The 66,772-nt window shown below is 44.7% G+C and overlaps 12 protein-coding genes across 12 annotated transcripts; 6 read left to right on the top strand and 6 right to left on the bottom strand.

Annotated features, from left to right (window-relative positions):
* Positions 1-3,293: 3,293 nt before the first annotated feature.
* K441DRAFT_674432 (DUF1752-domain-containing protein) lies at positions 3,294-5,079 on the top strand (the record flags this gene model as incomplete). The annotated part of the gene is made up of 2 exons (XM_067650754.1): positions 3,294-3,393; positions 3,455-5,079. The coding sequence occupies 2 exons, from the start codon at positions 3,294-3,296 to the stop codon at positions 5,077-5,079; spliced, it is 1,725 nt and encodes a 574-aa protein (XP_067507820.1).
* Positions 5,080-6,795: 1,716 nt separating this feature from the next.
* Positions 6,796-8,813, top strand: K441DRAFT_703387 (uncharacterized protein; the record flags this gene model as incomplete). The annotated part of the gene is made up of 6 exons (XM_067653470.1): positions 6,796-6,857; positions 7,255-7,508; positions 7,563-7,692; positions 7,727-8,413; positions 8,464-8,616; positions 8,648-8,813. The coding sequence occupies 6 exons, from the start codon at positions 6,796-6,798 to the stop codon at positions 8,811-8,813; spliced, it is 1,452 nt and encodes a 483-aa protein (XP_067507821.1).
* Positions 8,814-13,106: 4,293 nt separating this feature from the next.
* On the bottom strand, positions 13,107-15,074 carry K441DRAFT_674435 (T-complex protein 1 subunit epsilon; the record flags this gene model as incomplete). The annotated part of the gene is made up of 6 exons (XM_067650755.1): positions 13,107-13,418; positions 13,493-13,630; positions 13,747-14,685; positions 14,737-14,820; positions 14,872-14,965; positions 15,034-15,074. The coding sequence occupies 6 exons, from the start codon at positions 15,072-15,074 to the stop codon at positions 13,107-13,109; spliced, it is 1,608 nt and encodes a 535-aa protein (XP_067507822.1).
* A 592-nt stretch (positions 15,075-15,666) lies between these two features.
* K441DRAFT_684860 (uncharacterized protein) lies at positions 15,667-16,722 on the top strand (the record flags this gene model as incomplete). Its single annotated transcript, XM_067651825.1, has 7 exons — positions 15,667-15,673; positions 15,735-15,864; positions 15,917-15,959; positions 16,011-16,087; positions 16,152-16,536; positions 16,595-16,620; positions 16,674-16,722. The coding sequence occupies 7 exons, from the start codon at positions 15,667-15,669 to the stop codon at positions 16,720-16,722; spliced, it is 717 nt and encodes a 238-aa protein (XP_067507823.1).
* Positions 16,723-19,979: 3,257 nt separating this feature from the next.
* K441DRAFT_629306 (uncharacterized protein) lies at positions 19,980-21,840 on the bottom strand (the record flags this gene model as incomplete). Its single annotated transcript, XM_067646223.1, has 2 exons — positions 21,620-21,840; positions 19,980-21,566 (listed from the first exon to the last, which is right to left on the bottom strand). Coding segments are annotated over exons 1-2 (1,614 nt in total), but the record flags the coding sequence as incomplete, so codon positions are not given.
* Positions 21,841-33,694: 11,854 nt separating this feature from the next.
* On the bottom strand, positions 33,695-39,513 carry K441DRAFT_544881 (uncharacterized protein; the record flags this gene model as incomplete). The annotated part of the gene is made up of 6 exons (XM_067642784.1): positions 33,695-33,891; positions 33,954-34,103; positions 34,159-38,314; positions 38,364-39,016; positions 39,069-39,172; positions 39,218-39,513. 6 exons carry the CDS (start codon positions 39,511-39,513, stop codon positions 33,695-33,697), a joined length of 5,556 nt encoding a protein of 1,851 aa, XP_067507825.1.
* A 1,541-nt stretch (positions 39,514-41,054) lies between these two features.
* On the top strand, positions 41,055-42,032 carry K441DRAFT_543771 (nicotinamide mononucleotide adenylyltransferase 1; the record flags this gene model as incomplete). The annotated part of the gene is made up of 3 exons (XM_067642747.1): positions 41,055-41,682; positions 41,737-41,812; positions 41,864-42,032. The coding sequence occupies 3 exons, from the start codon at positions 41,055-41,057 to the stop codon at positions 42,030-42,032; spliced, it is 873 nt and encodes a 290-aa protein (XP_067507826.1).
* Positions 42,033-42,943: 911 nt separating this feature from the next.
* Positions 42,944-43,687, top strand: K441DRAFT_319359 (uncharacterized protein). The gene is made up of 3 exons (XM_067641157.1): positions 42,944-43,415; positions 43,469-43,513; positions 43,607-43,687. The coding sequence occupies exons 1-2, from the start codon at positions 43,128-43,130 to the stop codon at positions 43,499-43,501; spliced, it is 321 nt and encodes a 106-aa protein (XP_067507827.1). The 5' UTR covers positions 42,944-43,127; the 3' UTR covers positions 43,502-43,513; positions 43,607-43,687.
* A 798-nt stretch (positions 43,688-44,485) lies between these two features.
* K441DRAFT_629316 (glycoside hydrolase family 5 protein) lies at positions 44,486-47,285 on the bottom strand. The gene is made up of 2 exons (XM_067646224.1): positions 46,360-47,285; positions 44,486-46,307 (listed from the first exon to the last, which is right to left on the bottom strand). The coding sequence occupies exons 1-2, from the start codon at positions 47,123-47,125 to the stop codon at positions 44,701-44,703; spliced, it is 2,373 nt and encodes a 790-aa protein (XP_067507828.1). The 5' UTR covers positions 47,126-47,285; the 3' UTR covers positions 44,486-44,700.
* A 340-nt stretch (positions 47,286-47,625) lies between these two features.
* K441DRAFT_654419 (Dihydroorotase) lies at positions 47,626-49,772 on the top strand. The gene is made up of 8 exons (XM_067647681.1): positions 47,626-47,821; positions 47,938-48,195; positions 48,303-48,323; positions 48,384-48,674; positions 48,747-48,765; positions 48,827-48,900; positions 49,067-49,130; positions 49,185-49,772. Exons 1-8 carry the CDS (start codon positions 47,780-47,782, stop codon positions 49,538-49,540), a joined length of 1,125 nt encoding a protein of 374 aa, XP_067507829.1. The 5' UTR covers positions 47,626-47,779; the 3' UTR covers positions 49,541-49,772.
* Positions 49,773-51,684: 1,912 nt separating this feature from the next.
* K441DRAFT_543660 (uncharacterized protein) lies at positions 51,685-53,136 on the bottom strand (the record flags this gene model as incomplete). Its single annotated transcript, XM_067642742.1, has 3 exons — positions 51,685-52,104; positions 52,154-52,818; positions 52,875-53,136. Coding segments are annotated over 3 exons (1,347 nt in total), but the record flags the coding sequence as incomplete, so codon positions are not given.
* K441DRAFT_319416 (uncharacterized protein) lies at positions 53,073-54,484 on the bottom strand. The gene is made up of 4 exons (XM_067641158.1): positions 54,130-54,484; positions 53,983-54,079; positions 53,435-53,935; positions 53,073-53,383 (listed from the first exon to the last, which is right to left on the bottom strand). The coding sequence occupies exons 1-4, from the start codon at positions 54,408-54,410 to the stop codon at positions 53,294-53,296; spliced, it is 969 nt and encodes a 322-aa protein (XP_067507831.1). The 5' UTR covers positions 54,411-54,484; the 3' UTR covers positions 53,073-53,293.
* Between the last annotated feature and the right edge of the window lie 12,288 nt (positions 54,485-66,772).

The following is a 66,772-nucleotide window of genomic DNA, read 5'->3' on the forward strand; positions in this document are numbered from 1 at the left end:
TGGAACTAAAGACGTCTGAGGCATAACATCGTCCAAGGATTGACTTCCCTACTCAGAATGCACGATAGGTAGGAAATGGGACGCATCGCATAATCTAACCTTCTGTGTAACACATGCTACTTCGACAACAATTGCCTACCTCACCGCCGTCGTGCATCGTAAAGGTGGTTCGTTCCACAAAGCTGAGATGATCGTAGCAGTTGCACATCAGGCTCCAAAATCTCCTCCTATGATCATTCATTTGGCAGCCATGTGCAACCATTTCACGCCGAGACAGTAAGCGAAGGGTTCAAAAGAAACGATACTCTATTGGGTCCGGAGGGAAGAAAGCGAGCTAAGTCCTACTAATTTCTTGGTGAGCTTGGGTCCGGGGAGGCCAAATGAGCATTCGGATCCTACCGTTTAGGCTCATATCGCGCGACTCACGAGAGACTCCTGGAGTGGAAGGTAAGACATGTATTCATCAGTGCTGTAACCAGAAATGGAGGAAGAAATTGAGAGTACATTTCTGCTCCAGAAATGCGCACAAGGAAACAGTGACGAAAAGTCTCAGGCCTCGCCCTGGGGTTGTCTCTCACATATCGCTCTGGACCTGATCAGCACATGTCAGAAATGCAGCTTGGGAGGCTGGGCGGTCGAACATTCTGGGGCCGCGAAAAGTAGGGGCTTAGGAGTGACTCCAGGGATGGTGGCGATCTTCTGGGTGGGCCGGGTATTTGTGGGGTAGAAACCAACACGAAACTCCCTTCCGGACCCGCGGACCGTGTAACAACTGGTAAAGTCTTGCCCTGGTCACAAGGTTGGGAGGTAGACCTGCCAGGCAACCTCGCCGGGGGTTTTGGGAATCGCCACCCTTTCAGCAACGCGGTGAATCTGATGCCGAGCCTAATCTGGGCAGAAGTCTGCAGAGGACATAGGTCATCTGCTTCTCCTGGAGATCAGGAACTCGGAGTGCGGTAGCGACAGCGCGCTGCTTATTGCTCGAAGAGAACAGGCTCTGTAGCAGGAGGCCACGCAGTGTTCCTGATAAACGTCCGGCGATGGCTATCACTTTTGCGAGCTGTACAACGCATGAAACCGGCTGTGCCTTGCGATATCATGCCGCGTCGAGAAGAGGGTTGGGGTTGCACATGATTCCTGTGCTGCGAAGCGATTCGGTGCAATTTAGCAGATGACCTCGAGGGAGAAGGCCTTTTTGTAAAGGCTTGACGTAGCATTATTGGTAGAGACTTGTACCTCTGCGCCCGTAACAGCAGTGCGCTCGTTGTCCGCTCGGTGACTCGAGAAGTCCCAGCCCCCAGGCTGAAAGCTGGGGCAGCATGTCTCAAGGTGAAAGTACCCCACTGACACGAGAAACGGGAATCTCAAAATACCCCGTGCTACGCTCCGCCGCACAAACCTAACCAACAGTCTCGCGCGGGCCGTCGCACGCGTGAGATTTGGCCGTTTTGCACTCGCCAATCATAAAGGTTAGCCATGGCCGTTGTTTCGTTGTCGCCGCTGGCAGCAGAATCCTCTCGCTCTCAAAACCAGCAGCACCTGGGTAGAATTGATCCGCCAGACGAGGAGGCGGCCTTCCTAAAGGAGAAAGTCACCAGAACACAGGTTTTCTTGGCCGCTGACGAGAAAAGCCGGCCAAGCATGTGACGCCTCTTTCGCGGCGTCGCGTTTCGAATGGATGACAACAACGCAGCTCATTTGGAATCTCTATAACGCGGATCCTGAGGCTATTAAGCTTCAATAAAACGGGGCTCGTCGCTGCCCAAGGGTCCGAACTGCACGGACACGTGAGAGTCAAGTATTGCCGAAGTACCGTCGTGTTCGCGTTGGGTCAGCAGCCCACCGGGGAGAGCTCGGAAGAGGGAAAAAGAAAAAGGCGCGGAGGGCAATGAGAGGTACCTATAGTTAGTAGGCAGGTTAAATTCGCAGACACTGAAGATGCAGATCCCTGCCCCCTCGTAGTGACCGCTTTGGGACGTCTGTAACAGTACGGCTGACTTAGCGGTATCATGATTCACGCAAGGTATCATTGGTTTCCGGTGCAACCAATGCCTGCGGCGGAGCGACAGGCGGCGCTCAGGTGACGGGCGGAGCACGACGCGCCGTGAGAGGCTAATATGGGTGATTGATGGACCCTGACGCGCTGCTCAGCTCGGCCGTATTCGTGGTGGCCACGATGCCTGTGCTGCTGAAAATGTAGAGGCACGCAGGCACACAGGCAGCGTCGATAGCAGAGCACATGAATCAGATATGAATGACAAGAGGCTCCAGCAGTGGCGGTGCGACGAGTCAGCGTTGCTCTCCGGGGCTTCTGGAAGAGAAACCTTCTTGACGGCCTGCCTCGTGACGTGATCCCCACGCCCAGACCGCCGTCCGCAAAGGCTGAGCCCCCCGTTCGCTTTGGCCCAATCTGGCTTCCCGGCAGCCCCTCTGCGCTCAGGCTGAGGCAATGCCTCCTGCCCTCCGCAGCGCCCCAAAGGAGATAAAGCACACCAGCAGACGCGCCGACTCAGTGATGCTCAAAGAGTCGCGAGTCTGCGCGAGTCTGAGATGCCGTAGTGTAGCGCGCAAAACGGGGCTTGCTGCGGTGCCGAGTGGCCAGCAACGTCTAAGACGAGGAGCGGTGTCGATGCTTGGCCGGAGCGGCCTTTCTGGTTCAGTAGTCCAGTAGTCGCACGCTTCTGGGGGAAGCCCGAGGTAGGTCCCGCGTGTACTGGCCGACACATCACTTGTACAAGGTGGTAGGTACCCTGGCCAACACTCGCCCTTGCCCCCAGCGCCATCACCCCCATGCTCTGCCCATGTCCATGCGCCCATGCACTGTCCCATGCCCATGCGCAAACGCCTCGTCCCACAGTTCCGGTAGCAGGCTTGTGGTGTGGGAGAGACAGTGGGAGACAGTCGCACCGCCAGCCCACACCTGCCGGATTTATTATGTAGCACCTTTTCCGCCCACCCCCAGGCTTGCCCTTTCCGACAAAGACCGTCACCAACGCCCAAACCCAAACCTCCTCTCCATACCACCAAGCACACACTTGCTACGCTCCAGGCCGACGCTCCCAGCGTTCTTTCGACCAGCCTTCCGCCCGCTGTCCGACTTATGATTACGGAGCCTCGCACTTGCCGCGTGAATCTTCCGTTGCTCGCCGCGGCTCAAGTTCCTCCACAGGCCTGCCGATCTTGACGCAATCATCACCACCAGGAATACTACCCACGACGAAAACAGCCACCTCTGCCATTCGACCGTCTTCATAACAACTACGGCGCCCAGCGACGCCCCCAGCGCTGTTAGAATGCCCTTTCGCTCAGAAAACCCCATTGTGCGGGTAGAGCCCAGCTCCATGCACACAATCGACACCCGCAACGCTGAGAATCTATTCGGGCTATGGTCTGGTGAGTTCCTGTGCTGTGCAGCCCGCCGGACTTGTGAATTGCCTACTGACGGTGAATCCAGTTTTCTCGAAATGCGCAGAGTCGATGGAGGATGGCAAGCGATACGAAAACCTTAGCTGGAGGCTATGGAACCGCGAAACCTTCTGCTGCGCACCTGATCACAACACTGTCTTTTCACCGCGGTGGTCATTGATGCGCAAGCTATCAAATGACCTTCATGTGCCGGGCCTTTCATCAAGTGTAGACTCCGAATCATCAAACTCAGACGGTGCTCGCACAGCAAATACCTCACGCTCAGACTCAACCTCATCCAGGCCACAAATTCGAAGACAGGATTCTACTGAAAGCCGGAGTAGAGGCAGGGAGAAGCACATCACACCGATTGATTTGGAGAAGATTGTGAATTCGATCAAAGAGAAGAAGAATCTGGAGCCGCTTTCACCCTTGCCACCACAATTATCTCAAATATTTCCTCGTCATGGGACGGGGCCTTGCGAAGACACCACTCCTCGCCCATCATCACCGCCACCTACTGTTCATATCGCACCGGATTCTTCCACATCCACCGTAGCCACCGCTATTGGCAGCGACGGATCAAGTATGAGCCCACCTGTGGGTTCGGACGTCAGCACGTCCACCGATCTCAGCTCGCATAGCATCGTGCATGGCTTCTCGATAGGTCGTATTTCTTCCTCTATCCGCTCTAAGACGCAACTATCGACCCCTACACCTATCCTAAAGGCAGCAGCCCTCCCGAAGGAGCCAGCGAAGAAGAAGGCTCCTGTATTCACACTCGGCGGTTCTTCAGACGAAGGTGACAATAGCTCCTTCGAGACTCAGATGTACCTGGCAAAGCACAGTTCCCTTTCCGATGGCCTAAAGAAGCAAGCGTTCAACCGAAAGACGACCTCTTTCAAGGACGAGGTCACTACGAGAACAATCCAGGATAATAGGTCGTCTGAAAGCGACGAAGCAATTGAGACTGACAGCGAGTCTGAAGAGGATGATTCGGATGACAACGCCATTGAAGACGATGATTATGAGGATGATGAGGACCAGTGGGAGGACGACGACGCCAGTGGTCCATCCAGTGTCAACGACCGGGAACTGTTCCAGCGGGTTGACTCGAGGCCGAATCTCACTTCGCATCGATCTCTCCTAACTACTCTAATGCACGAAGGAGACCGGGCTCAGGCCCTTCAGAACGCAGCTTCACGATCAACTCCTGCTATGCGTAGATCCCGCACTTCATCACCAAACGGACCCTCACTTGCTACGTCTCCACAGGAAGACAGTGGTCTAATGATGCGGTCAACTCAGATTCCTCATTCGAAACCCATTATCATGACAACTTCTAACACGCATCCGCCAGCATTATCTCCTCGCACCACACGTAGGAACATGCTTCAAACTGAGTTGACCGAATCGCTCCGCAAACACCTGTTGTGGGAACGCCAGCAGAAGAACGCGACTAATAATGCTGTGCTTAAGCGACATCAGAGCGCGATCGCTGCTAACCCAGCCCTTCGACGCGCAATGACTACCAGCGATATTAAAAGCATGAATGTTTTTCAGCGGGAAGGAACCGGCAAACCATCTGCCTACCGAGATATGGCAAAGAACAATTCCTCATACAACGAATACTTTGACCAAGGCCTCCAGGAATACCACCAAAAAGGATGGTAGTGACCTTTAGCATAGCCACGGGCACTTTGCGAAGCCCGTGATGTTTTCCTGTACTTTTCATTGAATCATTGCAATCATTATGTTTTGGGCGGCATTTACGGACTGCGTAATGACACATTTTGGCGTTTCTGGGTTATTCTTTCACTTTCGGTGTCAACGGCTGCACGGGAGGCTCAATTGTGGGTAATGTTTTTGCTCAAAATCTCTTGATACCACTTCCGGCACTGCTATTGCCAATGAGGCTATGACTTTTCTGCTTCATCTTTTCATTTCGGACGGCAGCGGCTCATTTTACTTTGGAGATACGTCACTGGCTCGCGCTGGGTTGTATTGGGTCTCACATGTGCGCTGAGCGTATTTCCGTCGTTTGGTGTGTACTATTACTCACATTGTACTTTTATGGGGCTTTCGGGTGGAGCCGATATACCCTGTTGCGCAAGGCGAGGGCAGCTGACGACTCCACCGTCGTCGAAAGCTCTAGCTATTACCTCACAACCAGTAGAAGGTAATCAGTTTAGGTACTTAATCAAAAGCAGAACTTGAACATTAATGCTTTCAGCTGAGACCATGGAATGTGCGGATGAGTCGAGCATGGCACACGTTAGGCTCTCTTTTCCTTGCTAGTCGCCAGAAGCATTCTCCCCCATCGGCTTTGGTAATTCCCAACAAGATGCAACCACAACCTTGATACGAGCGACGAGCACATGAAAACAAGCTCTGCTTTACCGCTCTTCTGAATCATCACAGAAGTCGGGATGCCCAGTGGCGCTTATGCAGCTTGTGCTGTACGTTTTTATGCATGGCCGGCGCCAATGGCCGGGTGCTGTTTGCAACCGCCGCCGGAGCGGTCGCCAGAGCCGTAACGGGCAACGCGAGGGCAAGTCGCGACGGTGCGCCTGGGCATTTGCCGCAAATGCTTGAATCATCGTGTCACAACTCCTGACATGGTTGATTTCTCACATCGCCCAGCGGGCATTCGCATTACTCACGTAGCTCGAACATTCTTTTGATAGCTCGCGGAAAGCAATACCAGAAAAGCAGGGAGGCAATGGCAAAAGGAAAAAGTCAAAGTGTGGTGTGCTCGACTACTTTTGACTACTCTGAGAGTCTAAAGGTGCCGTCATCTCTGGGCTTGCTGGCTGCTAGTTGCGGCGCATGCTACGACGACGACGGCGACGACGACGCTGCCAGACTGCCTCGTGAGAGCGCTCTCTTCCCAGGGTCCAGCGGGGCCGGAGCAGTGGCGGCCGCGTGAAGCGCATCGTGAAGATCTTCCATTGCCAGCGCCTGGGCGGCTCGCAAATGCAGCCTTACGAGTCAAATCGCCCGGCTGCTGCTTTGCCCGGGCGGACGCTCCCAAGGGCTCGAAGGGTTCTAAAGAGCTGGACTCGCTGTGACTCTCTTACGCTCTCACGCCGTTTCAGCATTCGCAGGTTGCAGAGCGTGACGAGAGCGTCACGGCCAGCGTGCCACTTCTCTTCCCGTTCGCCATTGCGTCTCAGATACTGCTCCAGGCACACTGTGTGCTACAGCGCTGCAATCGATTGATTGCCGGCGCCACCAGGCAGAGCAGCCGTTGTTCAATTACGACCTGCTGACCAAAGGGAGTCGGCCCGGGGCAGAGCTCCTGTCACTGCCCTACCCCGGATCGCCCCAGGTTGCAGTCCCGCGCCAATCTTTATCATTCATCACTCCGTCTAAAAACAACGTCCTATCATGCCCGGGCGACCGCAGCTCTCCGTCAGGCAACCGCAGCGCCCCCGTCCATGGCTTGCCCGGTATGTTGATGTGATGCGCTGGCGCTGGCTAGCCGCTGCAAATGGGTCATCTGCTCATGGTGTTCAGGGCTCGCGACCGCTGAGTTGGCAGCTCCTCAGCCTCATCAACAGGGCCCTGCGCCACCGCGCGCGAAGCCGAAGCTGCTCTATCGATATTTTGAATCAAAGTCCGGTAATGCTGACGCCTCCCGTCAAGTGACCCCATCGCCATTCCTCAGTCATTCTCCGTCACCCTTCTGCCAGCCTTCCCGTGATTTCATTTGTCGCTTCATCTTCCTCTTGCGGTCGCCCCGTGGGGGTCGCATCACCTGCCCAGCCTCAATGTGACAATGTCACTGCCGTCCACAAACTCGGCGAGCTGACTTGTTTGTTTTTCTTCCAATAACCCGGCCTGCAGAGCCGGCGACTCCTGCCCCTTTGTCCACGACAGCTCACGATCCTCTCACCAGACCGCTGGCGCCATGCAGCATGCCCAACGTCGATCACAGCCGTCTCGGGTCCATCACGGATCCGTCGTGACAGATACCGTTCCTAATCGCCAGGTTCCGCAAGATACACCCACTGCAGGTAGTCAATTTGTCGCCCCGTCTATCGATACCTCTCGCAATGCTCGCCGGCCAATGCCAAAGGCCCAAATTGAAGATCCAAGAGGTTTCAATTATCGCAGATCCGTCGGAGATTTTCTCTAAGGGGGCAAAACGACAGTGATGGCACTATGCCAACTCCCGGATGCGCTCACCGACCCTGACTCCCCCTTTGACATCGAGGCGCTTGACTGCGTCCTCCGCGTCCCGTTTGATTACTCTGAAAGTGGTAAGCCAAGTAAAAAATCCCGGTATGGAACGAGGCTATCAAATCAATGTCGAGAGGGGATTCGATGCGATAGTTGCAAACGCTCGTGCCTCCACCCTGTTGAATCATATTGATGCCCTGGATAAGCAACTTGAAGCTCCCTTGGTGGCGCAAAAAACAGCCACCATTAAGATCATATCCAATCTTAGAAAACCAGAGAAGCCCCCGTCTGGGATTCTCCTGAAATATGAACTTCCACACCTCCTCCCAACAATAGCGGAGTCGCAGCCGTCTGCTTCTAACCAACCTGTAACTTATAGCGCTGAACAAAAAGCACAAGCACAGTCCAGACGCGAGGCTGAAACCCGCCAGCTAGAATCCAGGCTTGGGAGGCTACCTAAGTTCACCAAATCTCTTAATGGGCTAGAATATACGGTGCCTATTGAACCTCGTAACGCATTAGAGCTTCCCGGGGATCTCAAAGCTATCAATACCACCAGTCTCATCGTCCCTGCTCTTTACAATCTAGAGACATGTAGGATCGAGCTTAGGGGTGTTGACGGCGAAGCAAAAACGAATGTTGAGAGAGCTTTTCAAAAAAGAGTCCTGCATTACCCTCAAATGACTCCCACGAACCACGTCAATTACCTTTCACAGAACATGCATACTATGGTTACTCAGAAGCAGATCACAAAGTTCGAAATCCCTCGCAATGCACCGCAGTCTTATTCGCAGCCAACGACAGCTCAAATAGCCCAAGGATTGTCGAACCCTCGTTCAAGTGATGATAACTCCACACTGCCTCCGCACGAAGTACCAGATCGCGCCCCGTAAGTACAATCCCTAGACCCCCTGAATGGAACATTGCCGATTATGATGCCAAGGATACAAACGACTCGTTTGGATCTGACACCGATGACAGCGGTGAAGAGCAAGAGGAAGCCGAACCAGGGGCATCTGACAGAAAGTCACAAATTACTTCAGCTTGTGAGTCTCAGTATTATTATCAAATGTGACCGCTGTAAAGACACTATAGACGTCTCCAACGTTAAGGACACTAGGAAGCGGGATGGCGCAGGCACTCGCTCGGAAACATGCAAGAAGTGTGCCAATTCTCTGGGAATAAGTAATGGCTTACGTCCCGTGTGGGTGATTCGTTGCTGACAATGGGGAGGCTTTAGGACATATCTTATACATAGCAATTCCATACGTGCTGGTACTTGGACCTCGATGGATGTACCGTGGTGGATCTGTTGCTAAGGTGGTAGATGCAGATTTCCGTGTCATCTCCACAAACTCACTAACCTGCACGGCACAGCTTGTTCATCCCAACATGCGCTGAATGCTCAACGCCATACCCGGCCACAGGAGTTACCTCCGTCAGAGGAGAAATGTCGGTGGCGTTTTGTCGGGAATCCCACCGTAAGATGAGTATGCTACCCGATGAGGTCGGCACGCCGACTGGCTTCAAGACATTTCCATCTACTAATGTGTTTTGATGATAGGCTTTCCGCATTCCAGAAGTGAAGTTCCTCCTAGTCAGCGCTAGCAGGTGTGGTTTCATGCAAGTGCTAATAGAGATTCCACCCTTGGGAAGCGGAGGCACCGCCGCCGCTAAGACCTGCAGGCATAACCTAATCTAACACGGCAGTTCGCGCGAGTCGAGCGCCAGCGAAAAGGAAGGTGCGTGGATTGATAAAACCCCATAATGTCTCGCCCATGGTAAATACGAACTTTACTATGGTTTTCCGGCTGGAATTTCCTGGAATGTCGCGTCGATCCGTGCTGATTCGGATCTGACTGATGATTGGGACAACAGCCAGCGGAAAACTCGGCACAGTTGCCGGCAACGAGCTGCCAGACCGCGGACGGTGCATACATTACAAGAAATCGTATTGATGGTTTCGGTATGTCACAAAATCCCTCTGAAAGCCATGCAGATATTCCCCGTCTCATGCGAGCCAGGTTTTCCTGTTGCCACAAGGCCTTCCCGCGCGATAGGTGCGTATGCCTTCCCGCCTTCCCCTTCGCATCCCACCACTGAGATTGCGCCTTACTGAATGCCGTATTATGGGCGGGAATGTTTGGCGTTAGTGGCTCCTAGGTGCCATGACCAAAGGACGGATCACCCCATCGAGCAAGCAAACAGAATGATATGGTAAGTGTAGTGCTGTCCGGGTCAGCAGATGGCGATGTCGAAACTTGCAACGTCATCTGCGCTTTGCATAAGAATGATTAAGCTTTCCCCGCAGCGTCTCGCTTCCAAGCCTCAAACACTTGCCCCCACTCCCCTGTAGACGTGCGCCTCATCAGCGACAGTTCCTCCGCTGGCCATCATTGCCTCGGTATGCCATCTGCTGACTCCTAATCCGCTATCTGGTGGCCTTTGTATGTTCTCTCACCCGCCCGTCGGCTCCCACCCCGAGCCCGTCCGCTTCGTCTCCAATCTGACACGTGAATAACACGATACATTAGATTCGCGTGAACAAAACTACCGTCTAAAGGACTGCGGCGTGTGCCATGCTTGGCTCACAGTCCGACCTGGAAAAGGCTGCTGGGAAGGTGGCCAGGGTCAGTTGTGATTTCTCATATATCTTCCCTGCAACGCATCCTCTGCAATTACCGTGTCCTCGGGGGGATTCCTTTCCAGACAGCAACACCGCGTCGGGGCTGGTGACGCGTGCCCAAGGCTCCGTTGGGTTTCTCGAATTCCTCCACCTCTCGACGGAACTTTTCGGTGCGTCATTTTCCCCAACCTAAATTCTCCGCCCGGAATGTTGTCCGCGCACTCTTGCGCCGCTAACATGGTTCCGCCAGCCACTCTTGAACAACATAGCCCGGCGCCGCGCAAACTCAAAACTGTTGGCCGTGCCAGGAACAGCCATGTCTGGAAAGTCGAAGAAAAGATTCTTTACCCCGGATCTACAGTGCTGCACGCGGCGTTCAAAGAACTCATAGGGCTGACCATGCCCAACTTGGACGACCGTTTCGCCACCATGTCACTCTTTCCATCTGGGCTCCCGCAAAGAAAACAATGACTTCCTCCGCTTCTTCTGGCCGATAGCGACTGGGATGGTTTCGATCTTGTGGCACGACCATGGGGTGATATTTCCTTGTGACGCGTGCTGTGGCTAACACTTTTTCATCCATATGCAGGAACGAGGGATAAGATAAGGATGTCTCGAAGGGGCGTGCAGCTAACTACTTTTTCTTTACCGTTATTATCGTAATGTTTACTTTGAGAGTAATGTTTGTGGGTCTTTCCGACCATAGATCTCAGATCCACGAAAATACAAGCGCCGGGCCGGCACGAACCGAAGGACTTGATTAATCTCCGGTACAAAGCGGAGAACGAACACCCAGAACAGCATTGCAGCCGCGACTTGCAACTTTCTAGAAAAATCGGAATATATGTGGAACCGTTCAATCTCAACGTTTTTCGTACGAAAAGTTTATTATATGGAGCATGTCGGGCGAGAGGTGGGTAAAAGTCGGGTTTTCATGTGAAAGAAAAACGAAACGTTCGAGACATTTTCACGGGTTAGCCAATTTACATAATTGAGAACACGTCTTTCTCCCCCGCTGTGCTAATATAAGAAATACTCACAAATCAAATGGTTGCTGACAGAATCTTCGCTCTTTACCGCTCCCGACTGCTGAAGTTTTTCAGCTGAAAACGGCAGACGCGAACAAGGCGATGCTTTGCTGACATCTCAGCCCCCCTGGTGCTGCACAGCAGTGACTGAGGGAAAATGTAACAGTGACTTCCAGATTGTGTCGTCTAGTTGGTAGCCAGCGGGGTTTTCAGATAATGATTATTGATGAGGGTTGCACGATGTCCCGATAATTTTTTTTCTTCATTCTACTCCTTAATGTAGAAGTTACAGCTCCAACCCAATGGAAAGTACCATCCTCAATATAGCACGGCTTTCGCAGTGTCCATTCTTTATTTTCGACTTTGACGTCGTGAGGGTGATTATAAAACATGATGGCATCGATCTTCAAAATGCAGATACATAACGCTATTCCAACCACATCCGATCAATCGCCTTTCCTCTTCCGATGCCATCACTACTTAAGAGCCTCGATAAATCTAAATCAGAGCGCAGTCTTGCCGTGTAGCCAAAATGCATGCCAACTACGCAAACATCCCCTTTTTGATATTATGACGTAATGACAGGCAGTCCGCTGCCTCATCTGTCGCAAATCCTTGACAACACCTAGCCAAACTCGAGCACCTTACTCCCGGATACGTCATCAAACTAACGAATACAACAGTGTAAACATCAATGATTTCATTCTTAAACTCGAGAAGAGACTCAATGGCATAGCCATCAGTGTCGCTCGCGTTCTAACAGCTTTGACAGCTATCAGTCAAACCCACGCGACAATCACGACATTGAGCGTCACCATGCCACATTAAGTGCAGTCTGCACATTTTCTACAACTACCTAGAGGGATCTAACATCTGAGTCACCCCGCCCAGCCCCGTAGTCATCCAATCCCAAGCATCCCAACCTCAGCGGAGCTAGCTCCCTCAAAGCTTGGCCTTCTTCCGCTCCACCCCACCCACTCCGCCGCTCAGAACTCATTCTCGTCGCTTCCGGCGATAATTACATTATTGACCTGGTACGCACGGTTACACAACATGCCGCCAAAGGGTGTTAGTGCGCAAACTATGGCGCAAGCCACGGGGTGCGATACGAGCAGCAAGGCGGGAGGGAGCGGGGAAGGGGCGCGTGCGCACCGCCATTCGCTAATAGGCGAGTATGTGCGAATGCATGAGGTAAGGAAATAGACGGGAAATATGAGAAGGCTTGAGGTGGAGGATTGTGGAGGTGCGGGATCACATGGGCGCGGGTACCACGTACGTGGCGTTTGCGTTGTGTTTCCGGTGCTGAAAGGGGAACGGGAGGAAAGGGATGTAAGGGACGGCCGATTGTTTCGGTCTTTTACTTTTTTGGGGACATGCGAAGGGGATTTATTTGGGATATTGGGAACCCCAACAAAAGTTGTTGGTGTTGTTCAAGGCAAGGAAAATGTTGCAGCAAACGCCGACGTACCTTCAGGACCATTCTGCATAGCTGCGTTGCTAGTAGCAATTGTTGTCGCTTGGAGATGAGGGGATCGATGACAAAATGTTCGCGCATATCTACCAATGAACGCCAGAGCTGTCAGCCAGTAGTCCAATAATCTGTTTCAGGCATTCGGTGATGCGAGGACGCGTGTTTTCGGTGTTGTCTTGTGTGATAAAAAGAAATAGCAAACGGGATTGAAGAGCCGATGCGTAGATAAAACGTGGGGGTTTGGCTGGGCGGCTGAGGATGGCGTTCCGTGAAAACGCCCCGCTTCCGGGGATGCATACATCGCATCTGCATCTCGAGCCCGCAGGGGCTTTTGGCGAGCTAGCCGGACCAACTATCTGCAGTGACAGCGGCCAGCCACAAATGGGGATTGCTACCAATTGCCGAACGATGTTGCATGCATGCGAGATGTGATGGTGCACGCCTTTGGGTTTCTCGAACGGATCGGCAAGGTCAAATGGAGATCGTGGGTTAAGGACAGGAGAATATTGGAAATAGAATTACCATTACTGCCTGTCTGCATGCAGTCAACCCCAAGGCGTGTGTTCTTTTCTTTGACTTGTCGAGACTTGATAGCGGCCAGTGTCTCGATTGGGCTCAGCCCGGAGTTCTCGGCCAGTGCCATTGGCACAGCGTCCAACGCATCGGCGAAAGCACGCATAGCATATTGCTCGAGGCCAGGGCTCTGCGGATGTGTCAGAAACATGCAGGTTTCAGGTCAATGTTGACTCTGCCTAAATTTGGTGGCGCCATGTTTACCTTGACGGCTGCATCCTCTACTGCTAGTGAGCAGGCAATTTCAGCTGCACCACCCCCGTACACTATGCGGTTGTCTTTGACCAGGTTTCGGACGACACAGAGCGCGTCGTGCAGGGAACGTTTGGCCTCGTCGATAATCTTCCAGTCATGTTTAGTCAGTAAGGTTCCCAATTAGTTCTAGGCGCAATATCAAAACACAAACCAATATCAACCGTATTATAACACCGATAGGAACCTAAGGATAGGACACGTACCATCTTGTTACTTCCTCGGACAAATACGGTGACTGCTCGTGTATTAGCACATTCCTCGATGACAAGCATCTTGTCTCTGGTCGTGCCAAAGGTCATCTCTCGAACAACACCGGCAGTCCCAAGCTTCTCAGAGCTCAGGTCCTCAAAACGGGGTACTATTCTACCATTCGTGGCAATGGCAATAAGCTCGATCTCTGGTCCGCCAACCCACCGTACGGCCGGAAGTTTGTTGGTAAGGAGAAGATGGTTGGCCTCATCATCAAATCCCCACTGGCATATCACTACGTTCGCTCCGGTGTCCTTAATCTGCTGGATCATCTCGGTGAACTTGTTAGCTTCGTACTTTTGTAAGCGCTTGAATTCCTCGACGGAAGTGATATCCAGTTTGTGTTTCGTTTTCGGCTTTGGAGGCTCAAACGCGCATGTGAGGATCGCCAGCTTTGCATCTCGCACTTCGGAAGGCATCTGAGGATGGGAGAAGTCTTTATCCACGATGACGCCTTTAACAAGCAGAGAGTCTTCCAGCGAGCCTCCGACTTTGCCATCCACCTTGATCAATTCGAAGTCGACATCTTTTCGCTCTAAATCAGCGACTGATAATACAGCATCCACAGCTATCTGTGCAAACTGATCGTGTGCCTTCGAGACGATCTTGCTCCCTAAACTAGTCTTAGCAACCTTGAAGAGGTTCGATGTCTGTTCTTTCGAGAACGGTATGGTGTCGCTAATTTTGTCTAACTCTGCCACGGCCACCTCGCATGCTTGGTCGTATCCGTCAGCTATCCTGATGGGATGTATGCCCTTGTCGATGAGGTCTGCCGCTTGTTCAAGAAGTGCCCCGGCAAGGACAACTACGCCGGTTGTGCCATCTCCTATCTCGTCGTCCTGGGATTTGGAGAGTTCGACTAATAACTTGGCGACATGATTTGAAATTTCCATCTGTAGATTCTGTCAGAGATTGAAAGAACTCTTGGGTCTGCCTATGCGTACTTGTGACAGAATTGTAGCGCCGTCATTCGTTACAGTAATATCTCCATCGGGCGATATCAGAATCTTATCCAGTCCTCTTGGGCCCTATTACCACTCATAAGCATGACCCCAAGTCATAACCTGCGAAAGTCATACGAGAGAAGTTTTAACAATGTTCGCGACTGTTCTGGCAGCTAAAATATGTGACTTGACTGCCTCATTGCCATGCTGTCTCTTTTTCTTTCCCTGACTATAAGTTCAGTTAGCACCAGTTTAGACGCTCACGAAAGCTAATCTAGGATATCTTAAGGTGCATACTCTCTAACTATAATGAACGGCCGTCCCTGCTCATCCTTCATCACCTGCGCTGTTATTGACCATGTTAGTTGCCTGTCACTGGTGGTGTGTTGTTTTTCCGGATGCGCTGGATAGGATAAAAGGTACCGTTAGACATATCAAGTTCTGTTGATGCCAAATATTAGCTTGTGGGCCTTGGGAAGAGTCTGCTAAAATAGAAAAGCCTTTTCAAGCTTTCTTGGAGCCCGTAGTACATACGCATTGCCATCTTCCTGCCCGGCTGCTTCTTGGGGATTTCCTAAAACTCCGTAGCTGTTTCTCAGACACTCAGAATACAAGAAAATAGTTGTGAACTAATAAAGTCAAGTAGGTGGGTTACAAAACGCGTGGTGGGGTTCGTCCGTGGTGTTGCGGCTCTGCTCAAAATTCTGGAGACGTGAACTTTGCCAAGCTTCGCGATCTTCATCTACGCGACATCGACCATCTCCACATTCATCAACATACAAACACCACAGCTATACCAACCTCTGTAGCTGGCTACTATCATTTGGGCGCACTGTCAATTGAGCTGCTGCGACTTTATCACATTATTCGTGATTGTCATAGCTTCTCATTCGCCTCATCCAGCGCGTCAAGTCAAACTCTAGGCAAAACATGCCTCGTAGGTGCCTCCCGCGTCGAGCTATCGGCCCAAAATATTTTGCTTATGTATCGCATCATAGCCGCAATTAGCGATGATGAGGTCTCAGCCTCTGAGGACGAGATTCCCTTCCGCAATAAGCCTGAACAAAACAAGGACGAAAGCGCGGACAAGAATGATGAAGAGGAGGACGAAGGCGATGGCGGAGAGGAGTACGCGCACTTGAAACATTGCAAAAGAAAAACAGCTGATGTAGACTTGAAGATATGTCGTTGAGAAGATTCTGAGTCACGCATTCGATGCCGAAGTGAGCTGTCCTCAGCTTTTTAATTCTGTACACACTACTAATACACTTTAGGGAATTTGCAAATATGAAGTCAAGTGGTTAGGTTACGAAAAGAAAGAAGACCGAACGTGGGAGCCGGAAAGTAATCTGTAAGCCATCCAGACGCGCTCAGCGCATTCGTTACAATCGCTAGAAACTGAGAGAAAATGGCAGATCTGGCGCCTCTGACTTATTAGAAGAATACTTCAAAAAGATCGGCGGACGTCCAAAACCTCCACAAAAGAAGGAGCGGAAAAGGAAGCAATCAACCGGCACACCAAGTGAGCCTAAGGGCACAGGCAGGGGGCGGAAGAAGATAAGGGGCGAGGATGAAGATTCGGGAACCCCAGCTTCAGCAGCTGGCAAGAAGGCTAAGAAAACGAAAGAATGGGAACCCCCAGCAGGCTCATGGGAGGACCACGTTATGTCCATCGATACCGTGGAGGAAATACCTGATTATAAAACTGGCGAGAAGGTTCTCTACGGTTACGTGGTGTGGAATAATGGGAGGAAGTCCCAGCATCCTCTGAGGGTGATAAACAACAAATGCCCACAAAAGGCATGTTGCTTTGCTGAAATCTCAAATCCTTTGGAATGGAGCTAACAATATTACATAGATGCTTCGGTATTACGAACAACATCTGTAAGCACCATATAAAACTGCGTTAACAGAAAATTTATTCTAACCTCTTCTAGCGTATTCAAAACAGGCGAAGAGCCCAATGGCGATGCTGAGGACGAATGAAGTCCTTTGTTCCGACACCCTTATCCCGCTTCATCTTAGAGTAATGACACATCAACACCTACTCAGAGGCAGGAGCATTCCCCAACTACTCTCAGATATAGTATTTTTTCGGTTGGCTTATGCCTGAGATTTCAGACTCCAAGCACTAGGTATCTCTGTTCTGGTTTTTGAAAGTCATGGCGTGGGTGGAATTTTGAGCCACGAACTCGATTGGCATATTTATTCTGGTGTGCTAGGCGTCAAACCTCCAGGGTTGCTTAGAGCCTTGGAATCCATGCTTCTGCTTCTCAAATTGTATTTAACTCAACTGAACATTGAGCATTTAGCGCTTTACCACATAAGCTCGGCCCCCTAGAGCCTGGCCACCCCCTGAATTCGGCCACCTAACCCGATCGATCACACCACACACTCCCAAAGCGATACACGACATTGTTCCGTATTAAGGCAGAAATAATCCGGAACAAGTCATATACCGGTATTGGGCAGAACGGGAGATAGTATTACAGTTCTACCTCTTCTTTCTACTTACAACCTATTTACCCTATTTATATACTTAGTTATTACCCCCACAACCTCAATCATGCGCCTGCACCTACTAGTTCTATATATACAACGTCTCTCATACGTAGATCAACCTCAATACAAGCCTCCTACGTCCCTAACACCGACTTTAGGAGGTGGCCGAGCTCTAGGGGTCCGAGCTTATAACAAAATCTATCACCTATAGGTGGTAAAATGAGCATTAGCCTGGTGCAGAATGTATTTGAGTACTGTTCTGAATTTATGTTTACTATTTAAAATTTGAGGCTGCAGCTACGTGCGGAAATGGTCAACGGGGTTTTACCCTACTGAGGTGGCTCATAGGGCTTTTCTCCCCCCAATATACCAGGGGTTTTTCCTGTCAATATTACTCCCTACGTGTACGGAGTAGTCTGCGTGGGCCCGCGCTAGGGATCCGGATCAGACGTTAAGCAATGAATGAACAATAATATTTAACATTTGAAATTTACGAACCCTCTCCTTTCTGCTCTTCTCGCCGAGCAAGTACAGTGAAGCATATGATTTGGATTGTTATGGTTAAGAATTCCATGTATTGTCTACATATATATAGCCGTCCGCATCTAGTAGCAGGGTATTTAATTCACATCTAGCATCGCTAAACGTCGCTCAAGAAGAAAATAATAGCCCAGCAAAACCCAATCCCAAACGTCAATTATGCTATGCCATTTCAACCTATTATCCATAAACCCGTATGTAGTAGATTTCGGCAGTCATATCATCATTACGCAATCAAGCGTACTTCAATTCATCAACGCACCGCCATAGCTCCTTCTCTTTCTTTCCTTTTTTTTTTAACCAGGGTGACTGGGCGTATTTACCCCTCTGTGACATCGCTCATGGCGCTGCTCGGCGCCCCACCGCCGACGGCCATGCGTGTTTGTAGGTAGTAGATTATGTAGGCGATTAGGGCAATCAAGATGAAGAGGATCAGAATGATCAGGAAGATGACAATGTTGCGCTTCATGGTGGAGTGGTTGTGGTTGTGGTTGTCACTGCCGCGAATAGGAGCTCTATTCAGCCGGAATTATATGTGGAGCAGTCTGAGGATATTCTGATTTGAGGATACTCTGAGAGGATTTGCGTAGTTAGGTTGATGAAGGTTCGTGAGGGTTTGGAGAACTGGGAAGCTTGGTATGAAGAAGCCCGAGGTAAGGAAGCTTGATTTAAGCTATACTAAGATGTCAGTAAGTATGTATAAAGCTTCCAGTAAACTGCACCCACAATAAAACTACCCGAATCTTTAATCGCGATGCTGTCCTCTGCGTATCGTAGCGAATATACCGTTCACAGTAATGGAGTTTGGTTGATGCTTGAACAGCTCAGCAGGGTAGCTTCAGCCTGGTTCAGTGTCGTGTATCCCACAAGTGCAAATGCAATGTCGCACAAATAATAATTGTAGCAAAGTACAATTGTAGCTTGGGGGTATGTTGATAAGAAATGCCGTTCCAATTGAAGAGACAGCGTTATATTCGCGTTTTTGCGGCCTTCAATTTGGTTCTCCTGGCCAACTGCGAATCTCCAGGGCAACCAAGGCGATTCTCCAGGGCAACCAAAAAGGTCCTCGCGCGTAGCCTCAACCGTTCGCTTCAATTACAAGCGAGACTGGATGCAGGTTTCGCATTCGGTACGTAGCGAACGCCCATGCTTGGCTGCAAAAACTTCCTCTCAGTCTCCATAGTGTTGCGATTTTTGTCAAATATCGTGAGGTTTCCATCCCTACGACATTGCCAAACTTCATCGGCCACTGTAGAGACAGACAGTTGTATTCGCGTTTTGGCGCAGGCGTAGGCAAAAGAGAAAGAAAGAAGAAGCGTACGTCAAGTTCTAAATTGTTTCGATTTGATTCCCCTGGTCAACCAGAATAAATCTCCAGGGGAACCAAAATAGCTCGTGCGTGCCATGGGCGTTCGCTACAATTACTATATACAGTTAGTTGGTGGCGATTGAGCGAGCCCACCTGTACAGCGTAGAAATAAGCGGCCGATATTGGCACATGCGCAACCACCAAAAATCGATTTTTGAAGATATATTACTACCCTAATACTTTGTCATTTGCCCATTACGTCTTTTATAATCGTGTAGACGCTTTATATAGTACTTGTATATATTCTAAATTATCTTCTAGTCCATCTCCTCCTCAAACAATCGTCGATTTTTGGTGGTTACGCACGTGCCAATATCGGCCGCTTATTTCTACGCTGTACAGCCCACGTACCGTAGCGAAATAAAAATTTGCCAGAGGGGGTCATGCGACTCCTGAAATAATTCTTCGCTTGACCCATGAGGACTTCTCCTGACACAACAACGCCAGTGCTGTTTGAAGTATTGCGGGCCTTCTATGCAGGGGTGGAACTTCATAAGACGCCGAAAAGGCAGACAGAGTTTTGCGTTGCTGTCGTGAAAACTCTAGCAAACAATATTCCCGCTGTTTATTACAGATACCGGTGTATTTAATGTCTGGAATTTCCGGACTGTGGGAGGCTGTCCAAACATGGTACTAAACATGTCATCGCAATCTTCTAACACCTATGCTTGAGATGTGAATCTAGTATCCTATCAAGCTCGTCCAAATATCCAACGTATGCGCCGCCAAATGCTGCCACAATGCGTCATTTAGCTGATCCCCAAGATACCACAAATTCCAAACCATCATTAAACCCCAATTACCATTCCATTGGCCTCAGCATTAACTACGTTCTCTTCGCTACACCACTTACGACTAGTATTCCACTCCCCACCTCTACCTTCCACCCCTCTCTTACAAGCATCCTCGCAACCGCAGGACCCAGCCTGCTAATTCCATGCTCACTATGCCGTCCCAAGCCAGTCACGATCCTGTAGCCCTCCCCCATTTCACTATACCCCCTAAGATCAATACTCCCTTCACCAAGCCCATGCCACCACGCAGTGACGCGCTCTCTTGCGATCCGAGTCGCATCCTTGACGCTAACCCCGTGCAAGTCCAGTTGTGTAGGCGTTGATTGAGACGACACGAGAGCGTCGGCATCAGCGGAACTGGCGGCCTTCAATGCCGCATCGTAGTCGCGGCCTAATTGAGAATAGTGGCCAGCGACTGCTTTCATGAGAGGTTCCGATTTGCCCTTGCGGTACGCGGCCGAGGCTTGGGTGAAAGCCGTAGATCTCGCGGCGCTGAGAGCTAAGATCGTATGTGGAACTGCTAGCAGCGGTGTAGCTGAACTAGGTCTTGAGGATAATGGCGAAGGCTCTGAAAGATTGATAGGCGCGTAACGAGGAATTACTTCAATTTTCCCTGCGGATTTTATGTTTGGTTGGGCCACCAGTGCTTTAGCAAGCTTGTGTGCTGAGGCAGTGGATGGATGAGTGAGGCGAATAAGAGCAAGCGCGTGCGGGAGCTCGAGCGAGGGGAAGTCGGAGATCAGGTCGATGGCATTCCGGAGAACGACAGAATTATCTCCTTTGATATGCCCATTAGCCTTAATATCGGCTTCTAACATAGCCATAATGGTCGCGGAGGTCGAGGCACCATTTCCGTGGTATAAAGAAGCGATATTTCTTTGGGATTGGTTTGTTAGGGAGGAAATCAAGTCCACATCCCTACTCGCATCATGCCATCGATTTGTTTGCTGTGCTGACGATGTCGCTGGCAGAGATATTGATCTTGCGTTTTGGATGTCTAAATTTCGTTTCTTCTTAGATTTCCCTTTGCGCCCACTCCAAGCAACTGTACGTTCTTCGAAAAAGGCATCTATACCTTTTGCGACAGCCTGCTCAGTCCCGGGATTATCTACAGAGTCTGCAAAGTACACATGGTTCAGCAGTTCGTCCGTCGCCTTGCCGAAATTTCCGCCGCATTTTTTGAGTGTGAATGAAACCAGTGCTGGCCTAAGTGTGGGGAATGTTTCCACAAGCCTGAACTCTTTAGTCGCAAAATCAAGCTGCTCAATGTCATTCAGGTATCCGCCTCTTTCTGATGAATCCTCCGATATGGAGGCAGATTTATTGTTCAAGCTAAGTATAGAAATATCATTAGATAAATTAGTAAGATCCGTAGCTGCTGATTGCGAGGCGGTCTCAGTCCTAGACTCTTCTTCATATGAGCCGTTGCTCTTCCCTGGGCTGAAACGCGCTGCCTGTCCACTGCTCGCCGAAGGATCAAATTCTGTATATTGTTCTTCAACCGCGCTCTGTTTTATGGGGTCGAGGAGCTCTCGAGCACGCTGCAACCGGTCTTGCTCATCAGGGTCAAAATCGAGAAATATCGCATATACTAGGGCAGGGTCAACAGGAGGGCAATATTCCCTCTATACCAGTCAGCAGCCGCGCTGTGCGTGTATAGGAGTGAGAATTTAGATACCTCTAAAATATTCAGTTCTTCATCCATATTGGGTTTTCGAATATCCACGTCCTGTTGGTAAAGATCCTATCGTTTTCATAGTCGGACGTCTCTACCAATATCAGAACAGAGGCTGGAGAATATGTTTTCTCCTGAGTATATGGAATTGATTTTAATCCGTGGGAGAATATGATGATTAAGTAGAGATATTGTGAAGGGGAGTTAGCGGGGTTTAAGTATTGATATCGGGCGGTGTCTATGACGAGTTCAAACCTTAAGCTTATCTCATAAATCAGACGCTCCATATCAAAGTAAGTGGTCCGTGCGGAACGCCTTTTTCAAAACAACGCGTATATCTACGGAGGTCCCTAACAAAAGTTCTTGCGCCTTTCTAATTAGGAAGTTTTGAAATTGACGTACGCGCAAGCATAGGTGCGTATTTTACAGCCTATATAGCTTATACTAGAGTGTATCCGGCGTATATTAAGACGCGCAAACTTTAAAGATTAATTCACTTGCCTAATACTATATATAATAATTTTTTTCTTATTGGGTTTTTAATTTATTATTATTCATTGCTTAACGTCCGATTCGGATCCCTATTGGGCCCACGCGGACTACTCCTTATATACATGTGGGGAGAAAACTCTATTTGAGAAAACCCCGTGATCCATCTCCCCGCCTTTTAGGACTCGCCTACAAGGCGCCTACGAGGCGCCTGCGAGTCACCTATGGTGCTCTACTACCTTACTTTTTAACCTCCTTAGGAACTACTACTGCCGTAACAAGCCTACGGACGCGCTAGTATCGCAAACTTTACTCTACCACTATAGAGTCATTAGGGGGCGCCCGTTACTCACCCCCCCCGCCCTTTATTACTATTTCCTTTATAACCCAGAACTAGTTTAGTATATTTTAGCTAATAAGCCACTAGGTAACCGCCTTAAGGCCTTTTTATATTAAGAGCAGTGTATTATAGTTCTCTATGCTAGCTACTAAAAGCATTACTTTTTAGTTAATATATAAGAGGTATAACAGTATTATATATTTTAGTGTCTATCTTAGCTAGCTATATTTATATCTTAGGCTACCTACTAGAACACCCACCTAGTAGAGCCAGTCTTTTAGTCCTATTATTCCTATTCTTAAGAGTATTACTATTATATTTTCTGCCTTTATTAGGCCTTCTTAGAGCCCTAGAGTATTTACCCCCTATAGCGTTAACCATACTACGATTTAGGTTCCTTTTGCCTTAGTTAGCCTTTATACCTTTAACTCCTATATACCTCTTTAGTATTAGTTTAGCCAGTATTATATTATAGTAGATAGTTTTCTAGCGTTCTTTTATGCTTTACTTTAGCTCCTTTCTCTTTCTTACTATTATCTTTACTAGCCTCTTACACGTCTCCCTTCCTCCTTTATATAGGCCTAAGCCCTAAAGCAGCACCATTTTTCTTTTATTTTCTTTACCTGTTTCTCTAATATATCTTCCCTACTTTAGGGTTATTAGTTTATTCTCCTATAGGGCGCCCTAGGGTCCCTCTATAGTTTATTTAGGCGTATCTTAATATACTTTATAACATTAGAGTTATATTTATTTTACGCCCTTTATATTATAGTGGCTTTAATATATAGTTATAGGGGGGGAATATTAGCTTCCTTTTTAAGCAGTACTATAGCCGTTCGCTTATATCCGCCTATTATACTCTAAAGGTAGGCTATTTAGACCTTTTAGAGTGGTTTAAGGAGCGATTTAGGGGGGCCTTTCTTAGATTCTCTAATGGCCTAAATACTGGACCTATACGTTATAGTTAGCCGGACAACTGCTATATATAATAGGCGTAACCTCTAAAAGTATAGACCCTATATAGAATTAACGATCCTAGATAATATAATATACTATACTTAACCCTTATAGGCCGCTTATACCGTATATACACTCTACCAGAGCTTACTATCTACCTATACTCCTAATACCCTTAGGCCCTAAACTAGTTAACCCCTAAAGCCTTAAATATAAATTATATACTAGAGATCTGCAGATTAGTTACGTTTTCTTATAAAGTGGATTAGCTGGTATTTCTCTAGTAAGAATTAGACTCTATATCGTCTTACCTATTCTATATAGGTATTATAAGCTTTCTTTAGTATTCTATAATTCTCTATAGCTATTAGCCCATATATAATTAGGTTTATATTATTAATAAAGCCTATCCCCTAGGTCGCCCCTTCCTTAAAGGAGTTAAGTAGGTTACTTATAAAGAAAAGGAAGAGTATAGGTAAGAGGGGTAATTCTTATAGTATTCCTGTTATAACTATAATAGGGGGGCTCTAGTATCCGCTAAAGACTAGTAATATTTCTTTTTAATCTATAAACCCTTAAATAAATTATATAATTTATTCTAGGAAGCCTTTTACCCTAAGGATATATAGGAGACGCTTATAGGGTACGTTATTATAGGCGCCACTAATATCTAGGCTAAGCATTAATACTATAAAGTCCCTTCGCATTGCCCATATGGATTTAATAGTAGTAGCGAGTAGCGTAAGTACTAATAGTGTTAAGCGGTTCTTTCTTGCCCCTATTTAGCTTTATAGTAGTAAGTCGTATTCCTTAGCTATATCTGCTATATAGTCCGTTATTACCTTTTCTAAAATCTTACTAAGGGTATTTTCTAAGGTAATAGGGCGGTAGCTTCCTAGAATTAAGTAATCTACTTTACCTTCTTTCCGTAGAATAACCGTTATTATAAATCTTTTAAGTCGTGGGTAGTAGCCTACGGTAAAGTATACCCTAGCTATATCTGTAAGCTAAGGTGCTATAAGTAGTCTATAGGTTTTTAAGGCCTTATTTAGAATCCTATCTAGTCCTAGTACTATATTATTTAAAAGGCGGCTAATAGTTCTGGCCATTTCCTCTATTATTATATTACTATTAACCCTTAGGTAAGTTACTGGTGTTTTACCCATAATATCGCTAAGGTCTACTAGAGCTGGTTAGGGGAAAAACCTTTCTATAAGAATCTTTGCCTTCTTATTATTATTATTAGTAGCCTATAATTCCCCTACTCTTTATAGGGGTGGTAGGTATAGGTCTTCTACTAAGCGCCCTACCTTTTTCTTTACCTATTTTACTATAGCCTAAAGGCCCTTATTATAGGGGAGGCTTAAATTAAAAGTATGCTCGTTTATAAACCATCTCTAGTTATTCCTTACTTTTTTCTTTAGGGTATTCTTTAACTGGTTTCTCGTGTCTTTATATTATCTCTTGTCTTTAAGGTCGTGACTACTTATATATTTCCTTCTTACTTATTATTAGTTAGTAATAAGAACCGCGCATTATATAGACCATACGTGTCGCGCATAGGGGCCCAGTTTTAAAACCGGGCAGTACTCTTCTAGCCCGTTTTTAATCGCTACCTAGATCCTTTCTAGTCTTTAGTTAATTTCCTTAGGGGTGGCTAATAAGCCTTACTTATTTAGAATTAGGTGGATTTCTTCTAGGTCTTAGAGTTATTATTTAACTATATTAAGGAAACTATCTATCTTAAGCTTCCTTATTGCGTATCTTTTACTACTTAGTTACGCCTTAATATCTAAATCTAGCTATATCTAGATGGGGATATAGTCTAAAGCAAGTGCCTATTCTTCTTTAGGGTTGTACCTTTTAAGTCTCTAGTATAGGCCTTCGTCTATAAATATAAGGTTAATTATGCTTCTAGAGGTTCCTTATTACTATATAGTTGCTCCTAGGGGGGTAGCCAACTTAAGGCCCTAGGTATCTATAGCTCTTAGTAGGCACTCTGCCTATTAATTAGCAGCAATATAGATACCCCCCTACCGCGGGTAGTAGAGGTTTATATCTCCTAGTAGGATAGATTCTATGCCTTTGGTTTCTAGCAAGCTTATTACTAATATAATATTCTCTATTTATAGGACCCCTTTAACCTTAGGGTTATACACATTAATAATTTATACCGGTCCCCTATATATCTAGATTATTATAACTATAATATCTAGGTTAACTGCCTACTATAACCATAAGGATAGGCTAATAGCCTTACTAATTATAAAGCACACGTATATAGCTGCTTTTAGTTCGTATAGAAGCTAGAATCCTTAGGGGCAGTATATTAATTATGTATAGGTATTATAGTACAGCTCTTATATAGCAAAGATATAGTATTTCTCTAGGTCTAGACTATCTAGTAGAGGCCTTACAAGACGGTGGTTTATATTACCGCAGTTATACTATATAATAGATAGGTAGCGGACCCCCAGCGAGGGTCCTTTACCTCTCCTTTATTCCTCGCTTCTTCTATTTCTACTTTCTTTAGGATATTTAGAACTTCTATCTCTTATATCTATACCCTAGTTACTACTTATTTTATATAGAGCTTTCTATTTCTATATTTTATGTTCCTACTAGCGCTTTTATATCTAAATCTATTATTATCTCCGGTTCCTCCCCTATTCTTACTAGCTAGCTATATACCCTTTATAGGTCGGCTATAAATATTATATTTACCGCATTAAATCTAATTCTTAATTATCCTAGTTTTAAGCTTACTATAACTGTCTATAGGGGTCTTCCTATAGGGCATTCTCTCCCTTGTGTCCCCTATAACCCTTATATCCCTATATAGTCTAGTAATATCACACGGCACCGCTTCTAGCCTGTTAAGGCTTAGGATGGCTAGCCTAGCCCCCTAGTACTAAAGGTAGGAAACGCTAGGAAGGTACCTACGTCCCCCTAGCTTATCGCCTGTTGTTTCTATTTATATAACCTAGCGTATAGTTAACCCCGCAGCTATTAAGCCCTTACCTTCTATCTCCTGTATTTAATATAGTCTTCTCTCTCCTATACCTTATATATGCTTTAGTAGCAGTTTACGCATTTTATTTAGTCTTAATTTAAGTAGTATCTTATATCGTAGGGGCCTATATAGTAGCCGCAGCACACCTATACTGCGTATATGGATTAGGTATATCCCTATTATACATAATAGTAGTATTATTTTAGGTATAGTCTGTAGTTATAAAGCCTTACGTTATATATAAGGCCATTTATAATTATTCCTTTTTAAATAAGGAGTTTTTGTATTCCTAGTATATATATACTAATAATAAGGGAGCTATGCGTTTAACTAGCGTCTCCCTAGTAAGTCTCTAGTGACCCTTATATCCTCTTATTGTTCTTATTATTTACTTAGTTTACATTTTCCTATTAAAGCTATTAAATTTAGGTAATCTTAAGGCCTAGTATAAGGCGTTCTATATATTTTACTATCTCCTATATAGTTGCTATATTATTCGCCTAGCGTTCCTTTTTTACCCTAAGGCTTATAGGAACCACTAGAACTTTAACTAGGTAGTCTTTATAGAGCACTTTTATACCAATATATTCTCCTAGCCTGTCTCCTACCCTTACGGCTTATTCCTTTACCTATTAGTCCTTTAGGGTAACTTTAATATCTCTACTCCTAAGGTGTTAGACTATAACTATATTATAAACCTCTTTATAAATCTCTATAAGGACTTCTATTTCTAATTATCCCCTAAGCCCCTCTACTTTTTTTATATTTAGTTATATTATAATTATATACCCAGTTATTATCTTAAGGGGGGTGGATTCCCTATACTGTAGAAGCGCAGCTATAGCGGCCTAAGTGCGGTTCGCCAGTAAGGGGGTTTTTTATTTATTTTTAATTTTACTTAGCCGTTAGAGGATTTAATTAAGGGGTTACTAGAAGGGCGCCTAAGGTTTACTAGACTAGCAGAGCCATTCTACTAGCTATATTAATTTATTATAGCTAATAGTTACTCCCCTATAATTCTAAATACTAAACGCGTCTAGTAGGCTTTATATTTTATTAGATGCCTTCTTAATAGAGGTGTTTCCGCTTTATGGTGTAGTATTCGCCCATCTTTATTGTAGAGGGCCGTTGTTGGGCGTGGATCTGGCGGTTGCGCGCGAGTGCGAGCCACCGTCGGTCAACGTGTGCCTCCCCTGCGATGCATGCATCTCAGGGGGATTCTCTGGGTGTTTTTCAGGGTTCTTTTTGGTTGGTTTTGGTCTTTTTGGGCCGGGTGCAGCAAGAGCTCCTCCTATATTAAATTATATTCAAATACCTTCTGGGTTTTTAATTTATACTTAGTAAGATAGTATATAAAAATAGAAAATGCAGTAATAAGTATTATTATTCCTAAAACTTCCTAATTGGGAAGGTGCAAGCACTTTTGTTAGGGACCTCCGTATATAGAATTCAATTATCAATTACACTACCACTATACCTTCCAACCGTGCTAGAATTGATATAGACTTTGTTTAGAAAACTTAATATAACGTTCCTTTAATAAGACGGCGAAAACAGCCCCCCTAAGCCCTGGCCATTGCCTAAATTTAAACCTTTTTTTCTTTTTGTCATAATAAAACTTAGATTTTCCTTAACCGACCACGTGACGAACCTAAGAAATTTACGCCCTGCTTATATGGTAATAATTTTTTATCACAAATATCACAAATCCGCTCTGTAGTTCTACAGATAACCCTCTTCACATGCGATGCATCTATATTGCATACCTCCGCGAGTTGTTCTGCAGGCTCTGATATAGTTGCAAGCTTCTGCATCTGCCTGGAGGCGTGGAGCTTTGCGGAGCTTTACGAGAGCTCTGCGAAAGGGGCAACGTGCACGGAGTGCTTTACCAAAGCTGTTAAAAGCTCTGCACGAAGCCCTACACGAAGCTCTGCAAAGGTCCAAAGCTCTACCAAAGAGTCTCCCCCTTAAAGCTCTACTCGAAGGCTCTATACAAAGCCGTTTACAAGGCCTTTAAAAAAAGTCCAAATATAACCAGAGAAGCCCTACTCAAAGCTCTACCTGAAGCTCTACCTGAAGCTCTACCTGAGCTCTATCGAAGCTCCGCTCGAAGCTCTGCTCGAAGCTCTGCTCGAAGCTCTATTAAAGCTCTACTCGAAGCTCTGCATGATGTTCTGCTTGAAGCTCTATACGACGCTCCGCTTAAAGCTCTACTTAAATCTCTATTGTCACACGGGAATGCAGGTGTATGGTGGTGTGAGGACTCCATAAGGTGGAGCAGTCACGAAGGATGAGAATATATACAACAGGCGAAAGCAATCACGTGATCTCAGGAAGCTCCTGTGGATCTCCACGTACCCCCCCTACCAACATCTATTAAACCTCTGCACGGAGCTCTATATAGAGCTCTGCCTAAGGCTCAGTAAGACGCTCTGCTCGAATCTCTACTTAAACCTCTATTATACCTCTGCACGGAGCTCTATTAAAGCTCTACGCTATATACACAAAGCTCTGCACGGAGCTCTGCTCGAAGCTCTACACGAAGCTCTAGTCGAAGCTCTACGTAAGGCTCTACACGACGCTCCGCTTAAAGCCCTGCACGACGCCCTACACAAAGCTTTATATTTAGGAAAGGGAGCACCTTTATATATAGTAACTAATATATAAACAGGAACCCTACGCGTATTTTATTATTATAGAACCGGCTATTAAATACTATTAAAAGTATTTAAATATACACCACCTCGTCAATTCCGGTTGTTAGCGCTTTTAATTAAGCCACCAACTAATACAAATTCAGTCTCTCCGGCTTGGCAGCTGAATATCAGAAGGAGACTGCCGAACAACCTCACCTGACAGTCAATTTGAAGCTTTTCGACGCCTCTGCCAGCCGCATCGTGATCAGGTGTATTGGCGAACTCCACGCGGTGAGGAACCTGACTCAGGAAGTCTACTAATTAACAACACGTCTTCTAGTTTCCTACCCCTCTTCTAAGCCGCCGACGCGTTGTTTGTGACAATCCTCAACTTAGCCTCTATCACGACCTTCCTCAAGCCTCTATCACGACCTTCCTCAAGCCTCTGTCACGACCTTCCTCAAGCCTCTGTTACGACGATTGCCAGCTCTTGCGTCCGAATGACCTTTCTGGCGGTGATCAGTTCAAAAATGGCTTGCTTTTGTCCTAGGTGACTTCGCAGAAGTTGGAAATAGGCCCTCAGATGTATTGATCACGCTGTTAAGACGGATATTAATAGCGGTGGTCACAGATGAGGTTTCTGAGTTTAGGTGAATATTAAGTCTTAGCGCGATTATAAGGGACTTTAGATAGCTCTACAGATTTAAGTATAAAGATATTTATCTGCGCCTATTATAAGTTAATACCATCCTTACCACTTTTTATACTAAATTTATATATTCCTATAATAAGTCCTAACTAAAATCTTTTAGATTCTATCCTTAAAGATATCCACTATGCCATCTCCTAGGTACGATCCTTCTTGTACGGAAGGAACTTTAGAACCTACTTTACCTAATCCTCCTAGAGCTCCACTGCGCCTTTCTAGCTTTGGAAGCTTCTTTAGCTTATTTACTCCTTTTTTACCTAGTAATATAACTGTGCCGAATACTCCCTCTACTCGCTCTGCTGTATCTAGTTTTACTCTAACGCCTACTACCCCAAACCGTTGCATTCGCCGAGCAATTGCTCATCTTAATAGATGGGAGCGACGCGAGGAACAGGAGCGGGAGGAGCGAACTGCAGAACGTATTTAACGTCGTCAACGGCTTTAGGAAAGTAACGCTTAAGCGCTTATTCCTTACTCCCTAAGATGCACAATTAAAGGCCTCTATCGCTACCTTTAAGAACCTATCTCTTATATTACTATATTGGTTAAGCAACTATATTCTACTGTTTACTATATTATTAATAAAGCACAGACCCTAATATATAGTAGCTATTGCAATGCTCTTATATACGGCTCGCTAACCTAGCGTTAACTAGTTAATTTCCTAGAGTCAAATGCTTAGGCGCGTTGCCTTACCTATTTAGAGCTTTCCTTCTACGCAGGAGTCCCTTATTCTAACTCTATAGTCGCCTAATATCTTAAGAAGGAGGGCTTTTAACGCTATATTACTTATACAAAGCCCTAGCTTACTATAGCTTACTATCGCGCCCGGTTAGCATTTATATTGGCTTACTATTACTTCTAAAAAGAGGATTAGTGGAGAGTTATATAGACAGATAAGGCAGCTATATATCGTAGTGGGCACTAGTGGCTTTATGTTATTAGAAGACCTAATAAACGATATTATCCTAATTGCCTCCGTCCTAAGTTCGCTAATATACCTTATATAATAATATAGGCTGCATTCTACGGTGTAGAAAAAGGGCCTCTATTATTTTAGAATAAGGAAGAATAGGGTAATATTACGGTATAGGGCTTTCTAGATTACATATATCCAAAGCTTAAAAAATTCTACAACTTTTATAACGCTAAGTATAGTATATATTTCCCTAATTACGAATTTAGAAGTACTCTAATAATTATATAAATAGACGGAGCTCCCTATTATAGAGCTTATATTACCATTACTAAGTTTTAAGAAGACGATATTAAGTTACTTTAGTGGCTAGTAAATAGCCTAGATCTTAACCTAATTAAGGCTGTTTAGAATATAATGAAGACTTAAATAGCTAAGCGGAAGCCTTGCCTATTAACAAAAGAAGTAATATAAGCAGCTATTAAATCTAAATAGGAGAATCTGGAGGCTTGCTACTTTGAGGATCTAGTTACTTCTATACCTGCATGCCTTTAGGCAGTAATTAAAGTAGAAGGGGGACCTACCAAGTGGTAGAGGACAGTAGAAAGCTTAGAGGACGATTAGGATCTTAGAGGACAATTAGGGGCTTAGAGGACGATCAGGGAGCCTAAAGGAGATATTTGGACACTCGTTTAATTGCTAAGCGTTGATTTTAACACTTATTTGGCTACTGTGACTTTAGAAATATTTATATATAGGCAATCTACTATACAATCATTAGTTTTAAAAAGCTTCATAAATTTTTAATATTAAGGTCTTTTGAAGCTCACTGCCAAGACGGGGAAACTTATACTAATTTATATGAGGATTTCCGCCCGAGAGGCGTCACTAGTAAGGCGCTAACAACCGGAATTGACGAGGTGGTGTATATAATACTAAGTATATAAGGCTATATTAGCTTATTAATCCAAGCTTACCGAAAGTGAAAAGAGGCTAGAACCTTAAAACGTATTTAAGAGTTAAAATAGAAAGAAATAAGGCTAGTAAAGATACTATAAGAACTTAAAGAAGTATATTTAAAATTTTAGGAAATAGTAATATAAAAGGCTTAATAGAATAAGGGCACGTTCGGTTGCAAATCGCCTCCATATTATAATCTGTTCAATCCGTGCGCCTTTTAGTGTCGCCCATTTTGTAATTAGTGGCGGCTACTACCGTAGCTCATTTAAATCTATAATTAAGTTAATTATTCGGTTGCAGCTCTAGAATAAGGCTCTATATTTAACTTCGTAATTAACGTTGGTAAGAAATTTAAATAAGCCCCTCTCTACCACCAGGCCTCTATCGCGACTCCCTACTTTAGTGTAGCAATAGAGCCTCCTCCTCGGCTAACGCCCTCTCTACAATTAACGTTTCCTATATCTTTACCCGCCTCCCATAGGAGCTATAGTAGAGCTATAATAATACCCGCGACGCCTTAAAAATAAGCTTATTATAACCACGAAGGTTAGAATAATAATATTATATAAGGCATGTAAATGCGACAGCAGTATTACAATTAAAAGTTGTTACTTTAGCGCGTATATAAGGGCTCCAGATTAATATAGAATATAGAACTGGAGCTTAAAGCTCTATATTAAAACGGTGCTAAGAACCTTATTATAACTACTGTATATAGTATAGCTTGCAAATTTGACGCGCTTACCGATATGGAGGGGCTCCATATTTAAAAGTCGTTAGATTTACCGAACAACACCCTCATATTTATATTTGAGCTCCATTTCCGTTACAATATAGAGCCTCCATATTGAATATGGAGCTGCAACCGAACATGCCCTAAGCCTTTAATTATTAATAAGCCAAATTTAAATAAAGGCTAGATTAGAACTAAATAGGCTAATCTTACTAAGCTTAAATAAGTATGGAGGTTTCTATTTATAAGACATTAAAATTATATTTAAAGAGATATTTTTTTTTACTTAATACAACCCTTATAATTAATTTAAAGTAATATTAAGTATCTATTTATTAGGTGACGGGCTCATGCGTCGGGGTCCCGACCGTTGCTATGCATATATATATTGTTCTACGCAGCGTATCTGGCAAGTAAGCTAGATATCCGCTTACTGTTAGGTAAAACCTAAGTAGATAGTTATATAGCTGTAAGGTACGGGGGGCCCAGGGGCGGCCTAGGGGTAACTCACCTGTAAGGTACGTGCGCTGCACGTACCTAGGGAAAAACCTTTCTTACCTCGCACTTAGACACCTCCTTTTCCTTATGGATTTATCTATATATATAATATACCTATTGTTCTATTAATTGGATTCCCTAGCCACATCCTTACCTTACGCTTACCTTTTTAGGTTTACTCGGTAATCGGTATCGTAGGGCTTTTCACTTTACACTATTAATAATATTAGTTGTTTATCTTTATATACCGTTTGATCAACGCGATCAACCAGCACTGACAATGAGATGCAAAGCGTCGTGTACTTGCCAACATTCGCAGATGGTCTAAATGTATTATCATGGTAAACCTTGCGTAGTTGGCCTGGTAAATTCCTTACGCTAGCTTATATACGATCAGGCTCTAGAATTTACTCTCCTCAATATTTGTTGTTGGTATGAACACGAAGTAATCTTCATGCAAAGCGCAGTCTACAAATATGATTTGAAGGCTCTATCTAAACCACCTTCCCTAATCGATCATTATGCTAGGGAAACGCAGAACTGGTGACGCCGGACCATTCCCCTTCGTACCCTAGTATGCATCCATCATTCTCGAAGCAGAAGCGTGTAAATAGTAAACATAATAGAAATCCAGGGGCAATGGTAAAGCTTCATGCAGAAAGAAAAAGTTATGCCCCCATATTGAACAAAAGATGCAGATTCCGAAAAGTGAAAACCAGTCAACCACTAGAAAAACCTGCCACCGTGAATGCTCTGTATGCGCCTCCTGTAATAGTCGTGTTCCCTTCCTCACTTTGAAGTGGCCGTTAAGTTCATCAGATAGTTTCTTAGGAAAGGTGGAAAGCCCCCTGGCCTTCCTGAATTGCAACATTCAATTTCTCGCGCAGTACCTCCATGCTACTGTAATCGGGCATTTTGAGATAATTGACGCACGTCATGACGCTTGGAAGGTAGTCGTCCGAAGTATAAGGAGGCTCGCTCGGCTTGCAGACCACAGTGAACATGGGAGTAAGACTCTTGAAACCTATAAGCAGTGTTAGCGGAGCTCCCTTATATCGATAGAAATCAAGGCAGAATATATTATACCTCCGATTGGAAGCTTCGGGCTACCTGTAACAAATTGAAGGAAGTCCCGCCTCTGAGGAAGTGATAGCTCGCTCATAGTCTGGAGCAGGTTTCGGACGTTCTTGCTATCTAGATTGTAACCATGGTCGGCCTTAATCGAATCCATTAATGCTAGTACTAGTTAGTATACTTCACTACAACCCGTTTTGAAGGATCTAAGACTTACTTTCCAGTGACCAGTCCTCTTCAACTCTACCAAACAACATTACAAGCTCATCGGGGGTAAAGGCTTTCAAGGCAGAGTATGGGAACACTTGGGAGAAGCCAGCTCGGAAAGCGTCTACCTGCCGTTGCACTCCGGACCCGAGAGTATAATCAAGGACCTTATCTACGTAAAGAGAGACATTGTCGATAGTGACAGAAGTGTCAGCCCCCCGTTCAATTAATTCAATTGTAGGATAGCCAGGAAGCGTAAAGTCAAGGCCGAGATCTTCGACATGAGCTCCGTCAATTTCGATATCCTGGATTGCTTGAACTTTCTGAGCTGGATTGAGGTTGCCGTTTTCGTCGATCTTCTTTCTTGCATTGGCGAATAGTTTCAAAAGTTTCAACGCCTTGGCGAGGTCACTATCGACAGATTTAACTGCACCAAGTGATGGGGTGACAGCAGCCGTGCCATCTCCAATACGGAAGAACGTCGGATTGAATGAAACATCAATGATTCTTGAGTCAAGCATCGATCGTGCAACAAATTTGCCTAGCATCTTGAAAAGATGAAGCACTCTCTTGCCATTCTCGCTGTTGGATTGTTCTTCACTCATTGGAGCAGGGAACAAACCACGCTTTCCAAAAGCGTACTCATCATTATCGTTAGACTCGTTCTCTCTCCACAACTTGAGTTTCTTCTTTGAAAACTCTTTTGAAACGGTGGAGTAGAATTCTAGGGTAGGACCTAGACCAGTGCCAACTTCTTCGAAGTACTCAACCTCAAGCACACTGGGGGAGGAGCCATATAGTTCCATAACCTTGATCGCTGATTCCAAGATTCTCATTCTAGAAATACGAACTTTCTGGCGTTGCAGCCTACCCAAAAAGGGCCTCTCGTCACGATGGCGGTCGTGCCGAGCATCGCTGGTAGACTGCGCGTTTTGCCATCTGGTCATAGATCGTGAATAGCCAAAAGATGTCGACTGAAGGAAAAGGTGTCTCGTCTCGAAAGGAAAAAGGAATGGGTACAGCCGAGCTAAGTCCTCACTCCAGCTTGGAAGACAATTGCTTGCCACAATCAGAGGCTCTTCTAATTGGCGGTTGAGTTTCGCGGTCAGCTTAGTATTGACAAATTGCGAAAGCGGTTCAACATTGAGTTTGATCTGCTCCTTGTTTTCCGACAAAACATCATCGAGGTTGGAATTGAGCCCATGAAGAATGCTGAGCAATCGAAGAATCCCCGAAGTGGTGGGATTTTTATCAAGAGAGTGCGGAAGTCCTGATGAGGTTGTAGGAGTTGACTCCGGTGGGGGGGTCAAGGAATTGGGTTCGGCAGGAGGAGGGCCAGGGACGCGCTTGAATTTGATGGTATGGATAGCATTCCAAACAGTTCGAATGGAGACATCAGTGGGCTGAGTCTGGTTGAAATGGATTGCACGATATATAGTAGTCTCATTTGATATCGGCTGATCGTTGACACTAAACTCGATATGCCAATCTTGGGGTATAGATTGGATTGCAGCCGCGTAAGATAGCGCGCCCGACGACGAGGCTGCAACCCCAAATGCTTGTTGCATAGATGATCCTCGCAAGAGTGCGGAGAGGCGTTGAGTAGCCATGCGTTCTGCTGGGGATGGGCGTGCTGAAATTTGACCTTGAAGAGGAGTTGCAACTCTGGTCCCGTCTTCTTTGCGGGCCGTCACCTTGCCCGTTGATGCAACCTCCACACTCACGGCAGAAGGGTCTGGCAAATCATCATCCATCTCATCCTCCAGATCATCTACAATCGCGTTCAATGCCCCAGTTTCATCCATATCGTCTTGGTCTGAGAGGCGTTCCTCATCAGCACACTCAATGGGGTCCTGATTGCTGTCGGACCTGGGAGGGGCTGGCGCCGGCGGAGGTGGTGGGGGAGGTTGTACCTGGGTCTGATGTCGCCTGCTTGATCGTCGGGTGCTGGACGGTTTTTCTGGGGAAGAACTGGGTCCTGCTTGTGTGACTGGTGCTGAATTCGACGTCTTTGACTTGGACGACTTCTTCGAAGCATTGCGGTTGGTTGCTTCAGTAGGAGGGAGAACCGGTGGTGGCCCTGCTGAGCTTCGACCTTCACCGCCAGAGAGTGCTGCAGCATATGCTGCTATAGTTCCAGACACTCCGTCACGAGTCCTGGACGCTCGTGGTCTCTCGGCAACGCTAATCCGCGGTCTAAGATAGTCATCCAGGGCTTTGAATGTGGCGATTGCATGGATAGAAACCATAATGTTTCGGTAAGGCTTAGGGATCCCAGAGTCTTCATCGGCGACAAGTTTAAGGCGAAGCTGTTTGGCCAACATAGACGCCGCACTGCTTCTATTGCTGTCATAGGAGTGTTGATGTACCGTGATGACTTCGAAATGTTCAGCTCGACTAAGAAGGTCCTGCAATTTGTTTACCAGTACGCTGAAGGGCGTTGCCGGAGAATTACTGCTGGAGGTTCTAACTTTATTCTGTGTACTTGACCCCATAAATGCCTCAAGAAATACTGATCGCGCGTCCGAATTGGTAGTGCTATCCGGCCCGGAGAATATTTCGAGCAAAACCTCGACCACGTTCGAAGTTAGTAATTCATAGCTAGTAATACTCTCCAATGCGTCTCCATCAAAATATGCGGCTAGGCGAGTGAACAGTTCCATGCTCTGGCTGCTTCTGTTTTCCAAATAGCAAGCCTTGATGTCTTGAGCTAAGCTTTTAAGATCCTCGAGGATCGCACCGGCCTTGTCGCGAATAGCTTTGGCGCTATCTTTTTCGTGGACCTCTATGAACTTCTTAGCGCGAAGAGTAACCACATCTTCTATATTTGGGATAGGTGGATTTGAGACGTAATGATGATCAGAAGATGAGGAAGAATCAGAATCGTCATCATCGTCTCGAGCGTCCACATGGTCTTCGTGATCATCCTCGTCATCATCGGAATGCATCTCAATTTCCGCATCTTCGTCGATATCGTGATCTACGTCGACATCTCCTGCAGAGCTACTGCTCCTGCTCGAGCTTCCAACGGGTTCGACCTCAATTGCTGGTTTGATGGCTTTCGATTGGTCTTCCAGAGTCTTGCAGGGCCTATTTGCAAGCCCAGAAATCTCTGCAATCACACCTTCTCTATAGAATTGGTATCGGTAAATGGATTGTAGCCGCTTGAGAAGGAGTTCCGCTGCTTGCAGCGCGTAAGTAACCAATGATGGATGATCTTGCTGTGAAAGAATCGAAGCCAGATACGAAGCATAAGGAACTGGCCTGAGAGCATCCTCTAGTATGTCGATATCAAGGTTTGAGAGCATCTTAAGTTGCGCTGTCAATACTTTTTGTCGCACATTCAGATTCACCGTGCTGGAATACGCGTCCGTGAGAGTAGGGAGGAGAATAACTGCAAAGCGCTTAACCTCATTCTTGCACTCTTCGAGCAATTCAACCCTCTTCTGGTTTGGTGATTTCTTTGATCGTGTAGAAATTGATACCAACTCGTCCCCCGCGTACCCTGCGTCAAAAAGATCGTCCAGATACATAAGATCGTCTCTAGGGACGCTTGGAAGAAGCTCGCAGATGACGTTCAGGGTTTCGAAGATCTGCTCACGGGGGCGATGAATCAAAGCCTGCATGATAACGACGCTGTCGATCTTTGTCGCAATGTCGTCGGTACCACTCGGTGGTGATACCCCAGTGAGGATCTGGTATAAGGTGTCGACCACGTTCATCTTGAAAAGCTCAACAGACAAGCGGGGGCTTGCTCGAGCGGCGATTGAAAGTACGCGGAGGAACAGGGTGTGGATGTTAGCGCCGATGAGGTTCGTGGTGCCGGGCAACAACAAGCGCAGAATAGCTCTGAGCAGTTCCGGGCTTACAAGCTCCTCCAATTTGCTTTCCTGATATTTGAAGCTTTCGACAATTCGAGATACACAAAGACAACCCTGTTCAACCACCTTCTGATCATTACTGTTCAATACATTTTGGAGGATCGGCATGACGTCTCGAATTGTAGGGAAAGAGTCTTCAGGGATATTACGGCAGCAATTTGCAGCAGTAGTGACGGCTGTCCTTTGGGTACTTGTTGCAAAAAAGTCGAGATAGGTTAAGCAAGCTGTGAGTCCTCCTTCACGCACAATAGATGCAGGAAACTCGACAGATATTTTTTCGAGAGTCTGTAGTAGTGTCAGCAATGCCAGGTAGGACTAGAAAGGGGGTGCATACGCTTAGAGCTTGCTCAGCTAAATCAATGAAGTGGATCTCAAGCAGCTTTTGGCAAAGGACTGGAACAGCATTGCCGTACACAACATTCGCAGTGGCCGCAGGAAGGGCTTCCATCAAATTGGCAATGCAACGACAAGCAAGGAGCATAATCTCCGGGTTTTCTTCTCCAAATTCGTTTGGTTGCATCAATATAACTAGTTCCTTGACATATTGATCAGGCGAAAAGTGGCCAGCGAGGTTGTCTTCCGTAGAAACAAGAAGAATCTCGGAAAGCTCTTGGAGAGCAATAAGCTGAACTGATGGATCATTCTTCTGCCTTAAATTCTCCAAGATACCGCGTAGACGAGAAGATACCCCAGACATCATGCCGCTCAGGGCTCGGAGAGTGCTTGAAAGACCCGGGGGGCCTCCATGGCGACCGAGATAGCTTCCCCCAAAAGGATCATCATCGTCATCCTCGTCATCATAGTGTCGAGGCGCGCCTTCTCCGTTGCTGTCGTCACTCATGTCTGGCCGGCTTGGCTCTGCCTCCGTTTTATCTGCTTGTCCTTCTGCCTTGTCAGAAACATCTTTCATTGACACATCGTCGTCGGGTTTAGGGTTTGACTTTCTTCGACGCCTAGAGGACGAGGGAGTTGCAGAAGGAGCTGGATCTGCAAACAGTTAGTAGACGGTTAGACGAGGTGAGATAGCGGGAATTTTTACCTTGATTGTCCTTCTTCCGACTTGATCTACGCTTGTTTGCAGATGACGAGGATCCAGATGGAGCTTGTGGTGCTGACTTTTCCTCGGAAGGCCCTGCCGAAGGTCTGGGTGCATTAGTAAATGATGTTGTCTGAAAAGAAAATACCTACCCAGCACTTGACATCGCCGATGTTGCTTTGCCCTTCCTCAAACGTGTAGAAGCAGCAGGAGCTGGTGACAGCAGAGGTTCTGGCACCTCGATTCTAGTCCGCTTTGAGCGCCCACGAGATTGTGGTGCTTCTGCGGGTTCTGCGGGTTGCTCGGGGGTTGGGTCTCGGGCGGGCGCCTTACGTTTCCTTGAAACCGTCGAGAGTGGGCGAGGAGGAGGTGCGGGAGGTTGGGCGGGGATAGAGTTTGAAGAACCTGCTGAGAGTCTCGCAGAAGAGCGAGTCACTCTGGGAGACATGAGAATCTAATTGCTTGGTATTGATGGCTCGCAACCCAGACTGTGACCCCGGCGGTGGGTCTCGCAGCTGTGCCGATGAAGCAAGGTGAGAGGATTGTTGTGGACACAGCGACAGATGTAACTGATGGTGGATAGTGTGATGAGATGGTGGGGCTGTACCTGGAAGGAAAAGTTGTGGTGGTTGGGTTGTCGAGAAATCCAGATGAAGGTCGACGCTCCCGGTCCATACCAATACCCTACGACTTCGCCATAGGCCGGGCAAGCGAACGTGTGAATGAGAATAACGAGTGCTTAGAATGGAACAAAACCGTGATGCAGTGCGTCGAAGTGTGGAAGTACGTCTCGGTAGATGATGGAGACGGTGTGGGCAACGGCTATCCTGCGACGGTTGAGATGGAGATGATAATGATGGCGTCGCTGCTTGGTCCCGCTTAATGCAGTGGGATGACTTGTTATACAGAGCCTTGAGTTCCACAGATGCTGCCGCACGTTTCGGCCTGGTAACCTGCACACTGCCGTTCCTTTCTCTGATGAGAATTTAGGAGGATATTTCGACATGCGCCAGACCGGAGTGCGTGTTTGCAGCTGTGCATATAGGCGGCATAACCCGGTTCGCAATCACTTTTCATGGAGCATGCGAGCAATGGCCGGCCAAGGCCCACCCGCTTCTATATACATGCACTCTCTGGAAGGCGCTGCCCTTTGCCAGCATGCGAATAAATGTATCGAGAGACATGCTACTTCTCCGGCCTCCATGGAGCAGGGCTGTCGGACGCCTCCCTCTACACAACGCCACATCATACGCTGAACGCTATTATTGCACTACTAAACTGGAGGATCACTCAGAGCCTAGACCGCAGATCTCAGACACTACAGATTTCCTAAATGATCCATCCACCATCGGAATCCCGCGCTCCTCTGCTAGTATTAGCAATCCTAGATTGTCAATCACCCGTGTGGGGAGGCTACCCCAAGAGTCCACGAGATAGTTCTCGCACCAAGATGATACTTTTCAGCGCATCATGCAGTGATGATTAATACCGTCACGGAATAATTGCTCCTCTTGCACTGCTTCCACGAGCACAGAGAAGTATTGTGCAAAAGGCTTGCGCAGTCGAGTAATCGTGACTATCAGAGCCTGTTCAAGCTCGGAGTTTAAAGGGTCTCAACCGAGCTTGTTCAAGGGTCAAGGGTAAATTTCCCCTCCGCAGACTCCCACCCCGCCGCTACAAAGGCCAAAGGGCTTCCTAAGACCATAAGAAATGTCGCGCCCACCAGTCAAGTACTTAGTCCCCATTCCCCTTCCAGCTGCTTCCTCCTAGCCGAGACTGTCTCACCCATAAACAAACCATATTGCGTCGCGGTCGTTGTCTCGCAAACTGCCGCTCCTTCCGCCTTACTAACCCGGCAAGAACCCCCAGGCAGTCGCGTCATACTCTCAAGGGTCCAGTCAGTCCTTCTGAACCTCAGCCGAGCGCAAGAAACATCGTCAAACCTACCTGCACCTTGTACCAAAACACAAGAAGACGGGAGCAGCAACAATGGCAAACTCACCGAAGCTCGCTGTCGCGGATGATGGAATTACCCATGGTGGTGACACCCAGCAAAAGGCCGCTCTCACTTTGGAGAACTACATTTTTCCGGCAGATAGGCTGAAGAAATTCCTCTCAGACTCAGGCAAAATCCCGCTTGTCCTAGTCTCCTGCGGGTCATTCTCGCCTCCTACGAACCTACACCTACGAATGTTCGAGCAGGCCGCCGACTACTGCGAGTTTCAGACCGACTTCGAGGTTGTCGGCGGCTTCTTCAGTCCTGTCGGCGACGCCTACAAGAAGGCTGGCCTTGTCTCAGCTCAACACAGGATCACAATGTGTAACCTCGCCGTGAAACAGAGCTCTACCTGGATTGGAGTGGATCCGTGGGAGCCGCTACACAAAGAATACCTTCCCACCGTAAAGGTCCTAGACCATTTCGATTATTATCTCAATAAAGTTCTTGGAGGTATCGAGACATACACAGGAGAAAAGAAGAAGATCCATGTGGCTCTATTGGCCGGCGCGGATCTTATACAGACAATGAGTACGCCCGGTCTGTGGGCACAAGAGGACTTGGAAAGAATCCTCGGCCATTATGGGGCATTCATCCTCGAGCGGAGTGGTACAGATATAGGTAAGCTCTGCCTACCTAAGAACAAATAGTAAACCTACTAAACAAACTTGCTAGATGATGCGCTTGCTAGCCTGCAACAATGGCGAGGCAATATTAGGGTGATCCAGCAGTTGATTCAAAACGACGTCTCGTGAGTTAGCACTGCCTTGATATAGTGACCAAGTACTGACTTAGCGTGTAGTTCCACCAAAATTCGACTGTTCCGCAAACGAGGCATGAGCATACGATACCTCATTCCAGACAAAGTTGTTGATTATATTTACGAAAATGATCTCTACCTGGATGATGACAAGTCCAAACCCGAAAAAGGCAAGGAGAAGATGGCAAAACCTGATATGACTAGCACCTAGTGATAAGCTCGCCCCCATTGCGCCTTGCGGGGTTGGAAACGCTCGCAAGTTGACATGATCTCAAGCCACACCATGAAAAGCTCTCAACCAACCGTAGTAGACATCATCTTCAAGAAATATTCCTACATTATTTATTCGACTCCGACACTCGCCCACCTCAGGCGTATCGGCTTGGAGCCGAGTAAATGTGGTGCATTGGTTCAAAGAATCTACTGGCGGAATCTTTATTCTCTAGATATGGCTGGCAAGCTTCCCTTCGTAGGGGTTTATTTCAGGAGTAAGACGATTGAATAGAGGATGGGCTTGCTGTCGCCGGCACGAGTATGGGCGGAGGTAGTGTTTTTATCGATACCTTGTATACCACAGAATTATCGAACTGGATTCAACACTGTTCGCACATATGATCGCAAAACGTATACCTCTCTTGCAATCTTGTTAACGGTAATTCAACTCTTATATGCCTTGAAAGTAGTCCGGCCATCTTGTGAGCAAGTAGCCAGCTCCCGGGCCGGCATAAAGTCTCATCAATCGCCAAGGCTGAGGCTGAGTAACCGCTGGTCGAAAACAGCCTCGGGATGTCAGAACATCCTCGACTCATTTTCTGGAAGACGTGTCCGGCCCCAGAAACTCTCTGTGCTATGGACTTCTAACAACTGCAGGTCCTATCAACTTCTTCAGCCAGCCATCGTTTGGATTAACGACCTCCCCTTTGTCAGGCGACTTTAGCGAGAGGCCGTCAAACATGGAACCCTGAAAGAGCAAGCGTTTCCGACGTCTAGCAACGAGAGTTAGGGGGGGGCTTTCCGCTCAGTCGAAGCCTCGTATTTACGCCCCACTAAACAATGATTCCTCGATTCGTCCCCTTACCATCGCTAACGGTGATGGTAGCGGATTTATCTGGCACAAAATGAGAGAAGTAGAATTGAATGACAGCCCAAAAAAACGAAGCCCTGCCCTATACTTTAGAAAAGGATAGGAACCTCTTGTTTGACATTTTATCACAAGATGGCGGCAGCCACAAAGCTATCAAACGGTAGGATATATTAACAAAACTCGGCCGAAGAGAAAACAATCATTTGCAGTAATGGCAAGCGTATGAATATAACCTCGAATTTACATGATGCGCTTCCCCATTTTCGGGCAAGGTCACGCAACCATTCCATATGGATTGACTCCATTTATACCGACCAAGACAACGTCTCCGAACGCAATTCCCAGATGAACATGATAGGAAGGATTTCGAATTTGCAAAGTTGGTCGTCATACGGCTCGGCAAGTCTCCGAAGATATCGAAAAAACTATCGAGCACATGGCACCTTACCCGATACCACTTCCGATGTTGCGAAACGTCATCCGCGGCCAAGATCTTCAGCCAACTCCAAGGTAGGAATAGAGAGTAATAAACACGATTTACAAACTCACGCAAAATCATCCAGGTCGAAGTCTTGAAGACGCTTTGTAGAGTTTGATAAGCTGTTTTCGTAAGTCGATCATTTCATATCCAGTTGTTGCACCTCTTCGCACGGCATCGGATAGATATTTATAAATTATATTAATACTGGATTACGGTTTAGGGTTTTGCAAGTTAACTTTTGGGATCCTTTCTAATCCGGAAGTGTTGGATGCTCTGTTTGAAATAAACACAGGGAGGCTTTTTGTTTTCACAAGGGGCTATCCCTTAACCTGCTGGTTTGCGTGCATATGTTATCGATAACGGGTCAGCCAATCAAGTAAGCTGCACGAGATACTAGTACCCAATTAATTCTAGTCGCGATTTAGCGATGCATGCAAGCGGGTTAAGGGATAACTTAGGGAACGTTTGGTTGCAATCTGGAGGCCTTAGATTCAGTTCAGAATAGAGTTGATCTGGAGCTTCAATCTGATTCTGAGGCGACTGTTCGGTTGAATTCCAGTTCAACTTGACTTTAGCCACAAATTTTTGATGTTCCTCTGACCGCCCAAAAAACACGCTAAAAGTTACTAAAAAATTGGCAACTTTGCCATATATAGAATCTGAACTGAGGTCTTGGCGTCAGTTCAAATCTGGAGCTCGAAGCTCCTCATTTGAACTCCAGATTGAATCTGAAGGCTTCAGATTGCACACGTCCGTAGAGCCACAGACGCGTGTCAAATCGGGAAGGAGCGCGTTCTTTCTGCCGAACTTTCAGTTCAGATTTAAAAGCGTCAGATTGCAACCGAACGTTCCCTTATGGGCCTCGGTCCAGACCATGAGATTAGATAATGTTGTTACGCTAATACCGGGTACCATATGTCTTCCTTTTGCGAGACAACGATACATGGACTCTTGTCGACGAATGTTATGTCCATGAAGTTATGTATGGCGAGGCTTTCTAGAATACTGGGTTCAAGCTCTAACGATCCGTATCGTATAAAGTTCCCGTATAACGAAGTTATTATCTGTAAACGTACATGGACACACAAGCCATGAGAAGGCCATGATATATTGGGTCTATTGTTCAAATGTACAGCATCTCATTTATACATAGGCGAGTATAAGCTCTTGGTATCGACATGGTATGCATCAAAACGCCTATTATATGCACCGCCATCTTTAACCGTATTCATCAAGTCAAAAACACAACAAAAAGACCCGAACGCCAACATCCCTCCAATCCTACGCACCCAGCCAACTTCCTCCACTCTACGCCTAATAGTTCTCCGGTAACCCCAACTGCTCGTAATCTGGAATGGTGTTATTACAATTAAAGTTCCGATCGTATGCTTTCGACGGCAGGATGCCAGCCGCCATTCCGAGCTTCCAGCTCCACTGCGTTGCCGCCTCTGTCTCCCACGTCCAGTAGAACCAGCCCCACCCCTGCTCAAAACTCTCCATTTGCGCCTCTGCAAACTGCTGCAGCCACTGCTTGTACGCGGCCGAGTATTTCGACGGGTCCGCGTTCGCGTCAGTGCATTCACAGGCCGGATTGTTCTGCGTTGGACAGGTGGGATCGAGTACCGAGGTCGAAGCGCTGCCCGTGTTCATGGTGCCCTCCCAGCGACTCCCGACGCCGACGTTGTTGATGTACTGCGTGCAGTCGGTATCGGCCTGCGACCACTCGCCGCACATTGTCGGGCCGAAGCCGGTGGCTTTGTTCTGCGAGCGCAGCGTTTGCGTGGTCCAGCCTTTACACGCAAAGGTCAGCTTGTCGGTGTGTTTGAGTGCAATCTGGTCGGTGTTGAAGATCACGTATTGGTGCACGTCCAGGAGCAGATTGTCGTAGTTTTGCAGCTTGCCTTGCCAGTTGTCTAGACCCATGAAGCCGTCGCCGAAGACAATGACGGCAGTGATATTGTTCTTGCGGACTATGTCAATGGCTTTTCCGGTCCAGTTGAGCACAGATTGAGTGTCTAGAGCGACCATACGCGGCTCATTCACGAGGCCATACATAGTTACGACGTTCTTGTAGCGAGGCTGGGCGAAGAAGGTAGAGAGCTGGCCATGGATGTCGAGGGTGCGCTGAGCGTTCAAGTCTCCGTCCGTGCCATTCAACCAGCCAATGTAGCCTTGACGACCGCTGTGGTTCCATCCGTTCTGACTGCCTGGTGCGCCGTGGAGATCTAGATTTATTCGCAGGCCATTTTGTCGGGCGTACTCGATCCCACGGAGCAGATATCGCCACGAAATCTTCGGTACGTAGGGATCGCCTTGGTAGGTCGTGATAGCCCAATAGGAGAAGGGAATACGGACATGGTCGAAACCAGCTGCACGGATATCCTCAAAAGTTTGTCTTGTGGCGAAGGAAGCATAGTGCTTTTCCAAAGTCTGCGCTGCTTTCGTAGATCCGAGTTTAGAGGTGAGGGTGTACTCGTCTATTACCCCATCATGTGTACTGAAGCCTGAGAAGAAGGACGGTGTAATGAAGGGTTCAATGCTCAGCCACCCACCCACGTTCATACCCCGAATTGGCGTAGTACCATAATTGAACGAATCTTTTAGGGCTGGAACATTAGAGTTCGCCTGAACTGAATCATCCCAAGTTGAATTGAGTCCCATAATAGAAAGACTGCCGACTGTAGCATCGGTATATGTGACGTTGAAGTCTGTCGTGTCATACCATGTGAAAGGGTCTAACACTGTGCCTTGGGCAGAGGAAGGGATAGAGGATTCGGAAACGCCATTCAAGTTGCTGTTCGAAGGTTTTTGCGAACTGGCTGCAGCTTTGCTCTCTACAGGGTCAGAGTTCTTCTTTGACATCAGCACTGCGACCACTATTACAATTGTTAGAATCAAGATAATGACCCCAACAATAATACCTAAATAGATTGATTAGACCATAGCCGGAATGCCGGAAACTTCTGTTCTCACATATACGCTTCCTCTTTCTCCGTGCCCACTCTTCGTCAGTATACCCATCGCTACCAGCTCCACCCGTCTTCTCTGCCATATACTCATGCACCTCGTCCTTGCCACCTTCTTCTAGGAGCGGACCACTTACAACCCTCCTCCTTTGGTTCGCAGGAATTTCTCTCTGGGCTTTCCGCCGCTCTCTCCTCTCTGCCCGCTCAGACTCCGTGTATCTCTTCCGTCTCTCTTTCGTCTCATCATCCGCGTGCCTTCTCCTCTTCTTCTCTTCCTCTCTCCTTTCTACTGTTACTCGCTCATGCTCCTGTTGCGCATTATCGCTCTCATATGCTCTCCTCCTTTCTCTGTCGCGCTCTCTCTCCCTTTTTCTCTCTAGTGCCTCCTCCCTCAGTCTCTCCTTCTCCATCCTCGCCTCCTTCTGCCTCACCTCCTTAACATATTCCGAGTCATAGTCGTAACCCTTCCAACCTCGCTTCAAGTTCTGTGAATCGAGCTTCGCTAAACTACCTAGGGAAAGCGGGTTGCTTCTACTACCATTCGTTCTATCCGAACCCCTCACCTTCCTTGGACTCGGGCTCTCGGAAGCGCTATCTCGCGGTGTTCGAGTGACTGGAGGGAGAAGCTCTCCGGTACTGTCAGTTGCGCGGTGACCACGGCGGCGCCGCTGGCGTTCTCGTTCGCGATCGCGGTCCCGGTCATGGTCGCGGTCTCGGTCTCTATCTCTGGGTTCGTGCCGAGTGTGGTCGCGACGTGAGGATTCCCGGGNCATGGGGTTGGCGCCGGGGATGGAATGGAGAGCAATACGCGGGAATGCTTCTGCGGTTCTGTATGCGGGCTGAGGAATGGATTATGGCCTTTGCGAATTGTGATTCTGCGTATATTAAAAGTTGGTTTGGAAATTGCGGTTTCGAGCTTGTGATGGAGGTCGTTGCTGGGCAACGGGTGTTGACGTATTGCCTGACGAAGCACTCTTGGCGCTAACGCATTTCAGCTTCATCCCCTCAAATAGAAGAAGCAGGCAGTGCTATAGTACGTGTTCTTATCCAGAAAAAAATGCTTTTATTCCTGTTTATTGTCAAGACTAGGTAAAAGTGTGGTACCGCCGACTTTTTTCCGCCGGCTCCATCGGTGACCACGCTCAGCTTTCCCCGACATCAGTGACCACGTTCAACGTGGAAAAATACCTCCAAAATCTAGACTCACGTGATTTAAAATTGCCGCCAAATGCCGCCAAGCACCACCACCTGTCATGCAGATCTTCAGCTGTATGCGTAAAAATATCTATGCACCTTATCTCTATCCTGTACGGTTGCAAATTTCTTTGCACTATACATCGGACAGGTAGAAACTTATTAATCGTCTTTCCTAGAATATCTACGTTCTCTGATACTATATTATCTCATTAAGCTTACCCAAAATCAAAATGCAGCTGAAAAATATTCCTTTTCTTGAGCTGCCGCCCACAGTAAGCAAGCCATTTCGTTGTATAAACTTAGTGTACATTTTCTATGGAAAATTAGGCAAAATATTTCACTTTTTGTGAACCTTGCATGCTAATTACCTGCCTTTACTCTTATTCAGGCGGACTTCCATTGTCATCTTCGACAAGATACAATGATGGAATTTATCACGCCGCTTGTTAAGGAGGGCGGATGTGATACGATATTCGTTATGCCAAATCTTCAACCACCAATAACCAAGGTTTCTGATGCCCTTGCTTACCACGAAACACTGTCTCGCCTTGCTCCTGGCGTAACATTTTTGATGTCTCTCTACCTGCATCCAGAGTTGAGCGCAGCTACCATCGCTGAGGCTGCTCGTACGAAAATCATACATGGCGTAAATCTCCGCATTCCTATTAAAACGCTCTACTATCTACCATAGTCTTACCCTCCCCTGCACCATGCATCTCTTCTAGGAACGTAGTCGCTGACTTGGGCTTCTAGGTCAAGCTTTACCCAGCTGGAGTATGCGCTGATTGTTCCAGTTCGCCTCATAAGACTTAACACAGCTGATCGTTAGATTAGGTTACCACAAATTCCCAAGATGGTGTGCTGGATATAGAGCAATACTACCCCATTTTCGAGGAGATGGAAGCTAACGACATGGTCTTAAATTTACACGGCGAAATGATGAGCTCGCCTCCAACTGAATATGCCAAAGCAGATGGGACAGAAGCCGTAACCGTACTCAACGCCGAACCGAAGTTCCTACCTCACCTTTACAAGCTGCACGCAGCTTTCCCTAAGCTACGTATTGTTCTTGAACATGTCAGCACTCGGGAAGGTTTAGAGGCAGTGCGACTATGTGGACGAACGGTAGGGAATCCCAACTTCAGGATGAGCCTGCGAGCTTCCGAAAAGAAATATCTCAGCTAACGCCAATTGTAGGTGGTGGGTACGTTAACCGGTAAGTTTCTTAAGTTCTAGATCTATTTTCTAATTAATTTACACACACCGCGCGCGATTAGCACATCATCTATGGATGACCGTTGATGACTGGGGTTGTGGTGATGCTTTCAATTTTTGTAAGCCTGTTGCAAAGGTACTATAATTTAAAAATTTGTCATTCCTGGCTGGAAGAAGTCAAAATGAGAGGAATATCTTTACCTAAATTAATCCATACAACAGCAGCTCCACAGCTATAAGCGACAAATCGTCGTGTAATGGCTTCGGATTTCAAAAGTGCATTTATGCTGACTATCTAACAGGCGCCAGAGGATCGCGTAGCTTTAGTTAGAGCAGTGATAGAGGGTTCAGGAAAATTCTTTTTCGGTAACTAGACCGCGGTAGAGAATGCTTTTATTTACTTACTGAAAAATACTGAAGGAAGCGACTCGGCCCCGCATCCAATCCAATCTAAGAAAGGACCCGGCAATGCTGCAGCAGGCTGTTTCACTCAGCCATGGTGCACTGCTCTTGTGATCGGCGCTTTAGAGGAAGGTATTAAGCAAGGATGGATCAAAGAAGAAGAGATTAGACGAACATCAATCGAAGGGTTTCTCTCACGCTACGGACGAGAATTCTACAAACTTGACGGCACAACAGAACAAGAAGGACCTATGATTCGACTCGAAAGGAAAGGGGAGAAAATACCATTGGTCGTCGCTTCTAAAGATGGGAGCATTGAGGTAGTACCGTTTGGGAGAGGAAAAGAGGTTATGTCGTTATCTTGGGTATGGTGAACAGATGATTCGCTCATAGCCTATATCGTTGCTGTGCATGCTAGGAAGATATACAGAACTAGTTAGATGGTCGAATATTGGTTAGCTGAAGTGCAAAATAACAGGCTCCAACGTCCATCTCTAAAACCATTTCTAAGGATTAGACGATTTATTCTTTTTCTTGGCTTTAGCTATCTTATCCGTAGGCCGTAACCTAATCTAGATATAATCTTTTAATTATATACTCTTCTCCTACGGTAGAACTTGCTACAGAGCCTACTGTAAAGCCTGCTATAGAGTTTATAACTTAATGGCTGTCCTACTATCTCTAAGGATTAGGTAAGTCTACGGATGTTACTAGCTAGGCGTTACTACTAAGTCCATGGGCTATACTTAATAGTAGTTGTTGAACGGACAATACAGGATAAGGACTCTGTCTATTGAATATGGCTCTAGAAACTCTCTATATAGATTAGGTAGGTCCAGGCAACTAAGTCAAATAGGTAATAGAAAATAGGTAATGAGACATTCGATAAGACATTTAGTCATAAGTTAAGAGACATAGTACGTAAAGACGATCTAGGTCGCCAGACAGTAGTTCGATGGTGGTAAGGAATCCCGATTCAGGTCGACAGTAGTCCTCCCAGTTTGTACGCATTTTATTACTATTCTTTAACACTACTCTATTATAGAAAGTAGTAAATGTAAGCGAGTTAGCCCAAAGCACATCCTTTTAAAATACTTATATCTTAATAACCATAATAGATGTTTGTATAAAAATTATACTTTATATAATACTTTTATATTATACTTTTTTTTTTGTTTTATAAAAAGCTTTATTCACTATTTAATAGGCCCTATTTAAATTTTTGTATAAATAGCCATTATGTTTGTTAAGATATATTTTAAAAAGGCGTATTTTGGTACTGTGCATGAGGTGGCCCTAACTGCTGTTACAGGACTATTAATGAGCTTTCTATTGGACAATGTTTATAACTTTGTTTTCTGTTTCCAAAAGCACCTCCCTCCTCGCGCCATCTTCATAGACTTTCATGTTGTAAGATTATAGTCATTTCTAGAATCTGCCTCTTCGACAAGATTGTATCGTACTTGTAGCAACTATATAGCCCTTATCGGTCCTCGAAATCGGACTCTGCACCTGTACGTGGTGAGGCCTACGAACCTACTGGTCTTCGGACTCAGTAGAGCCAACGCAGAGACGTCGCACAGCTGCGGGTAGGACCTGGTGGTTGTCGAAACGTTGTGGGGGGTAGTGAAAAGTTTTCACATGGGATGGTGAGATCTCGAAAACCACTACTAACGGTACCCCCTTCTTAGTAGACTACTGCTATGTTCTCCTATTCCAACCCTGTGTAATCCTTACGGATACATACAGAATCCAACGTCCCCCAACCCTTAATTGAAAGCATCGACGACCTTATATCGACGAACGAGCGATTGCGAACGAGCAACGAGTAAGTATACGGCCCCTCCCAACCCCTAGGGCGATCGCCCGCGGAGCATGCGGTCACTTGCCATCAACTATCAAATACTACCTGGCAGCCTGGACAATACCGTACGGTTTTCCTGTCTCCTCTTAAGGAGTGGTGACCCTTAGCGAGGGCCTAGCAACTAGGGCCTAGGTATAAAAGATACCCAGGCACACACACACACGTCCCGCTCGCCTTTTGGTATAATAGTAGTTTATAAATAAATCCCCCTTACGCCTTCAATAGACCTTAGGGGGGGGGAGGCATGGCGTATATGGTAATGGTCAGCAAGATATAGCATATAGGGGACAGTCAAAATATGGGAAATAACAATAAGACACGGTGATTGATCGGCAAGGCCTGGCTGGGACGTAGTGAACCCCAGCTTAGGATAAGCTAGAGAAGGAAGCAGTAGTTCCCAAGGAGTTTAAAACATCCAAGGGGGACAGGACGTAGCCGTAGACCCGTAGGGCCGCTGCTACGGACGGACATGGCAAATCGGGGTTTTTCATCCTACTGAGGTGGCTCATAGGGTTTTTCCTCCCCCAACCCAACTGCAGGGTTTTCTTCCTGTAAATACACAAGTTTTCCCCCTGTGACGGAGTAGTCTGCGTGGGCCTAGATAGGATCCGTATCAGACGTTAATCAAAGAACTACTACTATATAGCCCTTATCCTACACGCATACTATAGACTGGCCTCCATCCCAAGTGACTCTCTTGCGTATGCTCACCTTTAGGAGCTCCTCTGTAGCCTTGGTCGGTTTGCCGGTAAGATCTTTCCCCAGCACCGCCGTGGGTGCATATATCAGTGCCTCGCCGGTACGGAGGTTGACGATCTTTCGGAATAGGTATTTCTCGTCCTTCTCATCTTCAGTGCTGCTGGAGGAGATTGATATGTGCGTCTTCAGTGCCCGAAACCAATCAGGACTCGTGAAGCGATGAATGACGGTAATCGCACATAAATCGATCAGTTGAGTAGAGATCGTAGGTTCTTGGGTTGACACTATGACACGTGCCCCAAAGTGGCGTTGTTGGCGAATAACCGTGAGAAGAAATTCATTGAGATCCGTTGCACCAGGCGTATCGATCATATACTGAATCTTGTCAGCAATGTAAGACACAGGATATGCTAGGTATGCGAACCTTATGAGCTTCGTCTAGAACAATCATTTTTCCAGCAACACTTGACTCTAGATACTTCCTCATTGCAATCTTGAATAAAACACACGCAGTGTTGGAATCCACAAAAGGGCAAGACATATCTATGATAGTAACCTCACCAGCCCCGAAGGTAAGGTCGGTGGATGAGGAATCTAGATCCAAGAATGACTCCAGCAGATCAAGCCTCTGGTTGAGAAAGTCTCTCTGCTTTCGATCGAATTTTTGGTTACTTAATCTCCGTTTGAAATCGAGATAATCAAAGTCACCATTACGTTCCGTGGCTATATCTCTCAGGATTTTGGTAACTTGCGCCATATAGAGTGATTTATCTTTGGATTGGTCAACTGCCATGAGCACGAGCATTGTACCTACGTCTAACATATGTGGCTTCAGCTTGAACGGATGAACATTGACCTTCGGGATTTGAGTATAGAGCTGACTCAAGTTATAGTAATTGGACGGAGGGACCATGACATTTGTGTGGAATGCGGTAGGGTGGTCTGGGAAGTCGCAATGAGCCATGGATAGGAACGAAGCTTCACTAGGATTGTAGCTAGTGCGGGAGGTAAACTCGCTGAAATGAAACACGAGTGCAGATAGCGGTTTCTCTAAGTGCCCGAGCATTAGAGAAGGAATAAGACAATTCTCTGAAGCAACCGGGTTAGCTGGGGGGCATATGGGTGTAATTCTAGGTAAGTTTCACCAAGTAAACATGAGGTAGTATGACTTTTTCCGCTTCCTTGAACTCCGCAAATAAATGCCGAGAATGGGATGTTCGTATTGACGAAGATTCTGTCGTCTCCCGGGTCCTTCAATTGTGGACAGTCGTCGGAGTGAAAGCTCCCAAGAAGGCCGTATTGGGGTAAGATTTTCTCGTCGGTTTCTTCAACAATGTTCGCAGAAACTAGAATCGCATTACGAATGTCGTAACTAAATTCTTCGCGTTCATTGTAACCGCCATCATCACTGGGCCTCTTAGCGAGCAAGAGATTTTGCTGATGATTGAGACGAGAAGACGGCTTGTCGCTCGCCAATGCCTGTGGATGTCTTGTAGAATTTTCTGTTTTACTGTGGTCTTTGACACCGCTTGGTAAGGCTAGACTTTCAGTTCTTGCATCACTCTTAGTTCTTAGACAACTCACTAGATGTTTTTGGGGCGACTGTGCTTCCCTGATTTCGTGCAGCCACTCCTTGTTGTCCACTGTGTGGTACCTGAACCAATTCTAAGCCGTCATACCAACGTGCAGCTCATGTTAAACTCACCACACTTGAGCTTTTCATTTGCATAGGGCCGGATGGGGTAGGCTGTTCCTTGGTGTTGGTAACGGCATTGCTGTTATAAATGGGCTGGACGGCATTGCTGTTATAAATAGGCTGGACGGCATTGCTGTTAAATAGGCGGACGGCATTGCTGTTATAAATAGGCTGGACGGCATTGCTGTTATAAATAGGCTGGACGGCATTGTTGTCGTAAATGGACTGGACGGCATTGTTGTCGTAAATGGACTGGACGGCATTGTTATCGTAAATGGACTGGAGGGCATTGCTGTTGTAAATGGACTGGAGGGCATTGCTGTTATATATGGACTGGAGGGCATTACTGTTATAAATGGACTGGAGGGCATTACTGTCGTAAATGGACTGGAGGGCATTGGTGTTGGAAATGGACTGGACGGAATTTCTGCCGTAAATGGACTGGACGGCATTTCTGTTGGAAATGGACTGGAGGGCATTGGTGTTGTAAATGGACTGGGTTAAACTAGCCTAGGAGCTATTAGAATTTTAAAACCACCCGATGTAGAAATTCTTACGTTAGGAGTCAATCCTAGTGATTGCGGGCGTTGCTTTCTAGTAGCTGCGACCGATTCGGGGACCGGGAAACTGAGCTCATGACCTGGCTGGCGAAGCCTATATAGTATCATGTCAGAAACGAGCAAACGAGCAGATGAAGTCCTTACTTTTGAATTATGGTAGATATTTCACCCCCGTACTGCGGATTAAGCGCACGCAGCTTTTTCTGCAACTTTTTATACCCAATGAATCCGCTCTTAGCTTTGAATCCTATGTCAAAAAATTGTTGATGCACCCAAAACTCAAGGCCAGTATTCGTTGAAGGGGCTTCTGCGGTTGTTGTTGCTAATTCTTGGGCCCAACTTGGTCTATCATCGAAGAGCTCTGTGCGCAGGTCACCAGGCTTGACAAAGACGGGTGTTTCAGACGTCGATGAAGTAAAAGCCATATATGAATATTGATAAACCGCAGTTTGGTGATGTAAATAGGTTTGCTAGATAATAGAAAGCTGGTAGATTGACGGATATTTTCTGAACTGTCGTCGCGCGCGGGGCTTGTGGCTAAAACGTCGAGCTAACCTAGCACGTGTAGAGTTACTAGTGGCCATGTACGTTCATTCAATTTTCTATGCTAGAATACCAGGTAAGACTCAGATATCTAATAGTAACGATCTAATTGATGAAGCTTTATGAAAATGATATTTAGCATCCCCAAAAAGTATTCCAATTAAAGATAAGGGCGCTATTAGCAATTCCCGATGGGAGCTCTATAACAATATCGACCATACCATGATCCATTCTATTCTGAACTTCACACCGCCCCTTTTAGGCGCCCCACCTTTGCACTTGCAAAGCCATGTTTTCCGGCATGCTGTCACACTATGTTAGGCTGACCACCGACTGTTACTTCTTTACCTCTCCGTCATCGAGCGATTCTCTTTTCGACCAATCTCCTGTCCTTTATCCGGAGACAAGTTTCCTACTAAACGCTAGAGGTAATTAGGGAGAGTGCTAAGAGGGTTAATCGCCTTTTTTTTACGCCCATTTACGTCTATAGTAATAGCCCTTACGCCTCTACGGCCTCTTATATATTCTACTACTATCTTTTCTAGGAGCTTTCCTAGCGTGTTTTTGGGGGTAGCTGGTTGGTAGCTCCCTGAGAGGGGGTAGTCCTTTTTATTTACCTTTTATAGAACAGCTGTTGTTGTTGCTTTATAGTATTTTAGTAGCTTACTATTAAAGAGGTAGATAGCTACAGTATTAGCTAGTAGTATTATTATAGCTTCTAATATAGCTTTAATTGCCTTATTTAGGATCCTATTTAATTTAGCCGCTTTACTAGTAGGGAGTTTCTATATAGCGTCTTTTATTTCTTTTATTAAGACAATTTAGCTTATCTCTAGAGGTAGGGGGTAGTCTTAACTACTAATATTCTATAGGTCTGCTTAGTATATACCTAAAAAGAATTTCTCTACTAGTATTTTTATATTCCCCCTATTATTATTTATATACTAGTTTTATTTTACTTAATAAAGTATAAATAGGTAAAGGTCTCCTAGCGTTTCCCCTATAGCTCTTTTACTCCACTTTAATATACGCTAAAAGCCTTAGTTATATAGTTTAGTAAGGTTTAAGGTAATTTTCTCTAAGAATTGGCGCTAGCTATTTCTATTCTCCTTTTATATTATCTTTTTAAGCCTATTCTTTAGGACCTTATAGCTTGTAACGGGACTAGCCCAGTTGCAGTAGGAATGTCTCGGTGAAACACTCGACAGATGAATTCCGACGCTTTGACCAAATTCTGCCGAATTCTGCCAGCTTGATCGACTTCTGCCAAGTTCTGCCAGATCCATCGAATTCTACCGAAGTCAGTCGAAGACCGCGTACGCACGTGCGCACGCATCGACCACTAAGACCCCTGACTATTTAATATATAACTCTCTTGTCATTCCTTTCTCTTCTTTACGCAACGTCTTATTCTCTGCAAGAGCTATACCCATAGATTTAGATAGAATTTATATCATTCCTTCGAATCTGCCCTGAAGCCTCTTCGCGCCCTTACATAGCTCTAGTAGTAGTAGGCCTTACCTATTATACTATACTATTATCTTACCCTCCTTATATCTATAAATAACTATACCGCCTTTAGCGACTATCTATATTAGACGTATTTACTAGGCTAGGCTTTTAGGTAGTATCCTTTTAAGTAGTTACTTATAGTCCTTTAGATATTCTCTAGCGTTATCTTTAATATTATTACTAGTCTATTAGTAATTTTCTTGGAGTAAATTTCTTAGTTAAGTTTTATATAGCGATTCTCTAGCGAGCTTATTATACTATAGCGTTAATATTAAAGGATATCGATATAAGTATATAGTCTATAGTAATTGCCTATATATCTTCTAGCCTATAGAATGCTAACTGGTTTATAAGTACTTTTTATATAAATATTAGGTTAATTATACTCTCTTAAATCCCTCTTTTTTAGGTAGATTTACTAGTTAGGGTAGTTAGGGCAAGGCCTTACGTTTTTAGTTTATTAAGTAGGTATATTACCTATACTTATACTATAGCCTACTATCTTCCCTATACTATATAGTATATATTAAAGTCCCCTAGAATTACTACCTCGCCTTTAACTATATTAATAGTAGTCTCTATATAGTTATCTAAAGTCTATTATCTCTTAGGTTATAGACGTTAATTATACTAATTTAGTACCTATCTATAGCTATTTATAGTTTAGCTATATTAGAGCTAATAGTGTAGTAGCTTTACGCCTATATATTAATATATTAGCTAATTAGGAAGTATATATAGGTAGCTAAGGCTAGTTTATATAAGAGGCAATATCCTTTTAGTTTGTCACGGGACGGGGCAGTGGCTACAAGACGTATGTATTCGAGGAGTCTANAAGACNTTNCGCGATCNATNNTAAGGGTNNAGGGCGTAAGGAGGTNATATACCTACGCGTAGCTGACATAAGCTGTACGCGAGGTGTACGCGAGAGCACGGGGCTCTCCTATGGAGGCCCCTGCGGTGGGGTTCCGTGACATAGTTAGTATATATTATAGGGGTTTTATTATTAAATGCTAGTTCTTATAGGGCTATTATTTTTTTTAAATTTAAGGTTAAGGCTATTAAATATGTTGGGAATAAGGGCAAATGGTCACCATATAAGGTATATTACCGTCACGTGTGGCAAGTTGCCGTTACGTACGGCAAGTTGCCATCACGTGCCGCCGCGGCACTAGCGTGGTAAGGAACCTTAAGTTCCTTACCCCTTTCTTTAAGAAGAATATAGAATAATTATTATACTATCTACAAACCGTAGCTACGTAATATCCCCTTATATAACCAATACTAATTAGTAGTTAACTTTACTATTATACTATAGAACAGCAAGGTATTCCACTAAGAAGAGACGAGCTACTATACCAGTGCTACTCGTGCTAGAGGAAGCTGTCTTTTAAGGTTAGAACTGGTCCTAAACCTTAAATAGAACTCTTCTATAAATCTAAGAATCTAAAGGCCAGAACTAGTCCTAAGCCTTTTTAAGATTATGGATTCTTACGTCTATTACGTAGAATAACACGCTTTATAAGTCTTCGCGATTTAAGGCTAGAACTAGTCCTAAGCCCTATAATCGCAAATACACGTTATAAACGTGTACTAAATAATAAATATATATTATAAACGCGTACTAAATGACAATCCCTATACTAATAATACTTCCCTCCCTCTAAAAACATGGCTACGCCTACTTTAAATAACTAGAAAGACTCCTTACCACTAAGGGTAGCTAAGCACGCGAAACTTATTAATAAAGACTGGGACAAATTCGCCTTTAATATAATAACTTATACCGCAAAATAAGTTAACGGCTTTCTTTTACACTATATTATATTTTACTAAAATAGATATTACGCCAACTTATAACTATGGGAGTATTTTAAAGAGGATTTTATAGGATGGACTGCTAATACCTAGGCACTTAGCAACGTTAATATTATTTAGGATTTTTAAGACTTTCTCTATAGGAATAGGGTATATATTACTAAAAACGGTAACCCAATTGCTAGCAATATTTAGGCTGTTATTATTAGTATAGATAAACCAATATAGACGAAAGCTAAGATTATACGTTAACTATGGAAACCTAAAAATAACCTATATTCTTTAGAAGGCAACTTTAATTTATATTAAAACCCCTAGAACGCTAACCCCCTACCTAAAGCTGCTCCCCTACCTAGAGGTACTCTCCTACTTAAAGTTGCTCCGCCTCTACCTCCTTTACTCTAGCTAACTAATAAGCCTCTATTATAAGAAGTTACGAATCTAATAAAGGTATATTTAGACGAAGAGAAGAAGTTTAGAGGAGAATTATATAATATGCTCGGAGCAAAACTATAGGTTTTCTATAACTGTTATAATAAGGTTAAAATTTAACGCCACTAGTACTACTATACTTTCTCTATTATATTAAAGGGATAGGCAGTAATATTCTATTATAACTATATTACGGGTAAAAACTATAGCTTTAATATAATGCTTTAGCTTATTAGAGCCTACTTTAAGACTAATAAGAATTACTAGCTTTATATATCTAAATGGCGGGAGACTATATTCTAAAGAGTTATTACTTCTAACCTAATAAAGACTTATTTAGAGTGCCTTTAACTACTCTTTAATAAACTTTAGAAAATTTAATATAGCCTTACTAAAACTTACTAAAATAAAAACAGCCTAAGGGACTAGGTTATCTTAGCATACTATAGCGTTCCTAAGTGCAACTTAGCGCTATATAAACCTATAGATACGTTTAAAGGAGTATATACTAAGCTACGCTCCGCTATAGGTACTATAATATAAACATAAAAATCTTAATAGTTTTATACTAAAAACCCTACCTAACTAAGTATTCCTAACTAATATAATTATAACTAGACTAATTAAATATATAGTGGCCGTAGTAGGGAATATAATTAATTAATAATTCATTGCTTAACGTCCGATTTGGATCCCTATTGGGCCCACGCGGACTACTCCTTATTTACATATAGGGAGAAAACTCTATTTAAGAAAAATAAGAAAACCCCATAATCCATCTCCCCGCCTTTTAGGACTCGCCTACTTAGCGCCTACGAGTTGCCTATAGTGCTCTACTACCTTACTGTTTAACCTCTTTAGGAACCACTGCTGCCGTAACAAGCCTACGGACGCGCTAGTATTATAAACTATTACTCTACTACTGTAGAGTTACTAGGGGGCACCTGCTGCTTGCCCCCTTGCCTTCTATTACCATTTCCCTTATAACCTAGAACTGATTTAGCACATTTTGACTAATAAGCCACTGGGTGACCGCCTTAAGGCCTTTTTATATTAAGAGCAGTGTATTATAGTTCTTTATGCCAGCTGCTAAGAGCATTATTTCTCAATTGGTGTGTAGGGGGCATAGTAGTATTACGTGTTTTGGTGTCTGTTTTGGCCAGCTATATTCGCATCTCAGGCTACCTACTAGGACACCCACCTAGTAAAGCCAATCTTTTAGTCCTATTATTCCTGTTCTTAAGAGTGTTGCTATTATATTTTCTGCCTTTATTAGGCCTTCTTAGAGCCCTTAGGTATTTACCCCCCATGGCGTTAACCATACTATAGCTTAGGTTCGTCTTGCCTAAGTCAGCCTCTATACCTTTAACTCCTATTTACCTCTCTAGCGTTAGTCCAACCAGTATTACATTGCGGTAGATGGTTTCCCGGCGTTCTTACGTGTTCTACTTTAGCTCCTTTCTCTATCTTACTATCTTTGCTAACCTCTTACGCGTCTCCCTTCCTCCTCTATATGGGCCTGGGCCCTAAAGCGGCACTATTTTTCTTCTGCTTTCTTTACCTGTTTCTCTAATATCTCTTCCCTACTTTAGGGTTGTTAGTTTATTCTCCTATAGGGCACCCTAAAGTCCTTCTATAGTTTACTTAGGCGTGTCTTAATATACTTTATGACATTAGAGTTATATTTATTTTACGTCCTTTATATTGCAGCGGCTTTAATATATAACTATAGGGGGGGAATATTAGATTCCTTCTTAAGCAGTGCTGTGGCCGTTCGCTTATACCCGCCTATAATACTCTAAAGGCAGGCTGTCTAGACCTTTTAAAGTGGTTTAAGGAGTAATTTAGGGGGGCCCTTCTTAGTTTCTCCAATGGCCTAAATACTAGATCTATATGTCATGGTTAGCCGGACGACTGCTGTATATAGTAGGCGTGACCTCTAGAAGCATAGACCCTATGTAGAATTAACAATCCTAGATAAAGCAATAAACTATGCTTGGCCTTTACGGGCCGCTTATGCCGCGTATGCGCTCCACCGGAGCTTGCTGTCTACCTATACTCCTAATACCCTTAGGCCCTAAACTGGTTAACCCCTAAAGCCTTAGATGCGAATTATATGCTAGAGATCTGTAGATTGGTTGCGTTTTCTTATAAAATAGATTAGCTGGTATTTCTCTGGTGAGAATTGGACTCTATAACATTTTGCCTATTCTATATAAGTATTATAGGCTTTCTCTAGTGTTCTGCAATTCTCTATAGCTATTGGCCCGTATATAATTAGGTTTGTGTCGTTAACAAAGCCTATCCCCTAGGTCGCCCTTTTCTTAAAGGAGTTAAGTAGGTTGCTTATAAAGAAAAGGAAGAGTATAGGCGAGAGGGGTAATCCTTGTGGTATTCCTGTTGCAACTACAATAGGGGGGCTTTAGTATCCGCTAAAGACTAGTAATGTTTCTTTCTAGCCTATAAACCCTTGGATAAATTATATAATCTATTCTAGGAAGCCCTTTGCCCTAAGGATATATAGGAGACGCTTATAGGGTATATTGTTATAGGCACTACTAATGTTTAGGCTAAGCATTAATACTATAAAGTCCTTTTATATCGCCCATGCAGATTTAATGGTGGCAGTAAGTAGCGTAAGTGCTAATAGTATTAAGCGGTTCTTTCTTGCCCCTATTTGGCTTTGTGGTAGTAGGGCGTGTTCCTCTGCCGTGTCTGCTATGTGTTCCGCTATTACCCTTTTTAAGATCTTGCTAAGGGTGTTTTCTAAGGTAATAGGGCGGTAGCTTCCTGGGATTAAGTAATTTGCTTTACCTTCTTTTTATAGGATAACCGTTGTTATAGGTCTTCTAAGTTGTGGGTAGTAGCCTATAATAAAGCATGCTTTAGCTATATCTATAAGCTAAGGTGCTATAAATAGCCTATAGGTTTTTAGGGCCTTATTTAAAATCCTATTTAGTTCTGGTGCTATATTATTTAAAAGGCGGCTAATAGTTCTAGCCATTTTCTCTGTTATTATGTCGCTGTTAACCCGCAGGCGAGTTATTAGTATTTCGCCTGTGATATTACTAAGGTTTGCTGGAGCTGGTTAGGGGAAGAACCTTTCTATAAGGATCTTTGCCTTCTTATTATTGTCGTTTATGGCCTATAATTCTCCTGCTCTTTATAGGGGTGGTAGGTATAGGTCTTCTGCTAAGCGCCCTGCCTTTTTCTTTGCCTATTTCGCTATAGCCTAAAGGCCCTTATTATAGGGGAGGCTTGGGTTAGAAGTATGCTTGTTTATAAACCATCTCTAGTTATTCCTTACTTCTTTTTTTAGGGTATTCTTTAGCTGGTTTCTTGTGTCTTTATATCGTCTCTTATCTTTAGGGTTATGGCTGCTTATATATTTCCTTCTTGCTTATTATTAGCTGGTAACCAGAACTACGTATTATGTAGACTATACGTGTCGCGCGTAGGGGCCCGGTTTTAAGATTAGGTAGTGCTCTTCTAGCCTATTTTTAATCGCTGCCTGGATCCTTTCTAGTCTTTGGTTGATTTCCTTGGGGGTAGCTAATAAGCCTCGCTTGTTTGGTATTAAGTGGATTTCTTTTAGGTTTTAGAGTTGTTGTTTAACTGTATTAAGGAAACTATCTGTCTTAAGCTTCCTTATTGCGTATCTTTTTTTATTTAGTTGCGCTTTAGTATCTAGGTCTAGCTGTATTTGGATAGGGATATAGTCTAGGGTAAGTGCCTATTCTTCTTTAGGGTTGTACCTTTTAAGTCTCTAATATAGGCCTTCGTCTATAAATATGAGGTTAATTATGCTTCTAGTGGTGCCTTATTGCTATATAATTGCTCCTAGGGGGGTGGCTAGCTTAAGGCCCTAAATATCTATAGCTCTTAGTAGGCACTCTAACTGTTAATCTGCAGTAATATGGATACCCCCCTACCGCGGGTGGTAGAGGTTTATGTCTCCTAGTAGGATAGACTCTATACCTTTAGTTTCTAGTAAGCTTATTACCGATATAATATTCTCTGTTTATAGGACCCCTTCGACCCTAGGGTTATATACATTAATAATTTATACCAGTCCCCTATATATTTGGATTATTATAACTATAATATCTAGGTTAACTGCCTGCTATAACTATAAGNATAGGCTAATAGCCTTACTAATTATAAAGCATACGTGTATAGCTGCTTTTGGTTCGTATAGGAGCTAGAATCCTTAAGGGCAGTATGTTGATTGTGTAAAGGTATTGTAATACGGTTCTTGTATAGTAAGGATATAGTGTTTTTCTAGGTCTAGACTGTCTAGTAGGGGCCTTACAAGGCAGTAGTTTGTGTTGCCGCAGTTATATTATATAATGGATAGGTGGCGGACCCCCAGTAAGGGTCCTTTAACTTTCCTTTATTCCTTACTTCTTCTATTTCTACTTTCTCTAGGATATTTAGAGCTTCTATCTCTTGTGTTTATACCCTAGTTACTACTTATTTTATATAGAGCTTTCTATTCCTATATCTTATATTCCTATTAGCGCTTCTATATCTAAATCTATTATTATTACCGGTTCTTCCCCTATTCTTACTAGTCGGCTATATACCCTTTATGGGTTGGCTGCGAATGTTATATTTGCCGTATTAAGTCTAATTCTTAATTGTCCTGGTCTTAAGCCTGCTATTGCTGTCTATAGGGGTCTTCCTACGGGGCGTCCTCTCCCTTGTGTCCCCTGTGACCCTTATATCCCTAATCGGTCTAGTAATATCGCACGGCGTCGCTTCTAGCCCGTTAAGGCTTGGGATGGCTGGCCTAGCCCTCTAGTATTAAAGGTAGGAAACACTAGGAAGGCGCCTGCGTCCCCCTAGCTTATTACCTGTTGTTTCCATTTATATAACCTAGCGTGCAGTTATTCCCGCAGCTATTAAGCCCTTACCTTCCGTCTCCTATATTTAATGTAGTTTTCTCTCTCCCACGCTTTATATGTGCTTTGGTGGCAGTTCGCGTATTTTGTTTAGTCTTAATTTAAGTAATATCTTATATTATAGGGGCCTGCACAGTGGCCGCAGCACGCCTATACTGCGTATATAGATTAAGTGTATCCCTATTATATATAGCGATAGCATTATTCTAGGCGTAGTCTATAGTTATAGAGCCTTATATTGTATATAAGGCCATTTATAATTATTCCTTTTTAGATAAGGAGTTTTTGCATTCCTAGTATATGTGTACTAATAATAAGGGAGCTATACGTTCGTCCGGCGTCTCCCTAGCGAGTCTCCGGCGACCCTTATATCCTCTCGTTATTCTTATTATATACTTAGTTTACATTTTTCTATTAAAGCTATTGGATTTAGGTAATTTTAAATCCTAGTATAAGGCGTTCCGTTTGTCTTACTATCTCCTATATAATTGCTATATTGTCTACCTAGCGTCCCTTTTCTACCCTAAGGCTTATAGGAACTGCTAGGACTTTAACTAGGTAATCCTTACAGAGTACTTTTATACCAATACATTCTCCTAGCCTATCCCCTGCCCTTACGGCTTATTCCTTTGCCTATTAGTCCTTTAAGGTAACTCTAATATCTCCGCTCTTAAGGTATTAGACTATAATAGCGTTATAGACCTCTTTATATATCTTTATAAGGACTTCTATTTCTAATTGTCCCTTAAGCCCCTCTACTTATTCTGTATTTGGTTATATTATAATTATATACCCAGTTATTAACTTAAGGGGGGTAGGTTCCCTATGCTATAAAAGCGCCACTATAGCAGCCTAGGTGCGGTTTGCTGGTAAGGGGGGGTTATACTTGTTTTTAATTTTACTTAGCCATTAGAGGATTTAATTAAGGGTTTGCTAGAGGGGCGCCTAAGGTTCGCTAAACTAGCGGAGCTATTCTACTAGCTGTATTAGTTTATTATGGCTAATAGTTACTCCCCCACAATTTTAAATACTAGACGCGTCTAATAGGCTTTATATTTTATCAGATGCCTTCTTAATAGAGGTATTTCCGCTTTATAGTGTGGTATTCGCCTGTCTTTGTTATAGAGGGCTATTGCTAGGCGTAGTTCTAGCGGTCGCGCGCGAGTGCGAGCCACCGTCGTTTAACGTGTGCCTTCCCTGCGATGCATGCATCTTAGGGGGATTCTCTGGGTGTTTTTTAGGGTTCTTTTGGTTGGTTTTGGTCTTTTTAGGCCAGGTGCAGCAAGAGCTCCTTTCTTAGGTTAAGATTATTAAGGACTTCTTAGTGGGACTGCCACTTCTTAGTAGGGAATATAGAAGAAGGTATAATTAATATTAACTATAAGGCAACCGTAGAGGCCCTAGTAGAGGTTTATTTTAAAGTAATCGCTAGAAAAAGTACTATATTTATAAGAAGCCAAATTATTGGTTAACTAGACACTCCCTTAATAAGTGAAAAGAGGTATATAATAAGTTCCGTTAGAGTATAAAAAATGTTGGAAATTATAAGGTTACTACGGCCTACTTCTAAAGCTTCTTGGTTTAATATAAAGGTATAAAAGATCTTAAGGGTAAGGTTAATGAGACCAAACAGCTCCTTATAAATATAGAAATTAAGGACTACTTACCTAACCAATACTTTACTAAGTATGGTAAGGTAAATAGTATATAAACCGTCGCTGTTCTTAATAACTAATCTACGCTCTATTTTATTACGAAGTTAGATATCTTTAATAAGCTAAAGGAGAGCTCCGCGTTTTCCTTTAATAATAGATACTTAGTAAACGTCTTCTATAGTATTATGCCGGATACTAGAGCCGTAGGAGTATCTATAGTAGAAGAACCTTAAGTTCGAGCCCTTTAGCAGCTTAATAGCTCTATTTAGATTAACTATTTAACGGTAGGCTAATACACGATTCGTTTTAGTAAAGGTACTATAATCTCTCTCGGCATAATTAGGGTTTAAACCCCCTTAGGGTATATTACTTTTTACGTTATTCCTATAAATACCCTATTTTTATTTTGCATTAAAGATATAGATAAACTAGGCGTTAAGCTTAATAACTTTAAGAATATACTTATATAGGGAGATAATTGGGTGCCTATTATACGTAAGTAGGGTTACCCTTAGCTGCTCTTTTAATAACTAGAAAAGAGTGTTGCTTAAAGCTATTTAACTAAGTTAGAGTTACGCCAACTACACCATTGTTTTAGTTACCTATTAGTTTACTAATTACTTAGGGTTCTTTAGTGAGTAGGCTATAAAGTTAAGGTTAAGGCAATTAAGTATTTTATAAAATACTATTATTACTGCTAAATAAACCAGAGGTCCCCTAGCCGATTTAAGTTTACCCTTAAAGATAACTATAACTTTAACTTCTGTATTATCGTTAACGTTATATATTTTAGCGGTAAGCTAGTACTCTAAGTTATTAACTTCTTAACCTCCTTCTAAGCCGCATAATTTTTAAAGGATATATTAGCTAGAAACGTATAGGATACCCTTTAGTTATACTAGATTAATGTCTACCTAGGACCCCCTAATTAAATCGTCTATAATATAGAAAAGAACTTTTTATTTATAGAGTTCCGATAATAAATAAAGGTAATAGTAATTAAGGTTAAGGAAGTCCCTATTAAGGTATATAATAGTATTAGAAAAGTAGAGTGATATTATACGCTATTACGCCGTGTATATAAGATTATCTCTTTAAAACTAAAGGACGCTAGTAAAGAACTTACCTTATAAATGGCTGTTAAAGCTATTAATAATTCCGCTAGCCCAGATAGACTTATACCTATATTACTAGTCTTTGGCGCCTACCCATAAATAACTAATAATTTTTTACTATCTCCCTCTATTATATAATAAGCTAAGGCAATTTATAAGGCAATAAAGGAGGTGTAACGCCTTTATGCTATACGCCAGGTTAATAATGTACTAGGAATAAGAAATGGCCTAAATACCTTAACTACGCTTAATTTACTACTCTAGTCTAAAGTATACATATGGCGTAAAAGGGGAGGATAGTTAGGCCCATATTAACTTATTGTAATTAATAGTTAAACTTATACTATTTAGATGCCTTATAGACCCACCTAATTCCGTTTAACTATTATTAAGCCTTACTATAAAAATAATAATTTTAAGCCTTTATAGGATACCCCAGAAGATACCCTAGAAGAAAACTACGATTAATATACTCTAAAAGGCGACTATAATCCTAATATAATTATAGTAGATGCGCCATAACTATAACGCGGTAGAGGTCGCCTAAAGGAATTACAAAATCGCTAATACCTTATTAATTTTAAAGAATAATTTATTACCGCCATTAAGAATAAAGTTAAGTTATTAATGGCCTTTATAATAGCTAAAGAGAAGGCTGACTTTAAGCTCGCAAAATAGCTCTAAAAGGAAGGTTATATTATAACCCTAGGAGCTCCTTTCTAAGCATCCGATAAGTAGGAGATCGACGGTCTTATTATAAGAGGAGTCTTTAAATTTAAGAAATATAACCCTACTAAGTTTAATAGAG

This window comes from Cenococcum geophilum (assembly GCF_001692895.1).
Source record: "Cenococcum geophilum 1.58 unplaced genomic scaffold K441scaffold_7, whole genome shotgun sequence".
Classification (NCBI taxonomy): Eukaryota; Fungi; Ascomycota; class Dothideomycetes; order Gloniales; family Gloniaceae; genus Cenococcum; species Cenococcum geophilum.

Bases quoted from the DNA above. Each gene is read 5' to 3' on its own strand.
- K441DRAFT_654419 (XM_067647681.1), top strand. From the start codon at position 47,780: ATGCAGCTGAAAAATATTCCTTTTCTTGAGCTGCCGCCCACA. The intron at 48,196-48,302 runs GTAAATCTCCGC...TTGGGCTTCTAG, and splicing joins GTACGAAAATCATACATGGC to GTCAAGCTTTACCCAGCTGG. The intron at 48,901-49,066 runs GTACTATAATTT...ACTATCTAACAG, and splicing joins TTTGTAAGCCTGTTGCAAAG to GCGCCAGAGGATCGCGTAGC.
- K441DRAFT_319416 (XM_067641158.1), bottom strand. From the start codon at position 54,410: ATGGCTTTTACTTCATCGACGTCTGAAACACCCGTCTTTGTCAAGCCT. The intron at 54,080-54,129 runs GTAAGGACTTCA...GATACTATATAG, and splicing joins ATATCTACCATAATTCAAAA to GCTTCGCCAGCCAGGTCATG. The intron at 53,936-53,982 runs GTAAGAATTTCT...AATAGCTCCTAG, and splicing joins CACTAGGATTGACTCCTAAC to GCTAGTTTAACCCAGTCCAT.
- K441DRAFT_319359 (XM_067641157.1), top strand. From the start codon at position 43,128: ATGAATATAACCTCGAATTTACATGATGCGCTTCCCCATTTTCGGGCA. The intron at 43,416-43,468 runs GTAGGAATAGAG...AAAATCATCCAG, and splicing joins GATCTTCAGCCAACTCCAAG to GTCGAAGTCTTGAAGACGCT.